At 40.7% G+C, this 72,089-nt stretch overlaps 1 protein-coding gene across 1 annotated transcript; it reads left to right on the forward strand.

The window, feature by feature from the left end:
- Positions 1-10,052: 10,052 nt before the first annotated feature.
- Positions 10,053-46,968, forward strand: DNAJC10 (DnaJ heat shock protein family (Hsp40) member C10). The gene is made up of 23 exons (XM_024204022.2): positions 10,053-10,139; positions 11,133-11,507; positions 13,828-13,993; positions 15,857-15,907; positions 20,076-20,158; positions 20,346-20,477; positions 21,599-21,692; positions 21,972-22,049; positions 24,283-24,326; positions 24,715-24,852; positions 25,837-25,926; positions 27,292-27,405; positions 28,872-28,986; positions 31,715-31,842; positions 32,150-32,266; positions 33,797-33,898; positions 34,477-34,632; positions 35,960-36,093; positions 38,298-38,351; positions 38,973-39,120; positions 41,291-41,410; positions 42,823-42,942; positions 44,061-46,968. Exons 2-23 carry the CDS (start codon positions 11,304-11,306, stop codon positions 44,070-44,072), a joined length of 2,400 nt encoding a protein of 799 aa, XP_024059790.1. The 5' UTR covers positions 10,053-10,139; positions 11,133-11,303; the 3' UTR covers positions 44,073-46,968.
- The last annotated feature ends 25,121 nt before the right edge of the window (positions 46,969-72,089 follow it).

The raw sequence follows: 72,089 nt of genomic DNA on the forward strand, positions 1-72,089 counted from the left end.
TTTCCACGTCCTTTAGCAATTTGTCCTCAAAAATGTTGTCACATCCCTTGTTGTAGTACTTCCTGTGACTATGCCAATACCAGAGGAGAGGATCATTTGTCCTGTATTCACAGTGTTCATGACACTAGTGCAGAATTGTGTGGGCTACATGCTTCTGTCAGTGACAAGTGCTGCATGGGTTTATGGTTTGTTTTTTTTTTTTTATTAAAAGGTGAGGAAATTATGGGATGGGAATGGTATTATGGGGTGTAGAACTCAGCATGATGAGAACTTGGCCCCTTGCTCCCAGCCCTCCCGGTCTGACTCATGTGTGACCCACAACGCATTGTGAGAATTCCCCAAAAGGCATTGTGCCAGAAGGTTGCCCATGGCACACTGGTATACCTACCCAATGTACGCTGCACTTTGTGTTAACACAAGCACTCCTGGTGAGTACATGCAGCGCTGACAGAAGGGACCAACACACCTGAGCATACACTAACTGCAGTGCCTTTACACTGACATAACTCAAAGTTTGTAGTGCAGACATGGCCTTAAAAAGCTAAGTAAGCCTTGATCTGACATGAAACCATTATATGATGTCATCCTACAAAAAAAAAAAAACAACCACACATTCAAGCACATGTGAGAGAATTAAGCAGTCTGAAGCACCATTCATGTGCTACATTGACTCCTAGCCGAATAGGAGGCCAAAGACCACAGTCAAGTTCACATTGTGATGATATTTTACTGTTAGTTTTCAATACTAAGTGCACTGAAAAGTAGACACACAGCCCCCATTAACTATAATAGGAGTTGTGCCATGCTAAAAATGTGCTCCCTAATGTACTAACCTTTTTTGGGGGAAAGATTTTAATCACTAATATAGGTTATTCTTCTTATGTTAGGTCTCCCTGATCCAAAAGATGTAATCACTGTATTTACTTTTAATGCTTTACTCTTCATAAAAATGAATATTGAAATTAAAGTTGCATAATCTTAAAGCAATTGGGAAGCTCTTATGGCATTATGGAACAAATGCCAGCCAGCTGCAAACTGCACACATATGTACAATGCATGATGTCTGAAAGTATGCTTCAAATCAGTGACATTCAACATCAACAGGCCTCATGGGACAATTTGCCAATATTAGTCACATATTAAAAATGAAACATATTAAGATTATTTGAATGGACAGTCAGAATGCTGTATTTCTACATGTTATGACACACTGAGTGCAAGTGCACACTAAATTTCTAGAATAGTCAATAGTTTTACTAAATTGCAAGATGCTTATAAAAAGCTAGTTTATTTATTAAAAAAGTCTTCACAGGCAGTAAAATAGTTATTTTACAATTTCAGCACGATAAAGGTTAAGCCTATTTGATGACTCAGAGCACAAGTTAGGAGACTATGGATCATTTTAACAGGAGAAAAATGGAAAAAACTTTTGAAAGAAAATAGTTTTGACCTTTCTTAAAAAAATAATTGTTAGCATCAGTTTTTTAAATTAATGAGCTACTTCAGCTGGCTATATTTTTTTTCTGCTCATTAAAAATATGTGAACATGATTCATATTTAAAATGGCATGCCAAACTTTTGCAGTCAGACTCTTTCAATTATTTCCTTTTGGCAGATAAACAAGGAAATAAAAAAAGTGATGCAAGTAATTCACTTTTAAAATTCTCTCCTTACTAAGATTGTAAATACTTGAACAGCAGCATTCAACTATTACAGCATAAGGTACAACAATAAACCAGGCTAATACACGTGTGTCACAGGGTAAACTACTCACTGCTTGTCTGGCACCTTCTCCTGGTCAGTCTGGGAATTACATCTCAAGGTCAATACCCCTTCCTGTGGTTGCATGCCATCATGCAGTCTCTCATTTTCAGTCTACAGTTCTTCTCTCATCCCATGGACCACAGCATCCTCCTCATGACTCATCCCTCCAGCTAAGTCACTCAGCATTTCCCCCTTCCAGGGTACAGTCCTGTAAATTCTCGGTCACTCCCATAGTGACCCAAGTAGTCACCCAGATCACTACCCTGCCAATGCCTCTTCCCCAGAAGCAGGTAGGGGAACTCAGGGTCACCCTCTACTCTATGTTCCAACCCAGGGACTCTACAACATGCAGCTAAGGTCTGTTCTATCCCTAACCTTGCTGTTTACTCCCTGGACTGCTTCCTACCCCAGAACTCCCCCCTCTCTGGGGTTTGCCTACTCCCGGGGGCAATCAAGGACTATTTACCTCTATATCCCCCCAAATGCACTACCCATCTCCCAGGACACAACTACACACTACAACCCCACAGCCCCTTCACTGCTATCAGCTTCCTGGCTTTATAGAAGCCCCACCTGTTCCCACACAGGTGAACTTCCCCTAATCAGGACTTTTCTTTCAGCCTAATAGGTTAATTGGCCTATCTGGCCTGGCCTCCACTAACTCCTTCAGGGTGAGCATGGGGTGGGCATCCCATCACAATGTGTCATGTCAGTAAAAATAAAGTGTTTTTTCCTCCACAATGCTAATTTAAAAGCACTTAATCTAATGTAACAGAAACTCATCAAATCTTAAACAGGTTACAATATAGCTATACTGAGGTTATCTTTAGATAGGGAATAACTGAAGTAAAATGATTTATAGTGTGTAATTCTAGTATATCTGCTTGCATGTCAGAAGAAGGTAACATTGCCTTTTGAAATCATAAGTTGCAATGGGATGTCAAATCACTACTCCTATTTCTTCAATAGTAAGGTACCAGAAGATAATTCAAGAGGATCAAACTATATGTGGCCCAAGTAAGTGCTACATACATTAAGCCCTGACTACAGCAGAAAAGGTGCATTTCTACTGCATGAGGTTGGACAAGCATGCAGATCTCTGATGCAGGAATTCTGCATGCTACATGGTACAGAGCTGTACTTCACTTGGCCTCCCCACACACCAGCATTAATGAAGATTTGGGAGGGATGGGTGGTGCTACTGGCTCTTGAACTTTATGGCTGCTCTGACCAAATACCCATACAGCAATCATGAGGCATTACTGAAGCCCTACAACTTTAGTAATGACACAACTTATTTATCTGACCTCTGTAATGAGAAGTGGATTTAGCTCTGAATAAATAGTCTATTCGGACAGATTGTAAACCCCTTCTATTGCTGAATAGTTATTCATATTAGCAATTCCAATGCAGTCACTGGAAATACTTGTGAAAATAACTATTCATCAATGAGAGTAAGAGGTTAATAATCTAGTCCCTCAGTAATATAATACTGATTTTTTTAATAGATTTAAAAATTTTATTAAGATGATGTTAAAAATAAATTGTGAACAGAGTTTGAGCATAGAAGTTTCTGGTTATCAGGGAATAACATACAGATTATCGAGGGTGCAAAGTTTGGTTTAAGGTAAGGTGGCATGAAGAATACATAATCCGCAATATCCCCGATTGGGGGTAAAAAGGTTGATGGGTCAAAGTACAGACATTGAGATATGAGGGTATGAAGTTCATAAAGTGGCTATGTTCGGGTGTGGATAATAATGAGTGGATATGATGATGAGGATGGACTGACCCTCATTTGGTGAGATTTAATGTTTAGGGAGTTTATGGTTCCAGTTCATATGATCCAACGGAGAAGGTCACTTGGTCCCTTTCTCGTAATGGGAGAACGATGTCACTCTGGCTCACGCCTCCTGGTACTGTCGGTGGCCGGTGATGTGCTCGATGTAGATGTCCCTGGACCATCGGATGGCGTCTGAGACCATGAGGCGCCGCATGAGACGTGCGTAGCGTCGACTGATCCCGCAGGTCCACAGCACAGGCCTCGTTGCAGGGGTCCCAGGCGCCCAGGGCTCCGACAATCAGGGCATCCATCTGCACCTCATAGCCCTTCGCTCTCAGGGTGTCAGCCAGGGGGGCGTACTTTTCCAGTTTACGAGCTCAGGCTTCGTGAAATGCCGGAGTCCTGTTCTCAAAGGAGACCGTGACGTCGACGAGGATGATCTTTTTCTGGGCCTCGTCGGTGACGACCACGTCAGGTCGTAGCTGGCTGTCAGTACCGGGGATGGTGCAGTTCACAGCGATCTCCCCCAGGTGTGGCGCGATGGCTTTCACCAGGCGGTTCTGGATGGCATTGTGGCGCAGCTGCCAGGCTCTGGAGTGGGGTTTGCAGCTGCACAGGACGTGGGGCAGGGTCTCGTTGGAGTAGCCGCACTTCCTGCAACGCTTGTCTCAGTTCCCGTGGCGGATGGCTCCGTTGAGCGGGACGCAGTTGAGCCGGGCACGGTGGATGAACCGCCAGTCGGCGAAACGGGTGAAGCCTCCCCCGGCGAGGAAGTGGTTGCTGGCATCCCACTTGCTGGTCAACTCAAAGGCTTTACCCTGGTCTGGCTTACGCTTCAGGGTTTCCACGTCCAGCGAGCGGATGGCGGCCTTCAGAGTCCTCTCCAGCAAGCCCCTGGCCATCGGGGTGACAATGGTGTTGTCGTCAGACCTGATCTGCGGCACCCGGACTCCCAGCTCCTGGCGCTCCTCGCACCACTCCCAGCGGCATCCGATGCGCTTTCCCAGGCGACGCGTGGCATTGCGAGTGCGGGACCACAGTGAAGCGATGTCGCGCCCGTCCCGTCCGAATTCCCCATCCAGGGAGCCGCTCAGGAAGGTGGCGATGTCTTGGTTGGAGGGGGCTCTGCCAATCCGCTTCTCTGTCGCATCACGCAGGGCGTTCGCCGCAATGTTCCTCACCGTGGCGTCGGGACATGTCAGCAGGCGGAAGGCATGGGTGATCACCGCCACGTCGCACAGGTCACCCATGCGGGGGACGTTGGCGCCGCCGTGCCTGTGGGCGATGTAGACCAACTCGCTGCTGGCTCTCTGGGGAAGGAACAGCCACTTCTTCACCAGCTTCCGGATGATCTTGTCTGCCTTGTTGAGGGGCACCTTCGCCACGGCGGATCCCCTTAGGGTGAACGAGATGCGTGGGATCAGGAAGGTGTTCAGGGCGTTTATCTTCTGCCACGGTGCCAGCAGGGAGGCATCAATCTTGGCGGCGTCCTGCAAGATCTCCTGGATGGTGTCCTCGGGTGTCTGCCGGACACGGAACCCTGTTGGCGTGCCCAGGTGCTGGTATGCCTGCCCCTCTGCCAGGGGGATGACGGGCTCACGCTGGATCTGGAACCGCGTTGTCTGCACCAAGTCCCTTTTGCTGCCGTCAATGTGCAGAGTTGCGCACTTCTTCGCGTTGAAGCGGAGCCCCATCCAGTCAGTAGCTCAGCTGGTGGCATCTAGCATACCTTGGAGGCTCTCTGGGTCGTCCGCGGTCAGGACCAGATCATCCGCGTAGGCCAGAATGCTGAGTTTCTTGCCATGCAGGTCGAAGCCGGTCGGGCCACTGGAGATGGCTCGGATGAGCGGTTCCATGGCCAGGTTGAAGATGATGGGGCTAAGGGGGCATCCTTGTTTCACGCCGCGGCGGATGGGGATGGCGTCCGTCTCTCCATCCGTGGCACGGATGGTGGTGGTGCAGTCCTTGTAGAGGTCCCGGAGGATCTGGATGAAGGTTTCTGGCATCCCGAACTCTCCCAGGGTGGAGAAGATGTGATGGTGGGGTATGGACCCAAAGGCGTTGGTCAGGTCAAGCCATGCTACTGCGCACTGCCTCTTGGACCTCCTGGATGCTGTCTGAAGGAGGAAGTTGTGCTCGTAGCATCCCTCGCAGGACATGAAGCCCTTCTGCACTGAGCTGACGGCGCCCCCGCACACTGACCAGTCTGTGATCCTTGCCGCGAGGCAGCTGGCATACAGTTTGTAGATGGTGGAGCAGAGGGAGATGGGCCTCCAGTTGCCGGGGTCATCTCGTTCGCCTTTTTTGTGGATGAGCACGGTCATGGACGTTTTCCAGGAGCGGGGAACACAATGGAACTGCTTGCATTTGTTGAAGATGGCAGCGAGCACCAAGCAGCCGGGGTCTCGCTTCTTCAGCAGGGGGTAGCGGATGCCATCTTTTCCAGAGGCGGTGTTTTTGGTCCTCGACAGCCTCGCCTGTATTTTCTGCGGGGAAAAATCTCGCTCCAAGTCCTCCGTGAGGTCGATCCGGGGTAGCGGGGAAAGGCACTCTGGGCGTCGCAAGTTGGTCTGGGCCTCGTGATCAAACACGTCCTTGAAGTAGGAGTAGAGCCTCTCGGGCTGGATGGCACAGTAGGAGGAGGTCCCGTCGAGGATCTCCCTCATGGCTTTCGTCCGGTTCATCCTGTATAGTTTCTGAATACGGGATGCAGCCGCCGGATCGTAGCGGCGGCCGACGTCGCCTCTCCTGCCTTCTCTGGCGGTGTTGTTACGGCTCGGCGCAGGGAATCTGCGAGTGGCCTGTGCGGCTTCCCAGGTTTCCCTCCTTCTGGCCGTAATTTCCGCAGACAGTTCTGCAGTCAGTCTGTCCATCAGGGTGTCGAAGTTCTCAAAGTCCTCAGCCTTTGCCAGCTCCTCCATCCATGCAGATTGCCACGGCGTGGCGACCCTCGCTCATGGCCGTCGCTCCTCCTGCTGCATTGTCTCTGCAGGTTCAGGTGCTGCGGGGACGGTCTGTGGCCTTGTCCCTCGGACTGTGGAGCGGTGTTCAGGTGGGTCTTGAGGCGGGGGTCCTGGTGTGGTGGGGAGGGCAGCTCTCGGTCTCTCCGAGGCAGCACTGGATCTTCTGGGAGGGAGTGGGGTTCTGGAAGCACTGGTGCTGGGCTTTGTAGGGGCGCAGTCGTGTTTGGAAGCGCTGGGGATGGTTCTGGTTCTTCTGCGGGCGGCATCCGGCTGGTGGGTCCTCGGTGGGGCATGGGGTTTTTGGCGGTCAGAGGCTCTTTGGGTAGCCTTGGAGGAGGTGTTGGGTCTCCCGGGGGCGGGGTCTGGCTGTGGGATCTCGGGGCTACGGGAGGCTCCTCCATTGGCTGGATCTCGCCGTGCAGCCTGGGGGACGATGCTAGTTGCTCCTACGGCAGGGCGGCATGAGGTTACCTGTGGGGGAGCGCTGCAGCGTCTCGTGTCCGTGTTGTGCCGGATGGTTTTTATGAGGTCGCTGAGGCGTCTGGTGAGGTTGTTGACCTGGGAGGTGGCGGTGGTCCCCCTCACAGCAGGGTCCAGCATGGGGATTCTGGAGACGGGACTGGTCCTTTTGGTGGCATCGTCAGTCCTCAAGGCGAGGGTTACACTTCCCTCAGTTGGCGGTTGTTCCCCCCTTATCTGCTGTGACTCTGGGGACGCTGGCTGGGGTGCTGAAGCCAGATCATCAGTGGGGGTCAGGGTTGGAACCCGGAGGATGTCAGTGGGATTCACCTTCGCGGTCGTGGCGGGTCCCCTGCACGTGGCTTGATGAGACTTACATTTCTTTTGGGTCTCGAAGGGGAGATCACAGCGGCTACACCGGAAAGCAATCCGTTTGTTGTAGGTCTTACGAACGTGTTTGCTGAGGGCCGCGAGGGTCTGGACTCCATGGACGGGGAGGCAGAAGGGGCAGAGGAGGAGACCTGTAGGGAGCGGGTACTGGAGGTAGATGCGGTCTTCTTCCCCTGCCTCACCTTCCGTGGGGCGGATCTCTGTTGTGCCTGCAGACTTGCCAGGTGATTCCTCTGGGTCTGGTAGAGAAGCTTGGGGAGGTGAAGTCGCTCTTGGGGGGGCGCTGGACTCACTGGCCACGTTGTCTCTTTGCCCGGAAGGACAGCGTGCGGCATCGAGATTTTGGGCTCTGAAGTGCATTCCCCTTCGAGCGGCCCGCCTCCGGACAGCCGGGTAGAAAGTAGTTTCAGGGTCTAGGGTTGAGGAGGTGGTTCCTTCCGGGGCGTCCCTCTCTGGAGCAGCGGGGCAGCGATCAGCATCCTGGTCCTGGGTCGTCGGGGGGGCTCCCGTGGTGGCATCCTTCCCAGCGGCGCGGCGCTCAGCATCCTGGTCCTGGGTCGTCGGGGGGACTCCTCCGGTGGCATCCCTCCCAGCCGGGCGGCGCTCAGCATCCTGGTCCTGGGTCTTTGGACGGGCACCTCCGGTGGCATCCTTCCCGGCGGGGCGGCGCTCAGCATCCTGGTCCTGGGTCGTCGTGGGGGCTCCTCCGGTGGCATCTTTCCCGGCGGGGCGGCGATCAGCATCCTGGTCCTGGGAAGCGGGCAGGGTTCTCCAGGGGTCCTCCTCCAGAAGAGCTGTTGAGATATTCTTGCTCCTGGATGTGAGGTCCCGAAGAGCTGTCCTTCTAGAGCCAGGTCTCCCTGTAGCGGTATCCACCAGGGGTTTCTTCAGCCAGCTCCTAATGTTTTCATTCTTGCAGGTGGTCCGGGTCTTCCGTGAGGCACCAAGGGTGGTCTTCAGAAGAGGTTTCTGCTGAGCTTTCTGGGAAGTAGGAACAGCAACAGCCGATGACAGTGTAGCTGAAAAAGAGTTTTCTTCCAAAATAGGTGGAGTGGAGTATATCTTCAAACCAGCATCAATTTTTTCAAAAATGGCTGCAGGAGATTCCATCTTCTGGATGGGTGTTTGTAGTTGTTAATCAGAAAAAAATTAAACTGATAAGAACAGACACTACACTTGACCAGAGCATCCTCTCTGTCACTCTTAGAGACTAACAAATTTATTAGAGCATAAGCTTTCGTGGGCTACAACCCACTTCTTCGGATGCATATCTGTATCTGTACGAGTTTTTTCATGAAGTTGATGGATTTCCACTCCATATGGCTAAATGCAATGCCTATGCATCCGAAGAAGTGGGTTGTAGCCCACGTAAGCTTATGCTCTAATAAATTTGTTAGTCTCTAAGGTGCCACAAGTACTCCTGTTCTTTTTGCGGATACAGACTATCACGGCTGCTACTCTGAAATCTGTCACTCTTGTTTTCATTCTCACTCATCTGGCATCTCTCTCTCTCACTCTTCAAGCATAATTCTGTATTAGATAGATAAGTGGAGGCAAGGGGGACATTTCTAGGCTAACAGTGACTGCCCCTTCTTCCTGCCCTTTGCCTCCATGTTTCGTGAGTGCAATTAGCCTTCACTGAGTTACACCAGAACTGAATTTGGCCCTGCTGGTCACATCTCATGCAGCAGCACTGCTCCAAAAGAGCATGACATTCTGAACGTGGCTAGAGTGTGGGACAATCCTAGTTTTGCAGTAGGAATGGTTTTCATTTGTTTTGAGAAGTCTCCAAAAAGCAAGGAATGCCTGGGAAATTATTACTGCTGTATACAGTGTGGCAGCACTGATCAAGTAGGGAAACTAAAAATCAGAAACATCAAAGGGAAATTTAAAATAAATGGCAAGAAAATGAGCCCATGTGGTTTTGATTAAATGCTCTTAAGTCTGGAGGGGTTGTGTGGCTTATTTGCCCCATGTTTTTAATATTATTGACTCCTGGGACCAAGGGGTTTGGTGGGCAGGAGGGGGATCAGGGCTGGGGCACAGAAGGGGTTCATTAAGATGAGCAATTATCAGCAGGAGAAAAAAAAAGTTTTGTAGTGATAATCAAGATGGCCCATTTCAGACAGTTGACAAAAAGGTGTGAGGATACTTAACATCAAATTGGATCTATTTCCCCATGTTAAGTATCCTCACACCTTTTTGTCAACTGTCTGAAATGGGCCATCTTGATTATCACTACAAAACTTTTTTTTCCTCGTGCTGATAATTGCTCATCTTAATTAATTAGCCTCTTAGAGTTGGCTGGGCAACGCCCACCTTTCCATGTTCTCTGTACGTGTATATAACTTCTTCCTGTATGTTCCCTTCTATGCAGCCGATGAAGTGGGCTGTAGCCCACGATAAATGTGTTAGTCTCTAAGGTGCCACAAGTGCTCCTGTTCTTCTCACGCCGCTACTCTGAAACCTGTTACCCCAGACACCCAGCCCCGCGCGGCTCCCTGGGGCCGGGCCGCACCCGCACCCACCCAGCCCAGCGCGGACCGGCCCCCGCTCCGAGCCCGGCCCGGACGCAGGAGCCGCGGCCACGTCAGCCCTCCCGGCCTGGTGACTCAGGAGCCGCCCGGCCCCACCTGCCTCCGGCTCAGAGCCGGATCCGGCTCGGGTCTCCGCCTCGCTCCTCCCCCGTCCCATGCTGCTCCGCGCCGGCCCCTCCTCCGCCGCCTGCCCGCGGCCGGCTCCTGCGCACCCCGCCGGGGAGCCGAGCGCCGCACAGACCGGTAAGAGCGGCCTGCCTGGCCCGGAAACCCGCCTCGTCCCCGCGCTGCTCCTGCTGTGTCACCAGCGTCCTCCCTGGGCCGAGCATCCCGCCGCTCCAGCCCTGCCCTCAGCCACCCCCACCTCGCCTGGGCTGCTTCCCCCAGCCCCGCGCCTCCCCTTCCTCAAGCAGCTTCCCTCTCCCCATCCCCGTACTCCTCCCCCCTGTCCCAGATCGTCTCCTCGTCCCGATCCCGCCTCCTCTCCCCCTTTCTACCCTACCGTCCCAGCCCTGTGTTACCCGTGCTCTGCCCTCTGCCTTCCCCAGCCTGTCACACACTCATCCCCCCGGTTCAGGTGCTAAAGGAGCTATCTTTGTTCGTAGCCTGTTTCACACAACCTGCATAGCCCGCATATACTATGCATAGATAGACATCATCACCCACGGCTGCGTGCATCTAGGTACATGACAGGCTGCATGACTCTGAAGCCACCCTAGGCCAGCTGAAGCCATTTGAATGAGGGAGGATTTTAGGTTCGTTTTGATTTTTAAGAGGTTTTAAATGTCTAATTGAAACACATTTCACTCCTGGAATGAAGGATTGTGCAATGTTAAAACAATTACTTTTAAACTACTTGCTCCCACATACAGAAATAGCTCCTCCTCTTGTCCCTCAGTGAGTGAGACTAGGGAAAAAAATATTAGGCAGGAAAAGCAAGCAGAAGATAAATAAATTCCTAACTCGTAAACATGTCTAGGCTTTAATGTCTCTCAGTGGGGCCTATTCACATGAGTAAAGCTTTGCAAAATTAGCCCATACCAGAGAAGGAGTGATAAAAGTTAATGACCATTAACACTTAATTTAAGTAGAAATATCAAGAAGTTGATCATTTTTTCCTGTTACTAATGTTAGGTGCATTCTGCTAAAGCTGTTAAGAAACGTATTAATAACTTATCAATGTAATATAGTGAAACCTCTACTAAATGGCTTCCCTCCCCCCCCCCCCCTTTACAGGTTGTAACTTTTGCAAGACAGTTATCATGTGACTGCGGATTATGACAACCAAAATCTTAAAGAAAACTCCTTGAATTAAACATCCATATCTTTTGAACATCTTGGAACTTATTGGACACTCTTTGAAGTCTGTCTGAATTGTAACTTGTATAACTTTTTAAAAGCTTCATAATGGAGTTCTTATTATCCAAAGGAGACTGCATTAGAGATTTGAAAAGAACTTTATTATTTTTAGTTTTAACATGTCTGGTAGCTCTTGTATGCACTGATCAGGACTATTATAGTTTACTTGGAATATCCAAAGAAGCAAGTAATAGAGAAATAAGACAGGCTTTCAAAAAACTGGCATTAAAGTTACATCCTGATAAAAATCAGGTAAGTAAAATCTTTGTGTTCCTGTGAGCTAATTTGTCAAGTGTTAACTTTAAAATGGACTTTTATTTGCTTTTTAACAAATTTGAAACTTTGCATCTTTGTATCTTAGATTTTTGAAGTGATGTAATAACATGATACTTAGTTTAGACTAGCTGACTGTCCTGCAAAGAAAAACAAAAGTAAAAGAGTGGATATATTAGTAAATTATGGCTAAGTTGAACTGAAGTCATACTGAGCCATTGCAGCTGAAAGGCGTGATAATTTATACAGTTTCTCCAGTGCTTTCTCTTACTTAGAATTACACTGCCTCTTTCGGTTTTAGCTATTAATTACTGTTCTTAATAAATATTGCTGGGCTATGTTATGTCAGTCCTATTTGGAAACTGAGCAGGGGAAAGCAAAAATTCTGGGAGGGCCTGTGGATGAGAAGGGGAAATGGAGGGACCCCTGGAGAGACAGGAATCAGATCAAATTTTGAAGACATTACACTGGTTGAGAGAAGTCTGTTAGTGTAAATTCAAATATACTAAGGAAACATTTTTTATTTTTATTCTCCTATATGTTACTGGAATAATTAGACTAAAAGTCTTGGAGTAGGGCAATACAAATGCCCTGCTACTGATCCTGATCCTGCTACTTGTTACATGCATGTGGAGCCCCAATGAGGTCAGTGAGGGTCCATGTGGACACAGGGATCTGCCTGCACAGAGCAAGCTGCAGGAGTGGGGCCTAAAATGCAAACGTTGATACTATACTGTTGAACTTGACGTCAAGGAGAAGGACTTTCACCAAACATTTATGACTTGGGTCTAGGAAGCAAGTGTGTATTTGACTATATACCCGGTACTAACATCTCAATGGGGAAGAGAAGAGTGACTGAACATGGATTAACTGTTGAGGAATATGTTATCGTATATAGCCTCTAATTAAGAAGACTTAATTTTATTATGCCTTTCCCTCCACAATAAAGATAAAAACGGATCAGCTGTAACCTACTATATGTGGCGGATTCTTGCTATCTCAAAGAGCAATTCAGCGATAACTGATATATCACTTGAAATAGAATTGCTTATTCTCAACAGTGTGTGAAATGCTCTCTCAGCTACTTTATAGGTTTTAACTGGACTCTCTACTTATACTTTCAAAAGTATTAAGATTCCAAAGTAGTATCTATAATTTCCATAAAATATGGAAATATTACTATGTAAGAGAGATTTCTCAACAGACTACCTTCTGCAGAATTAAACATACATTTTGTGTAGACTCTTAGATTACACTGATTAATGCATGTAACTCCCAGTAATGTTAATAGCAGCTGTCCATGTGCATCAGGCAGAAAATAGTCTCTTTATAACTTATTTTTTAGTATTGCTGTACATTAATGTAGTAATTTAAGGCAAGTTTTTAAGTAATAATGGGAAAGGTGAGAGAGTTAATATAATACTGGTGAGCTAGTTCTCTCAGTCAGCACAGGACCAAGAGAAGGGATGTAAAGTTAGTTGTAAACCACCTTTCCACTCCCCTGATTCTGGAGTTGACTAGAAGCCAAAATGGTCCTTGATGTAATTAAAGGAAGCCTAAGGATTGTTCTGAATTGTGCCAGCTACAGCATTTGGTCTGTCCCTAAAGGATCACTCGTCTCTAGCCAAGGACCACTGGAGAACATTATATTCCATCTCCACCCCAGGCTGCCCACCTTGTCTCCATCACTTCCCCTACACCTGAGTGGGGATGGGAAAGAGGAGTGGGAGGTAGAGATTGCTTCTGTGTCACGGGAGTTCCTAGCTGCAGTTGTTTTGTGCCACCAGACTGATGCAAATAAAGTAGAGCCAAAGGTCAGCACGTGCCCAAGTTTTATTTCTGTAGGAAAATGGTAAATCCTCAGAGGGCACGTAAGTGTTTTCTTAAGGGAAAATTGCACTGTAATAACATATTGCAATCACTACATCTAATTCTAAAGAAGTAAATCACTAATATATTTAAGTATAAAATAAACAGAATAAAAACCAAACAGAAAACTTGCTATCTTGACAGTCTGGTGTAGAATTCAGCTCACATTTGAGTGATTAGAAAAGCAGAGACTTTCAAAGTTATTGTAAGATCTTCAAGTGTGAGTTGAACTCTCTGTGCTACTCTACCTTGTTATCAATACTGGTTGTCTTGCTTGGCGACTTCTATCTGATAGCAACTTCCATTGAGAAACAATTTACAACATTCATAGTTATGGAGCCATTGAAACAGATGTATTGCTGAAAGTTCATTTAATATTTTTAGTTATAGATTAGACAAATATTTAATAATTGTGGTTTTCCTTTGATAGAATGATCCAGATGCTCATGAAAACTTCTTGAAAATAAATAGAGCATATGAAGTATTAAAAGATGACGAGCTACGGAAGAAGTATGATAAATATGGAGAGAAAGGTCTTGAAGATCACCAACAAGGAGGTCGATACGAGAGCTGGAACTTTTATCGCTATGATTTTGGTAAGATGTGTGTTTGTAGTTTGCTTGTCTTTTACAGTCCTGAGTAAATGCAAAATTGTCAGCTGTGCCAACTCTATGCACACACTGGCCTCTTAGACCCTCTCTTCCTCTTTCTAGCCTCCACAGCTGTCTTTTTTCCTTTTCCTTTCTCCCTACTGACTATGTTAGCCTTAAGGTATCTTGTTAAAATAATTCACCAAACAGCAGTAATAATACAGTCAGCTTGGTATGAAATCCACTCATTATACTAAGTATTTGCTTTTTTACTGTTCATTATCATTTACTGTGTATTGTAGTGTGTGTGTATATATGTGCGTATTATATGTGATAAGTGATCTTTGTTCATTTGCAATCAACTACTAATATTGTGTCGTATTAACTTCTTAATACAAGGGGAGGGTTTTTTCTTTAATTCCTTCAGATGATTTTTTTTATATTGGAAACCCATAACAAGTATTTTCCCTAACTTACATTTTTTTATTTATTACACTTAATACATCAAGAGTCCAATCCTGCAAAACAGTTAATTCCCATAGAGTCTTATTGGAGATCAGTGTAACTATACCAGGAAGTAAGCATACACACCAGAGCAATAGGGTTACGCCAAAAATGATTTTTAAATCAGTTCTTCAAACAAAAATTGTCCAGATATTTGCTGGGAATTAGACTGCCATGTCTTTTCAGAGCTATTGTGACACAGTTAGCTAATCTGGAAAATAGGCAACTGAGAGACTTCAATGATGACTTCTACCATACCATAAATATGGAAGCTGAAGTGAGCCCCTATTTTAGTTAATTGGATAAAAACCTCACAAGTGAAGGAGAGAATTCCTACACTTGTATTTTGCTAAAGCAGTCTAACCCTGAAAAAACTCAGAATACAAAGGGAACATTTTATAAAACAAAAACCCCAAGAACTACTTTAATGTTTGTGTACACCTAAATTAAATAAACCAGAGACGTGCACATTGCATGAAATTGAGAGTGATTTCAAATTTCTTTAGAGGTTACAATAATTTAAAAATGTCACGTGTTTGAGTCTGCACTTCTTGACAAGTGGTTGATTTAAAATGTCAGATTTTTAACTTTTATTGAACATTCATTTTAAGTTTATGTACAGTTATGCTTATTTTCTTTTTCTTCTGGATTTTTATTTTATTGTGAAATTATTGCTTCTGTATGGCGGTGACTTGATAACACCAGAGGAGACTGAAGTTCTGTCTTATTTATTTGTATTATAGTAGTACCTACAGGCCTCAACTGACATTTGGGCTTATTGTGTTAGGCACTGTACAAACCATACTGAGACAATTCCAGCCCCCAAAGAACTGACAATCTGAATAGATAAGACAGACAAAGGGTCAGAGAGGTTTGGGGCCCCAAGAGGGAAAGTGAGAAAGGTCAAACAAGCAGGCCAGTGACAGACCTGGGACTAGAACTTAGGTTTCAAAAGTCTCAGTGCTGTGCTCTGTCAGCTGAATCATGCTGCCTCTCAAACCCTCATCAGGCACTCAGTATTGTGTCTCATCTGTGACAAAGATGCACCACGTCTTTGTGTGTACAGCCAGTTCAGTCTCCCATGCCTACTTAATGATTGGTTTGTCTGCTGAAGATGCTAAAAGGTTCCCAGCTGTGATGATGGCTATTGTGATGTCTCCTGGGAATTGAACTGAGACCAAATGAATCTTATACATACCACTGAATTACATATCACATGGCAAAATCTTTCACCTTGCTAATATGCACCATCTTTTGTTTTCTACAAATTTCATTTTGTGCAAGCACAGGAGTATTTCTGGATTCTTTTATGTAAAGATTGCAAAAGAAAAACATAGTTGCTGACTTTGTATTTTTTCTTACTAGGTATTTATGATGATGATCCTGAAATCATAACATTGGATAGAGGAGAATTTGGTATGTCTGTCAAGTCATATGGGTTCGCTAATATTTTAACATTGTGTAAATATTATTTTCAGACTGAATTTTTTCATGGTATACATAGATTATAAATTGTCAGAGAAATTGACCAGAGAAAATATGCACATTATTTCCAAAGATAAAAATGTTTTTGAGCATCATGGGTCAATTCATAAATGCTATGCAGATCAATGCCAGTCAGCTTTTTAGATTGAATTTGAAATAAAGTGTGTAATATCTGAAGGAAGGGGAAATTATTTACCTTGTAACTTTGTTTCTCCAGATTTATTATCCTGCAGAATTCTCACTCTTTGGTCTTGAGCACACATCTCCTTCTAGGCAGCTGATCTCCAAAACTAGCAATTCAGTCAGTTCTACTTACCCGCAATTCTGCTTGTTTGAAGATACCATTTGACAGGATTCCTATTCTGACATTCCTAAATCTTGGCTCCCTAATGTCAAAAATAAAAAGTCTTAATCCAGACACCAGGAGACAGCTCATACTGCTCAATGATGTGTGTGTGTGTGTGTGGCGGGGGGGGAGGGGGGGGGGGCTTTTGTTTTTCCCCCTCTCATATTTATTGTTAGTGTTTACAGACAGTTGATGTGTTTTCAAAATAAGATGCTGTGTGTACTCACAGACAATTAACAGTGTTCTACTATTACTTTCTGGAAATTAGTAAATCTTAACTATCTTTTTTATACTTCAACATTATATTAATTCAGCAGTTTTCAGTCAAACATACTGACATCTTGTAGCACAAACAATAATTCTCAGACAAAATAGAAAAGACAAAATACAAATGAATTAGAGCCAGGATGTGATAGTGATTTTTTTATACAGATACCTGAAGAGGACAGCTTGTTTTTCTTAGATACACTCTGGCTCAGATTCCTTAGATGTGCATGCAGTGTACTGCTGCTACTCTTTGTCAAACAAATGTGTAATAGATATAGTAGAATCTACATCTAGGATGAAACACACACGTATACTCCAAAACAGTACGAGTTAGTGCCTGGAACTATATGAGGATTAATTACTTAAATTAAAGGGGAATTAAATCCATCCTCTAACCAAGATACAGAACAGCCCTATGCCCCCTCAGCATTCATTTTCACAGCAGCAGCCATCACTCTTGTACACCCCATACTTTGTGATCACTGGATTCAAGCAGTTACCAGTGATTCAGACCCCAGCCAATCCCCCAAATCCCTGCTATGACGGGCTTTGCAGAACCAGTACTGAGAGTCTTCTTGTGCCACCTCCTTATTGCCCCTTCCCCATGCCACTGAACCACTGTGTCTGCTGTTCTGAGGACCTTTTGCACCCTCTTCTATGATGGGTGATGAATTAACCTTTGGTTAATGATAATCTAATGACAATTTATTTTATAACAAATGATAATTTATTTTATAATAAAACAATGTAAATTTTCTATGTATAACAGCTTCCATGTTAAAATTCTGGATATATGAATTTAAACAAAGTTCTGTTTAAAAAAAATTAAAGGGAGATAGCCAACTTAATTTCACTTCTATGACCGTCTTTTTCTCCTCCTGTTAGAAGTAACACCTAAAGATAAACATAACTAATATAGAATGTTGGGGAAAAGTCATTGTTTTCCCACTTGTATATGTTTGACAGCATTTTGTGTATAGTTTTCCTTATATAGTCAGCTAGGCTTTGAGCCTGCAAGCTGAACCACTAAGGTACACCATTATACCCATATAGAGCCTCATGAAGACAAAGAGGTTCCACATGAGAACACTGGCCACCTGCAGAAACAGGACTGTAGTCAATTTCCCCTGTTCATTTAAGTGTTTCACACAGCAACAGCAGAGAGATTTTTAACATAGGAAAATGTGACTGAAAACCCCACAAAAGTTAGGGACTCTGAGCCACGTGATTTGATGTCAGTGGTACCCCTTTTAGTAATGAGTTTTCTAATATACATACATGCTTTGACAGGGTAACAAGCCTTGTGGATGGGGGAAGCGGTAGATGTGGTATATCTTGACTTTAGTATGGCTTTTGATACTGTCTGGCATAACCTCCTCTTAAACAAACTAGGGAAATACAGCCTATATGGAGCTACTATAAGGTAGGTACATAACTGGTTGAAAAAGCGGTCCCAGAGAGTAGTTATCACTGTTTCACAGTCAAACTGGAAGGGCATATTGAGTGGGGTCCCGCAGGGATCAGTCCTGGGTATGGTTCTGTTCAAGATCTTCATCAATGATTTAGGATAATGGCATAGAGAGTACACTTATAAAGTCTGCAGACCATACCAAGCTGGGAAGGGTTGCAAGTGCTTTGGAGGATAGAATTAAAATTCAAAATGATCTGGACAAACTGGAGAAATGGTCTGAAGTATAGGTGATGAAATTCAATAAGGACAAATGTAAAGTACTCCACTTAGGAAGGAACAATCAATTGTGCACACGCAAAATGGGAAATGACTGCCTAGGAAGGAGTACTGCGGAAAGGGATCTGGGGGTTATAGTGGATTGCAAGCTAAATATGAGTCAACAGTGTAACACTGTTGCAAAAAAAGCAAACATCGTTCTGGGATACATTAAGTGGTACATTGTAAGCAAGACATGAGAAGTAATTCTTCCCCTCTATTCCATGCTGATAAGGCCTCAGCTGGAGTATTATGTCCAGTTCTGGGTGCCACATTTCAGGAAAGTTGTGGACAAATTGGAGAGAGTCCAGAGGAAAGCAACAAAAATTATTAAAGGTCTAGAAAACATGACCTATGAAGGAAGATTTTAAAAAATTGGGTTTATTTAGTCTGAAGAAGAGAAGACAGAGGGGATATGATAACAGTTTTCAAGTGCATAAAAGGTTGTTACGAGGAGGAGGGAGGTAAACTGTTCTCATTAACCTCTGAGAAAAGGACAAGAAGCAATGGGCTTAAATTGCAGAAAGGGAGGTTTAGGTTGGACATTAGGAAAAACTTCTTAACTGTCAGGGTGGTTAAGCACTGGAATAAATTACCTAGGAAGGTTGTGGAATCTCCCTCATTGGCAATTTTTAAGAACAAGTTAGACAAACACCTGTCAGGAATGGTCTAGTTATTACATGGTCCTGCCTTGGGGCTGGACGAGATGAGACTCAAGGTCCCTTGCAGTCCTACACTTCTGTGATTCTATGCTCCCCTTTGAGACTAAAAGGTAGCCATCTTACAGCAAAAAAACTTCAGGACCAGACTCCAAAGAGAAACTGCTGAGCTCCAGTTCATTTGCAAATTTGACACCATCAGATCAGGATTAAACAAAGACTGTGAATGGCTATCCAACTACAGAAGCAGTTTCTCCTCCCTTGGTGTTCACACCTCAACTGCTAGCAGAGCACCTCACCCTCCCTGATTGAACTAACCTCGTTATCTCCATACTGATTTATACCTGCCTCTGGAGATTTCCATTACTTGCATCTGAAGAAGTGAGGTTCTTACCCACGAAAGCTTATGCTCCCAGTACTTCTGTTAGTCTTAAAGGTGCCACAGGACCCTCTGTTGCTTTTTACAGATTCAGACTAACATGGCTACCCCTCTGACCTTTGAGACTAGTTATTAGGTAGTTGGCCTCTTACCTAAGCACATTAGATTGATTCGAGCCTGCAATTTAAATTGCATTTTCAGATGTAAAATTAAACCTCTCTTATTTGAAATAGATTTTTTTATTCAGTTCAGGTTTGAGCATTACTTACCATATGGCAAGAGTGCAAGTGATTGTCAGGAGAGAACGTGTAGCTGATGAGTAGAGGTAGTGTTTGTATTTTGTTAATGTAACTAAGTTTCTATAATCCTTCTGATATTTAACATATATATTTAATCTGTTGGAGTGTTTAAATTACTACTGTAGTGTGTTTACTAGCTCAATTAGATGTAAACAAAATTTCATAGTTAAGCAGGGGGTTTCACTTCAATTATGCCTTTCATGTGTCCTGCATATGTCAGTGTGAGTGTAAATGGAGTTGCAGTCATTACACTATTCTAGGTATTAATGATATCCACTGAATCAGGGAATTGAACTCGGGCCTTAAAATGGGTGTGTATTTATTCTCTCTCTCAGACTCTCACTATTTGTAGATGCACAACTAAAAAGGAAGCTTTTATCAATTCTTAACTTAAGTATATTTTTGTCTCCTCTTGTTAACCAGATGCTGCTGTTAACTCTGGAGAACTCTGGTTCATCAATTTCTATTCCCCTCGATGTTCACACTGCCATGATTTAGCACCTACGGTATGTATTTACAGTCGGTATCTTAATTCTGAAAATGTATTTCAAGTAGACACTTTTTTTAATTCGAGTAAAACTTTTTGTCAAGTTTGATTTGCATGCTGAAGCCAAAGTCTAAAACAGCAGAAGAATTTTGAAAATTGTTTCAAAAGAAAATATCCCAAGTTTTCTTTTTCCCCTTTCTTTTTAGTGGAGAGAATTTGCTAAAGAAATGGATGGACTAATACGCATTGGAGCTGTAAATTGTGGTGATAATAGAATGCTTTGTCGGATCAAAGGAATTAATAGTTATCCAAGTCTCTATGTTTTCAAAACTGGAATGGTGAGTAATTAAACTGTTTTTTTCCCCAGGTTTTATAAATAATGGACATTTATATGCTCTTTCTCTCTTGTGCATGTATTTGTGTTTTATTATGTGTTTATATTTTATATAAAAATAATTAAAATAAAGTTAAAGAATTCTAAGGAAGAATACTAAACTAAAATACATTTGATCATTGATGCTATAGCAGTAAAGAATTTTTCTTTATAATAGTGTAATTTATTCTTCATCATTTATAAAAAAAAAAATTATTTGGACTTTCATTCACCATGAACAGCCCAATTACACTAGACAATTTCAGTTTTGATCATGTTATATTACAACTAAATGAGGAAATAAATAAATACCTCTCAAGCAGTTCTCTTCAGATCATTTTGCAACAGAGAGTAAGTATCACTTCTTCCATTTTGGGGAAATTGAGACACTGGGGTTAAATGATTTGTTCAGGGCTGTACAATGAGTAAGTGATAGATCCAGGAATTGAATACAAGGCTTTGAACACCCAGACCAGTGCCCTCTCCACTGAGCCACACTGTCTCATCACAGTTCTGTATTGGAGTTTCCAACAATGTAGGATGATATTTAAATATATGCAATACTCTGCTTTAAGCTTAAGGAACTTTGACAGTATTCCTTTAAAAGACACCCGCCGGTTATTTTTTACAAAATTTCTTCTACTGTAGCAATATGCTGTACTGCATGCTACTTAGTCTGGTTATTGAGCATTCAGCACATAATGCTACAGTGGAGAGAATGTGTAAACTTTTGAGGAGGTTAAAGTAGAGGAGATGTATCTTAACAGAAGACTGGCACAATACTCACTTCTTTTAAACAAACAAACATGACTATGGGAACTGATATTTCTGAGGTCTTATAATCCTTGTATTTCTGGACTAAATGAAAGCCACATATAAACTAGACAAGGGCCTGAGTCACAAAATTCAAATTTAAGGTTGAACTCCAAACACTCTAAAGTTTGGAATGGAGGGTAGAAGCATTTGGATCTAGGATTTTGGTTAAGGTCCATCTGCAGCGTAAATAATAATTTCAATTATTAATTACTGTGTAATGATTTCTGTAAGTTAAATTTTGCGTTAACTTTTTTTTTTTTTTTTTTTAAGAATCCAGTGAAATATTACGGAGAGAGATCAAAGGAAAGTTTAATGAGTTTTGCCATGCAATATGTCACAAGCACAGTGACAGAGTTATGGGCAGGTAATGTAATTTGTTTGGGCTATTGATCTTTTTATTTTGTTTTTTAAGACAAGGAGGTGTTGCCAGGATTATATCTACATTTAATTGTGTGTGTGTACCCAGTATTTCTTACTCAAGGTTGAAATTTATGCGTGTGCACACACACAATACTTGAAATTAAAAAACTGTTTAATTGTAATTGTGCTAATAAGCATGCTTGTTTCATAGTTTACATGCAATATTTTTTCATATTTAAAACAAAACATCAAACAAATTGTATTTTGTGCCTTTTTTTTGTAGGAAATTTTGTTAATGCTATTCAAACTTCATTTGCCTCTGGTGTTGGCTGGCTGATCACTTTCTGTGCTGAGGGTGGAGGTAAATATATTAAATAAGGCAAACTGATTGAAGAGAAAACAATTCTTTTGTTTTTCACTGACAGCGACACAATTGCTGCTGCTTCTAATGAAGATATTAATGGGGTAAAATTCACCCATAGCGTGGAAGGCCAGCACAAGGCCATATGGATCACTTAAGCCCCATTATAGGGCTACTTGGGAAAGGGAACGTTAATGGAGGAACTGTACAGTGGTGCTTGCGTACCCTATATGTGTCACAAGATGGGCCTCTGTCCTGGGCCCACAATGGGGCCTGGCCATGGGATCCATACTTCTGCAGTAGCCCCCACATCCCATGCAACTGACACAGACAGGTTTTGGCTGCTGTTACAGCTCATAGGCTGCAACATCAGATACTAAAAAAGTACACAGCATCCCTGCTCATTGGCCCTGGATTGGTGGGAGTGGTGGACTTCCCTCTCCAATCATAATGCAAAAAAGATTGAATAATGATTAAATATTTTAGGCATTATGTAGCCCTTGCACAACTTAAGTTTGCGTATCGCAAACTACAAATATGATGATCAAATAATTAAAAAAAAAAAAGGGAGGGGGTAATCTTTTTAAATAAATCAGTGGTGGTTTGGATTGGCACCCTTCCCAGAGCCCTCCCCATCTAGTGTCCCCTCTCCCGCCATTGGGGACATTTGTACTAGCAGTCACAGATGAGCCATGTGCCTTTGTAGGCAGTCATCATATCATCCTCTCCATAAATTTATCAAGCTCAGTCTTGAAGCCAGTTAGCTTTTCTGCCCCCACTCTTCCCCTTAGAATGCTGTTCCAGAACTTCACTCCTCTGATGTTTAGAGACCTTTGTCTAATTTCAAGCATAAACTTGTTAATGGTCATTTGTTCTTGTGTCCACATTGGCGCTTAACTTAAATAACTCCCTTCTCCCTCCCTTGTATTTATCCCTCTGATGTATTTATAGAGAGCAATCACATCTCTCCTCAGCCTTCATTTGGTTAGTCTAAACAAACCAAGATCTTTGAGGCTCCTCTCATAAGGAAGGTAGGTTTTCCATTCCTCTGATCCTCCTACTAGCCCTTCTCTGCACCTCTTCCAGTTTGAATTAATCTTTCTTAACCATGGGAGACTAGAATTGCACACAGTATTCCAGACGAAGTCTCACTAGTGCCTTATATAAAGGCAATAACACTTCCCTGTCTCTACTGAAAATACCTCGCCTAATGCATCCTAGGATCACATTAGCGGCCCATAGTCATCCTGTTATCAACCAATACACCCAGGTCTGCCTCCTCCTCTGATACTTTCAACTGATAAGTCCCCAGTTTATAGCAAAAATTCTTGTTGTTAGTCCCTAAGTGCGTGACCTTGCACTTTGCACTGTTAAATTTCATCCCATTTCTATTACTCCAGTTTTCAAGGTCATCCAGATCTTCTTGTGTGACATTCCAGTCCTCCTCCATTTTGGCAATACCTCCCAACTTTGTGTCATCCGCAAATTTTATTAGCACACTCCCACTTTTTGGGCCAAGGTCAGTAATGAAAATGTTAAATAAGAATAGTCTCAGGATCGATCCCTGAGAAACTCCACTAGTAACCTCCCTCCAGCCTGACAGTTCATCTTTCAGTATGATCCATTGTAGTCTCCTCTTTAACCTGTTCCTTATCCATCTTTTAATACTCATATCAATCCCCATCTTCTCCAATTTAACTAATAATTTCCCTTGTAGAACTGTATCAAGCACTGAAATCCAGGTAGACTAAATCTACTGCATTTCCTTTGTCAAAAAATCTGTTATCTTCTCAAGTTATTACTTTTCAGAAATGTTCATTCTAATGAAATCTCTTTCTATGACAATTTGATACATAGGTAGATATTTTTAAAACGTTGCTCAGGCGAGAATCAGTTTACAAGGGCAGGAATCATAAGCCATGTAAAACACTGCTCATATTTCAAAATGAGAGAGGATTCTCTACTGATGAAGCTAATATAGAATATTTTCATTCACAATTGTCATCACATAGGAAGTAGCTTCTCAAGATTTTTCACTTGAAAAGCTACAAAAAAAATGTGGTTTTTTGGTTTTGTTTTTTAAAAAGCTAGCAAACATGCATTGTGAAACTGTAGCCTGCTTCCTCCTGGGATTCTTGGTGAGCAGAAGAAAAATTCTAAACTAGAGTAAGTTTAATGATTTGATCATTTAAGGCCTTTGATTTACAGGTAAATCATTATTTTCATTTTCCAGATTGTTTGACTTCCCAGACGCGCCTTAAACTAGCTGGCATGTTGGTAAGCAGTATTTCATTTGAAGATGTTACCCATTATATTTAAATCAGAATTCCAAAAGGTGAAATCCTGATGCCATAGAAGTCAATGGCAAACTCTCACCGACTTCAATGGGGCCAAGATTTCACCCAATAACTTTCAAACAGTTTGTTTGCAAATCACCTTTATGTTTGAGAGCCATCTCATTATTGGACATGATATAATGGAACCAAATGTTTAAAAGATTTCCTAAAATGGAGTACATGACTATCAAAGTATTGTTGTGCTCCCTGTAAGTCTTCCTTTCCCCCATCTCCTAAAAACTAACTAGTTGCCTCTGTTGTCGTTGCAGAAATTCTTCTGACCTTGAGTTTCAAAATAACACACTCAAATTGTTGCTTTTTTATTTCAGGAAGGCCTTGTTAATGTAGGCTGGATGGACTGTGCCACCCAGGGTGAGCTTTGTGATAATTTGGATATCTCATCTAGTACTACAGCATACTTTCCACCTGGAGCCACCTTAACTAATAAAGAGAAAGGAGGTGTTTTGGTATGAGTTATTTTTAAACAGTTTGTGTCTACGTACAATATGGTGGTGGTGATGAGAAAGTGGATTATAAACATTCACCAATCAAACAAAATTGAATTTATTACACTGAGAAATGTTTGTTCCCAGTTTTACATTTAATTTATGTGCTAATGGTAAATTTGATATATAATGAGCTAGATACCCTTCTTAAAATCTCAAAGAAATGTGATCTACATGCAATGAAAATGGTCTTGCATTGCCTGTCACTATGGATATGTGCTGTGTTGTGCTATCCTCCTATTACCATATCACCTTAAACTCGTGTTTCAGTTGTCTTGAGGTTAATATTCTTAATTTATGCAAGAAAATCACCAATCTGAAACGTGACACACTCTCATATGCTACGGCCACCTAAGCCCTTCTGCAAAAGTGAACCTGAAGAGAAAGTAACAATCACTGGACCTACATTAAATCCACCAGCATTGAGTTACTACTTCTTATGCACTTCCTGATGTTTGCAAAATTACAGAAATACAGTGATCTGAACTATACCAATAGTACAGTAAAATAGAGATATGTTGCCAAATAAAGTATTTTGTGAGTTGAGGCCATGTCTTTGTTTTAGCACACTTGTTGAGAAAGCATGTGGTATTTTGTGTTTTTAGTGCGGGTGATGGGGAAAAAAGCAGTGTGTGTGACAGTGGGATTTAGTCTCCTATGTGCCTAAATCACTTTTAAAAATAAGACTCAGGCATCGCAACGCTGAGCACAGTGTGCCTAAATACATTTTAAAATCTGGGTCTAAAAGAGCAGACTGCTTAGAGTACAGTGTTCTTGTAATAGCAATTAAAGGGAAGTTTGAATCAAGTAACATATATTGATTAACAGCTTTTTTCAGTTGATGAATGGGGACTAATCAGGTTAATTCTGTTGAGGATTGCTAATCAACAATCAGTTTAATGTTTATACATTTTATATAATTAGAGTGACTTTTTTCTCTTCTAGTTTCTTAACTCCTTGGATGCCAAAGAGATATATTTGGAAGTAATGCAACATCTTCCAGATTTTGAAATGCTCTCTGCAGCCTCATTAGAGGTAAAGTCTAATAAATAAATAAATAAATGAATAAATTTCTGATTTTAAGTTTAAAAGGCCACATTCAGCAAAATAATCTCGTCTTTCTGAAAAGTTTTCACCTCCTATTGGTATAAACAATTCTTAAAATTACTATACCCAAAAAATATTTTTTTCTCTAGCTTACTGTTTGACAGCCCTTTTATCTGTATTGAGTTTCATTGTTTCCTCTATTTGCAATCAGGCCTTTCACACAGCAACTGGGGAAAAGAAGCATTTTTTAAAACAGGAAAATATGACTAAAACCATAAAAGAACTCGGAATAGTGTAATGACTACTGTTTTTCTTTTTAATTGACTAAATTCCTAGTGGACTGTTTCGACAACTAAATCTAGTTTCATTGATATCCTAATCATTAAAGACTCAATTGAATGGGTTTATATGTGTTAGTGTATCCAAACTAAGGCCTAGTCTACACTAATGAGGTAAGTCTATCTGAATTACGCAAGATACCTAACTTAAGTCGACGTAGCTTAGATCAACTTACAGCGGTGTCTACACCACGCTGTGTCGATGGGAGATGCTCTCTCGTCAATGTAGCTTCCACCTCTCGGGGAGGTGGAGTACTGAAGTCGACAGGAGAGCATTCTCCCATTGACTTATCTTGTCTTCACCAGGACCACTAAATCGATGCCTGCTGCATTGATCGAAGCAGCACCGATTTAGCCAATAATGAAGACAAGCCCTAAGCCTCAGTCTCCTTTCACTAAGCTAATAATATTGTTTGCTGCAAGTGGTTCTTTAATGTGTCGGCTCTTTGCAGCACACGATGTTTAATTGTTAACCAGTCAGGATGCTTTTACTGTGTTATTAACCAATTAAGTTATCAACTTGCACTAAGTTATTAACTTATTTGTTGTGAGAATTTTTATATATATAAAATAAATATTTCCTGTCATACTGTTAAATATGAATTGTACTATAGTAAATGAAACAATGAATTCACACTCCTGTGGCTCTTTTGGGTAATATTGATCGCTACTTTGGCTCTTGAACAACTGAGGTCTGAGTATCACTGCTTTAAAGAGAGAGTGCAAAGTTTAGCAATTTTGATCTAGTATGAGGGAGGCAAATTGTAAGCAAGATTAAAAAGATATAGAAAGTAGTTTTTAGATTTTCTCTTTTAGGGTGGTGCTCTATTGAAAAGCTGTTTAAATTTATATCATTTTGAAGGGCAATGTAATGTGTGTTGGAAACGGGTTTAGGTTCTGTTGAATTACTTAGCATTTGATTTACAGTAACATAACTGAAAACATGGATTTAACTTACATAACTGGTAGAAACTGGAAACTAAGCATTTCTCTCTCATTTGCTTCCCATTTTAAGGACCACGTGGCTCATCACCGGTGGCTGCTTTTCTTTCAGTTTGGTGAGAGTGACAAGTCAAATGTGCATGAGTTTAAAAAACTGAATTTTCTGCTTAAAGATGAACATATTCAGGTAAGAATACTCATTTATTTAGCATTATGCACCGTAGCTTCCCATTAACAAGCCGTTTCATGTTATCTTCTTTATTATCACCTATCAGTTGTAAGTACTGAGACAGATTTTGCTCTCACACCTGTGTACATCTGGGGTAACTCCACTGATTTGAGAACAAAATCTGGCCCACTAAGTAGAACTTGAGTATGTTAAAACATGAAAGAACGGAAAATAATTACAACACAAATTCTCCTTAACCTTCCCTATTGTATCAGACTGTTGCATTGGATAGGTCAGGGGTCGGCAACCTTTGGCACGCGGCTCGCCAGGGTAAGCACCGGTTTGTTTACCTGCCACGTCCGCAGGTTCAGCTGATCGTGGTTCCCACTGGCCGCGGTTCGCTGCCCCTGGCCAATGGGGGCGGCGGGAAGCGGCGTGGGCCAAGGGATGTGCTGGCCACCGCTTCCTGCCGCCCCCATTGGCCTGGAGCCAGGATGAGCCGCGTGCCAAAGGTTGCTGACCCCTGGGATAGGTGATTCCTGCTGTAGACCACAATTTTCAAACTTGGGTGTGCAAAGTTAGGCACCCAAGCCCTGACTTAGATGTCTAAATCAAAGTGATTTTCACAGTACTGAGCACTTGCAGCTCCCATTGAATTCAATATCAAATATGATGCACATTAACTAAACCAAAGTGGACCTACGTACCTACGTATGGGGTAGGCACTTGTGTTTGAAAACTGGTTATAGTCCATATTTGTCTCATTTCAACAGTTACATTTGATATGTCTGTGATAAACCTAGTGCAGTTTTTTCTTTACAGAAGATGAAGACATACTTCAAACAAAAGTCTTGCAAATCTTGAACAGTATTTTAAATATTTACCCCATAAAGATTTTATAATTTTATTTATGTGTGCTTGAGGCTAGAACTAAATTAACTTTCATTCTTAAAAGTAATTCTTGTGTAACCAGGGGAAGTTTGTATAATTAAAGACCATAGATCATACAGTTCTCTAATGTAAGTTCATAGTAATTTCCATGGACTTCAGTAGTTACTCTGCTAAGAGCAGAATTTGGTCCCCTAGTATTTATCTCAGATGCTATGTTCTCTCAACATTTTATTTGGAAGAAATTGGATTATTTTAGTTTCTTTTCCCTATACCTGTCTTTGAGGTAAGAATTAGCAGTGATTAGCTGTGTTGCAATATTAAATTGTTTTGTTTTTATAAGCTTTTCTCTACCTAATTGTGCTTGTGGTACATAATACGTCTGTGTGAATTGTATTACACCTTAAACATTGATCAGTTTTATGACTGATACAAAGATCACTAGCACTTATAAAAGAATATTGCATTTATAACTGACAGGAAGTACCATTTTGGAAAAGCATCTTAACTTATGTCAACTTTCCAAATATACTAATATAAATAAATTAGATTCCCTTATTCAAAAAGAAAAAACATTATTGTTTGTTTAATAATAGGTTGGAAAGATTGACTGCCTTTCTGCACCAAGTGTCTGCAGTAATCTTTATGTCTATCAGCCATGTCTAGCAGTCTTTAAAGGAAAGGGAACTGAAGATTATGAAATTCATCATGGTAAGGCAAACCGACAGAAGTTTTAAGCTAGTGTGTAATTTTTTTAGATGAAGTCTTTTGCAGACTGAATTTGTTTTTCAGAACAATTGTTTTCACAACTCTAATGATATTACATCATAATTTTGCTTTAACATTGCCTATTGTCTTGTTATATTAGTCTGTATACTTTTTTCTTCTGTAAGCAATCCTCAAACACCAAAAGATTCTCCTCCTACTTATTCACTTTTTAGTACTCCCTCTATTTCAAAGACATCATTACAGCCTTGGAATAAGATTGGGAATTTCTGAAGCCGATCAGTGCTGCTCTTTGCTTTGGCAAAGGTAGCTGAAAAATGACATAAGGCACACCCTTCCCCATATGCTGAACATGCTGCTTGCACAATGCTTTTGGCTTCAGAATCTTGGGACTTCATCTCTTATTTTACATGTGTCCATTTGCTAATTTCACATCCACCCACTGTTGTCACATTCTGGGGTGACAACTCTTCACTGGTGTGGATTTATCACCTCTTTTCCCTGTAACCCCAAGTGCCTCACAATGCCTTGTCACTGGCTCTCTGCCTGGAACCTCCACAGTTAGCAACAAGCATGCATTCTGTCTATGTATTGGGCAGACTTGGACCAATGCCTGCAATACCACAGATTTCCACTGGCTTCACCTAGCCTTGGTTAACAACTGGGATGATGAGTCCACACTGTCTCCGGCCCTGAATTTTCCCAAAAACACATGTTCTGAAATGTCCAGCCCTGTTTCGGAACAATCAGAGGGATATTAAGATTTGTTACCCTTTTAAGGAATCATATTCAACACTTTACTACTTTACCTGGAATTACAAAACAGTTCACACCATTGGGTTGGCTTAGATTTAAAAAAAAAAAAAAAAAAAGGATTTCAAGTGAATTCAAGTATAAGACAAAATTAGAAATGGTTACCAGCAAATAAAAGTGAAAACACGCATTTAAAAATTAATCTAGCAATTTTTAGTTCAAGGCTTTTTGTAAGACCTACAGTCTTCTAGCAAGATAGTGACTGACCCTCCCCGCGATCAGGATCTGTCCCAGAGGCCCAAAAGGTTCTGGTGCTTTTGTCTTAGGTAAAAGAGAGAGAACTTGGGGTACCTGCCCCTTTCTTTTATAGGCCATTGAATCTTTGAAATGGATTCTTCTGAAGGATACCCCCTCGCCCCCCAAAAAAGTAAAGTTTATCCAAAGCAGCGGGAGGAAGGCGACATGGTGTCTCATGATAAAGGAGGCTCCATGCTCTTTCTTCCCCCATTTGTGTTTGCAAAAATGAAAATTGCTCTGTTTCCTGCCATCTTCTCCCCCTAGTGTCTTGAGGATGCTGTTTACTACTACTATGTAAATTGAGATAAACACACATTCCTTTGTTTAGGATAGACCTGTTTAACAACGTTTGTCTAGGCAGGGCTGTGTGGTTTTGAATATGTGCTAATAACATACAGCAGGAATTCATAACTTTACATATAATATTGCTGCATACATTTCACCATGATATTATTGACCCCAGTGAGTTATTAGTTTTACTACATTAGTGTGGAGTGTGAATACAGCGGTGCTTTCAGTCACAGCCACTTTTGCCATATATGTTTAGGTCCTCCAATGCCCACCAGTAAATAATTCCAAACCTACAATGTTGAAGTGTCCCCTTGAAAGAATTCTGAAATGCTGTAAAAATTTAGGTATCGACTCAGGGCTGGAATTGCAGTTCATATAAATCAGTGTAGCTCCATCAAATTCAATTGAGTTATGCGTGGTTACACCAGCTGAAGATCTGGCTCAGGCTCTGAAGCATGAAGAGCATAGCACACAAAAGATCTCAACCAGAAACTTAGTCTGATAAAACCTCCTACTGAGCTAAAGCCATTGCTTTAGAAGGGACCAATAGAGCTCCTGTCAAATAGGTACAACGTTTTTGTAGCCAAATTCTATATAAGATGCAAACAACATAAAGAGAATTTATCTTATTTTTAATGCTGGTATGACTGCAATCAGTGCCGATTCATCTAACCTTTTTCTTGCAAGTTTTTAAAGATATCTGTATCTTCTCTTAGGAATGGCTCCTTTTAATTTGTACATAATAGGTGGCATCTACAACCTTTGCCACAACTTGTACTTCTCCTAGTTATTAGTTTGGTTATGAGAGAATAATGTTGAGGGTCTCATCTATCTAAACTGAGTGAGAGCAATATTAAATTGCATCATCACTATGCTGTGACCTGAGACATTGCTACTTTGAGTTCCTTCAACTCAATCATTTTCAAAACAAAAAGCATTTTCCACAAAGAACACTAATTTTATATTTTATCCTGGCTAGACATTTTATGCATTAAGCATTTTCATATCCAAATGTCCAACATGAATTGCCATACTTGTTCCCTACACTGAGCAGACTAGTGAAATGATCCTTACGTAGGTTGAGGTAAGATGATAGCTGTACAGTTTATTTAATAAGGCCTTGTTCAAAGACCACTGAAGTTAACTGAATAAGTCCCATTGACTTCAGTGGGTTTTGAATCAGGACCAGTGTGGCCAGTGACAAAGTTTGCATTTACCAGCTCTTCAGCCTGATCTCCGGTATAACATTCGTAATAAGACAAATCATACACTGTTAATGAAACGTGCTCCTGTTTCTGGTAAATAGAGTAATCATAAGAATATAGATATTAAGAATAACAGTGAGTTGTTTTGGGGGGGGCGGTATTTTTAGGAAAGATGATCCTATATGACATAGTTGCATTCGCCAAGGAGAGTGTAAACTCTCATGTTATCACACTTGGGCCTCAGAATTTTCCTGGCACGGAGAAGGAACCATGGCTTGTTGACTTCTTTGCACCTGTAAGTATTTGATTGCTATATTTCTTTTCCTTTTTTTCCCTAAAATATGTAAATATTCTATTAAAATACCAGCATTGTTTTTGAAGATGATATTCTATAGCATGGAGTACCCTAATAATTCATTAATCCAAGGTTGTGACATTCCTACATTTATTGGAGTCTTGTTTGTCAAGACCACACACAAATTGCTCAGCATACTGTGAGACATCAATATATGTATTCACATTTCCGCAGAGAACTGTTTACAGGAGAGTTACATGTTCTTTGCTTTGTTTTAACAGTGGTATTATGATTTGCATTTTTTTAGTGGTGTCCTCCATGTCGAGCTTTGTTGCCAGAGTTGAGAAAAGCATCAAAGCACCTTATTGGTCAGCTTAAATTTGGCACACTAGACTGCACAATCCATGAAGGGCTTTGCAACATGGTAAGCTGCAAGTATTAAAAGGTCTTATTCAATAAATGCTGTTTTCTTGTACTTAAAATTTCAGAACACATCCAAACAGGGTGCTCCATTATCAAGGCTTTTTTCAAGGGAATAAACTATACAGGTCTCTTAAAAGAATCTGTAAACTTAAAATGTGTTCTATGATAAGATTAAAGTCTTGTCCGACCTCCTTAGTGGTCAGGAAAGATTTGAATTCCAGTGTTGGGTTATTCCCTTTTGAGAGAGAAATGAATGAGCACAGACTCCGTTACTTGTTCATAATCTATTTACAAAATATACACTGGTCCTATTATTGCTTTGAACATGAAGAGATAAAAACAGCAAGAAGTTTATGCTGATGGAGCACCATTTTCAGAATGCCACAAAGAGTTCAAGTTCCCAGCCAGCCTACAGCTGCTTTGTAATTTGCATTGCTTTTGTCTGCAGTGCAAATCAGGAATTTTGGAGGTCACAAGAAATACAGGACCAGTCCACCTATTTAAGAAGGAGCTTTCCTTTGCATTTTTGCCTTTTTACTTGCTTAGGCCTTTTCTGTATCGGTGCACTGATTGAATTCAACAACTGATTTTTTTTTTTTTTTTTTAATATATAGTCAAACTGGTGGAATCTCCTAACGCAGTGTTTCCCAAACTTGGGACGCCACTTGTTAAGGGAAAGCCCCTGGCGGGCCGGGCCGGTTTGTTTACCTGCTGCGTCTGTAGGTCCGGCCGTTCGCGGCTCCCAGTGGCCGCGGTTTGCTGCTGCAGGCCAATGGGAGCTGCTGGAAGCGGCGCGGGCGTCCCAAGTTTGGGAAACACTGTCCTAACGTATGCACAATTAACCAGGATATTTCTGGTTTTATAGTGAAAAATTTAAAGTCGTAAGATACATGGGGAAATTGGCATAGAATTGAAAGCCTTAAAGATAAAGGAGTTTCCAATGTACACAGATACTGAAGGACTTAAATCATTGAAGAATCTAGCTTTACCGATAGCAAAATTAATGTACAATTATTAGTACAGTACAAGCTGTTTTACCTGAAGGTTGGAGGGGGATACATCTGAAAACTTCAAATAAAGGTTTTTGGTTGGTTGGTTTAGAGAATTAGGAGGAACAGGTCAGAAGACTTAGAAAAGGCTGTAGTTTTGTTCCCTTAACCGTGAGCACAGTGAAAGGAGTGTGGGATGGCTTTTAAACTCCAACAGTACAGCCTCTTAAACAAGCCAGCATCCTTTTCACTATGAATTAGGGTTTGGAGACCGCAGTCCATATTCTTTTCTAGGCCTTCCAAACTCCCATTTATCAAAATCCAACAAATCATAGAAATGTAGGGCTGGAAGGGATCTCGGTAGGTCATCTAGTCCATCCCCCTCACGCTAAGGCAAGATTAAGTATATTATCTAAACGTTTGAGGAGTTGTACTGTGCAAAGCAAATTGGCTAGCAAGAGTATGGATCATTAATGGTCCTTAATGGATTGGCAGCAAACAGGAACATTCTTTGCAATTTGTTTTGTTGTGTTTTTCAATAGCATAACATTAGAGCTTACCCAACAACAGTGGTGTTCAACCAGTCCAGTGTTCATGAATATGAAGGGCATCATTCTGCTGAACAGATCTTGGAGTTTATACAGGTATGTGACTCTCACATTATACACATGCTATTTTGGTGTAAAACATTCCAAGATATATCTTTTTCTAACCAGCTATCCTAGTATCACTACCTGATATTCTTAAAATAAGAAATTGTGGAGGGAGAGGAAGGATGGTCTCCTGAGTGCTAGTCTGGAAATTCAGAGACCTGAGTTCAGTTCCCTGCTCTGCTACACACTTTCTCTGTGACCTTGAGCAAGTCCTTTATGTCTCTATGCCTCAGTTCCCCGCCTGTAAAATGGGGTTAATAACACTTCCCAACTTTATAGGGAGGAGAAATACATTCATTATTGAGAGTGCTCAGAGACTGTGGTACCCAATATATGTACCTAAGATTGCAAGTATTTGTGAAATAAGGTGCAGATCTCTACACTCTCAGTCCATTCTTCAAAGGCTGTTAATTTATAGGATTTTTGAGTTATTGATACTTAAAGACAAACAAGCTTCATTTGTGAGATGAGCATGGTAGTATTATGTAATCAGTTTGTATTTGATAGTACCGCATACAGGATAATGTCATTGTAGGTGAAATGTAAGTCTCATTATTTGTGTATTTTAGGATCTCATGAACCCTTCGGTGGTCTCCTTAACACCAGACACTTTCAGTGCACTAGTTAAACAAAGAAAGCGGAATGAAGTCTGGATGGTTGATTTCTATGCTCCATGGTGTGGGCCTTGCCAGGCTTTAATGCCGGAATGGAAAAGGATGGCCAGGGTAAAGTGGAAATCACATTCTAAGTTTTAAAATGTCCTATTTAATAGAAGTATTAAACTGTTCAATAAATTGACCTGGAGGAGTTACCATAAGTGAAAAAGACTAGTGATTAATATAATGGACAAAATGATAAGTTCCTCCATGGCAGTTTTATGTTGTTCCAACTTTTTTTTTTTTTTTATTAAAGTTCCTGAACATTGCTAATGTCATCCTAAATGCCCATAATCCCACAAATTTTGACCAGCTTTAGAATAACTTTCCTTGAAGTTTGATTAATTCCTTATGTATTGTGAATTACAAGGTGACTAGGTATGTGTGTTTAAAATAAAAAAAAGGTAAAAAGACTCATGTATGTACACTGGATCAGAAATGGTTTTAAGTAACCATAGCCGTTTTCCCCTTCTAACTTCCTTAATGGGAATTATTATAATTATTTGTATTTAAGGTAGCACCTAGAGTCCAATCAGGATCTGATTTCAAATTGATGTCTAAAATATGAATTAAAGGTTATTTAAAAAAAAAAAAAAAAAACTAAAAATATTCTTTTTTGAGGGCTTTTTCAATTCATGTTATTAAATAGTATTTCCAGGATGTTTTAAGTCTGATTTTCAGTGATCTGAACTATACACACTTCAGTATTCAGGTCTGTGTTTACTTTGCATGGCCATTGCTATATGTAGTCATTTGCATAATAGTATTGCAAATCCTTGATTTTTGTGCAATCACATAGCCATTTGGTGCCAGTTAGCAGTGTGTTTAGACAAACCATGACTCTGGACATGAACAGTATAACTTTGATTTTCATGAATAACAGTCAGTTATATGAACGCTTTTCTCCAACCAGGGTGTGGGGGATCCCATAACAAAAGTGATGTCAATTAAGAACAAGTTGACATCCCTTCACATGCCAATGCCTTCAGTGCATTGGAAGTCGCTTTACAGTGCTTAGAGGGACCAAAAAAAGCAATTCAATGCACCATGCTGCAGCTTATGTACTGTACGTACTGTAATTTTGAGATGTCCAATTTTATGAACGTTTTTATTATTATGAATGTCTCGTCTCCAGTTTGTTTATAAAATAGGGGTTCTACTACATGCATAGTATTTCATGTGCAAAGTATGTATGTAATTGCACACACAAAATTACCATTTAAAAAAAGGAAAGGAAAAAAAAAATCAGCCTTTTGCTTTTTACCTGCTGAGTACTCCAGAGGTGAGGACTGCAATAAATGCTGATGTCTAAATTCTGAAGTATTCACCTCTAACAGATTCATATGCCATGAACTAACCTAAATGACTAGAAAGTGCAATATTTTTTCTTTTTCAGTTGTTAAATGGATTAATCACTGTTGGCAGTATGGATTGTCAAAAATATTTTTCTTTCTGTCACCAAGAAAATGTACAAGGATATCCTGAAATAAGACTCTTTCCTCAAAAATCAAATACAGGTCATCATTACTAGTAAGTAAATAACTGTTTACATTTGGAAAATATTTCATGGTTTGTATTTCAAGAGTTATGCTATCTTCAAAATGTATTAAGGAGGGTCTGGTAGGGAAAATAGTATCTTTCAGATGGTAAGTCAAAGCCATTGGAAACTCATAAGTGTTTACAAGTACTGTATGAATGATTTTATTCTCACACATTGAGATTTTCAGTTTTATAATACTAAAATAGTGCAAGAAATTAATTCAGTTTATCTAAATAATTGTTTGGGGTTCCTATGTTTTATTATTCAGTTTGCCAGAGGTTTTCATGAGCAGCGTATTCATTAGTAACATAAAAATGAATTACATAACTTCAAACAATTAGTCCTTTGCCATGTCAGTGGCTAAATATGTAGTTAAGACAGAACAGTGCCATAGATCCTTAAATTTTCCAGTCCTTTGTCTTCTGCAGAAAATATCAATAACTCTGACTCACTGTGCATACTTTAGTGCAGGGGTCGGCAACCTTTCAGAAGTGGTGTGCTGAGTCTTCCTTTATTCACTCTAATTTAAGGTTTCGCATGCCAGTAATACATTTTAACCTTTTTAGAAGGTCTCTTTCTATAAGTCTATAATATATAACTAAACTATTGTTGTATGTAAAGCAAAGAAGATTTTTAAAATGTTTAAAGAAGCTTCATTTAAAAATTAAATTAAAATGGTGAGCCCCCCAGACCGGTGGCCAGGACCTGGGCAATGAGTGTGCCACTGAAAATCAGCTCGCGTGCCGCCTTCGGCCTGCGTGCCACAGGTTGCCTACCCCTGCTTTAGTGCAACCTGACCTTTAAAAACAGATCAGTATGGGTGTAGATATTATATATAAATAACCTTCTTTGGCATGTGTCTGATATCAACATTATAGAACTTTTGATCTCACATGTCCAGTGAGCCCATTCACCATACCATTTCTTTGGGACAATGACAGAAAAATGCTTAATAGTGAAAAAACTACTGCTATGGAAAGTGAAATCTGACCATTTAAAAACAAATTTTGTAATCTCCGATTCTTTATGATACATGATAGCTTTGTAACATCAAACATTTTACATTTCTGACCGCGGCACCTCAGAGGAAATGGAATGTTGAAGAAAGAGATTAAACTGAATTGGGAAAGACTAATGATTATTTATACAATTGAAGGATTCCAGCCAACGCTCATTGATAGTAAATTATGTAGACTGTATTGAGGGCTGCCTAATAGGCTGCTGAAGCTTTGACTGTTGGACTGCCTTTGATGAAAGTTGATTTTATTCTTCTTCTTTTATATAAATCTCTCCCAAAGCACTAAAATTCCCCAGAAGAGGTATTTTATTTTCCTTTTTTGGGGAAAAAAAATTCTATCTTTAATAATGTCAGATTTTGCAGGAAGCAGGATTTTGTAATTAAGAAATATGTTAAAATATACTCTGGGGATAAATAGTGCCCCTGGAAAGAAATGCCACTAAGAACTGTTGGATTAGATTTGACTATGAATTTATATTTTTGTGAAATAAACTCTCGCACAGCCTAGGATTATTAGTTTCACTAATTTGTGTGAAAATTCCATTGAGCAAACAATCGCCTACAGTATTTACAGTTCAAATAATACATCTTTGGGCTACTAACTAGCTTGTTTTCATAGTCTAAGCTGAGAGAAATGCAGAAGCTAATAGAATGAAAAGTAAAATTAATTGAAAATATTTCCATTGTAATAATAAAATGTTCTCTGTAATATAGGTTCAAATTGTTTTTGTTTTTTTTACTTAATTGTGTTTTCCACTTGATCATGTGGTTTTTTTTGTCCCACTTATATTAGATGTAGCAAATTTAATCTGGAAATGTTACCAAAGACACAATGCTCACAAGCCTTTTTAGCTGACAAAGTCAATTTGACTGAAGTACTAAATTTACCTTACTCTCCTTTAATTTAACATAACATAAGATCAATCTTTCCTTCTCTTCATGTTCCAGTACTTTACAAAGTGTATCATTGACTTGTATTATTCAGATTTGAAATTAATAGCTTTTTCAATATCTAAATTATGGTAGAAATATATTCTAAAATGTATGTATTCAAATGAATTTTACACCAACCTTTGTGAATAGGTTGTCCTGGGTTCAGATTTAACACCGCTACAAAGTCTTTCAACCTATTCAAGCTATTGTATAATTAGTATTTTCTTGTGTGTTCTCTCATAGTAGTTACAATGGTTGGCACAGGGATTCGTATTCGTTAAGAAGCTGGGCACTTGGGTGAGTTGTTACATTAAAATTTGTTCACAAGCTAACCCAATGGTTGTGTCTAGGAGAAGCTAGCACCCAGATGCCATGGAAACAAAGCATTAGAAATGCCTATATAGATGAATATGTTGCTTCACAAAACAGATGCAGGAATTTCTGTACTCTGTTGGCTCAAGCCTTAAAAGCATTATTTAAAGAAGGTATTCTTAGCTTCCTACAACAGTGAAGGTAGCGTCACGTTCCTGAACCCACAGTTAATATAAAGCATTATTGTAGTCTCGGAACACAGCTCTTTGACTTCCCAGATTCAGACTAAATACCAAGTTCAAGTTTTCTGAAGAAAGGAAGAAGATATTTCTATTGATGAGAAAAGACCATTCATATTGAATGGACACATGTCTGCCCTCCCCACACTCAAATTAGACAACATCCTCAGTTTTTGGTTCAAGGAGGGATGAGATAATGCTTAGATGCCTATACCTCATGTAAACTAAAGGGCCTTTCAACATAATAGTCTTACGGTGTTTATCTACATTTCATTATAGCTGTTCCCTAATTTCTGGTAGTGTAACTGGAATTTTAAATATATTTAAGGTTTTTAATTTTATTATAAATGTTTTTCCCTCTCCTCAGATATTTACCTCAAGTATCTGTAGATCTGACACCTCAGAGCTTCACAGAAAAAGTTTTGCATGGAAAAGATCATTGGGTCATTGATTTTTATGCTCCTTGGTGTGGCCCTTGCCAAAATTTTGCTCCAGAATTTGAGGTGCTAGCTAGGGTAAGTTTTTAACCTATTGACACCAAGCAGTTAGTTTGCTTCTGATAAGTAATAATAATACCTACTTCTTATATAGCTTTTCATCAGTAGACTTAGTAGCAGTTCTATATGCCGCTGCCATGAAGTAAAATGTTTATTTCAAAACTATAAAAAACTTAGGGCATGTCTACACAGTGAGTTACCAGGCAGCAAGCCGTGGTGTGAATCTACAGTGCACCAACTTCCCGCACAGTAATTCATTATGTGGACAAGCCTTTTATTTCCTCCTCTGTTTATTTCCTCAGCACCATTAGATACTTGCATATGTGATTGGAGAGAAGTTCTTCTCTAAACTTAGAAAAATCACATCCCTCTTCCCTGTAACGGAAGGGAACCATAATTTCTGTAATTTTTAAGTAATAATAATCGATAATACAAGAACTAGGGGTCACCAAATGAAATTAATAGGCAGCAGGTTTAAAACAAATACAAGGAAGTTCTTCTTCACGCAGCGCACAGTCAACTTGTGGAACTCCTTACCTGAGGAGGTTATGAAAGCTAGGACTATAACAGCGTTTAAAAGAGAACTGGATAAATTCATAGTGGTTAAGTCCATTAATGGCTATTAGCCAGGATGGGTAAGGAATGGTGTCCCTAGCCTCTGTTTGTCAGAGGATGGAGATGGATGGCAGGAGAGAGATCACTTGATCATTGCCTGTTGGTCCACTCCCTCTGGGGCACCTGGCATTGGCCACTGTCGGTAGACAGGATACTGGGCTAGATGGACCTTTGGTCTGACCCGGTACAGCCGTTCTTATGTTATGTTATGTTCTTAAGTGTTTATTTACTTTAAATACTTAGAAATTATGGTCCCCTTCCTTTACAGGGAAGAGGGACATGTGATTTTTAAATAGACTTGCCAATTGTACTTGTCACCACAGTATCTAAGTGTTTCATGTACATTAATGAGTTTATCCTCATTACCTCTGTGAGATAGGCAAGTATCTTATTTTATAGATCGGAATCTGTGGCACAGACAGATTCAGGGACTTGTCCAAGGTCAAAACAAAGAACAAAATCCAGGTCTCTGTTCAGTGATTTTGCATTCCTTTGGTATATAAGAAAGACGTCCCAGTAGTTCATGTCTTCAGAGGGAGACAAATTGGTGACAGCTATGTCTAACTGAGCTCCAAAAGACAGACACAAATTTGAAAGTTGTAGGGATGAGATTCTGTGCTACACCTTTCAAAAGGAGCAGCACAGAACTTGCAGACCAAGGCTAAGGAGAGGCTAAAGTGGCAAATGCTGGACTGCTGTAGGAGATGCAGCAACTCCAGCATAATTTCAACAGTTCTGGGGTGTCTGACTAATTTACAGTAATCTCCTGGGGCTGCCCTATGGGCCGCAGCACTATGGACATACTATGGATACACCTCTCCCATATCCCTGGCACACATTCCCCTGCATTGGGGCTTATTAAGGGGTTGTCTCTTCACTTCTAGCGGTACTAGTCATTGCTGTAGATTCAGCTGAGGAAGTAGTATCTAGAGGAGAGGTGGAGGTTATTCCTATGGTAGAGGTGGCTGCAGGAGTGGTTTCAGGTTGTGAAGTGCCACAGAAAGCAGGCTTTATGGATGTTTTTATGTGTCTACAACTCTCATCCTAGATCTTTCCATTTGAAAAGTGTTATTCGGGCCTCTGTTAGTTTACGGTTTTTCTTCTTTCGGTCTGAATAAAGATTTTGCTTTTTATTTTCACTCTGTTTAGTACAGTTTTCAAATCTGTTAAATCACACCTCACCCCTTGTACAGCCATGCGGAAGCCTACACCACCACATTCTCATTCATATTTTTAACATTCTAGGTAGATTAAAGCTTGCACGGGTACATTTACACAAACTGAAAATTACACCCCTACTTGCAATGTAGATATACCCTAAGTCTCACTGAAAATCAAGGGAATTTAGGCTTCCAGGTGCCTACATTAATTTTAAAACTGGGACTTCAAGCATCTTTTTAAAATTTTACCCTTTATCTGCACTTGGTAGAATGAATGGACATATTCTATACCATCCTTCTTTGTTGAGTGTTTTTCCTACCATTCCAATTTACAAAAAGTTGTCCGAGTCATGTGGAAATTTTGAAGTTTGCTTATTCTAATGGGGTTTCTAGTAAACAATTTTCTTTTTTAGACTGTAAAAGGAAAAGTAAAAGCTGGAAAAGTTGACTGTCAAGCTTATGCTCAGACTTGTCAGACGGCTGGCATCAGAGCCTACCCTACTGTTAAATTTTATCCCTACCAAGGAGCAAAGGTAAATATTAGTTTAAATATGGTTCATGCAATGGGGACACATGAGGGGAAGTACTGCTGCTTAACTGGTCTAGCTCCACTACTGTTTAAGATTGTATTGTGCTTAATTTTGTACTGGAAATTAAATGTCGAAGTGTATTATAGTTCTTATTTTGGATTCTATCAACATTAGATAGATTAGGTTAGGGAATCAAAGGAAATGGAACACTAAAAATTGATGCTTTTTTAATGATACTTGGAATTTCTGTAGCAGGAAAACACTAGTCATTGTGTCTGATGGGAAAGGAAGCTGCTATCTAAACAAATTGATAATGCAAAGTAAGGAAAAATTGTAGAGCTAAGTGGGCACCAGATTTTTCATTTAGTGAGAAATGTCACAAGTTTTTGCTCCTAAATGGAACAAAAGGAACAAATTTCAAAATTTCCTGCCAAACAAAATTTAAAACATTTTTGATCCAGTTGAAAATGCTTTGCTTCAATAAAACAGAACATTTCATTGAGCTTGATTTTTATTTTGTGTTATATAAATAGTGAAACAAAATTGTGTCAAAACAGAAAATTGAAACGTTCTGTTTTGAGATGATCGAAATATTTTTTCAAATTTTCTTTCCAAACAAACTTCTGTCAAAAGTGACATTTCCACCAAAGATCATTCTTTTAACAAATTGGCATTTTTCAACAGGGAAAAAAAAAAAAAAAAAAAAGGCTTTCCATCACAAAGTTTCCAACCATCTCTAGAAAATTGCCTTTTTCATTAGAAATCATTGGATGTTATTTAACTTCCAAGCTATTGAATGGCAAGATCTATAATAATTTGTTTTCTTTAAGAAAAAGTGTTACTTTTCAATACTTTCTAATGACAAAACTGATTCTTTCAAATTTTACTTTGCAAACAGCCTCTATTGGGCAATATTAAGAGCATGATTCTGCAAGTCCTAACCCCGGAAACTAGTCTGTACTCACATAGTAATCCCATTCACTTCTATGGGATTTCTCTCTGAATGAGAGTTTGTTACCTACATTCAATAAATCTCTTACTGCAGGGTTGATCTGACAAAATGATAGATAATAAAAATTTGAATACATATTTTAGAATGTGAGTAAATATTTTATATGCATATCAAAAGTATTATAGCTAAGCATTAGAATTTTCCTTAATGTGCATGTTTTACACACACTGGAACTCTGTAGTAATTATTACTGAGGGAGTTGACATTTTATGAAGCACAAATTTAAATTCCTCTTTCTCGCTCTAAAGGGTGATATTCACCCCATTTGGGAGTTTGAGCACTGCCTAGGGCCTTGCAATTGTTTCCAGAATGGGTGTGAATTTCACCCAGCAGTCACCAGATCCATTTCTCTTCAGTAGAGAAGGCATGAAGTGATAATGTACTCTTCTCCCTGTTTTTAAAGAAAAATATTCTTGGAGAGCATATAGACAGCAGAGATGCAAAGGGCATAGCTGATCTTCTGACTGAAAGATTATCCGTCATTAAAAATAAAGGAAAGAGAAAAAAATCTTCTAGAAACAAGGTAGGAAACTTGTGGCCTTTGTGAAGACATGTATTAATGTAAAGAATGGCTATTTAAATAATCTTGATACATTTTATGGACATAAAGATGAAAGGCTATTTTTATATGCAGTCTTGGTCTAGTTACAGTATTTACTGAGTCAGCTTTTCTGCTTGTGTGGATGGGCACAGAACCAGTTACTTCATCCTCCCTGAGGCTATTTTTGCACCATTCCTGCCAAAGTTTAATTCAATATAAAAGGGACCGTCCCAAGGGACCATTCATTAGCTGGGGTTAGTTGGAAAACTGTGTGCTGTAGCCATGCCCCTTATACTGGGTATGCCTACTCTGCGACGTAATCCCTGGTTTAGTAGAACTAGAGTTAGCAGACCCTGGGTTTGTTAACCTAGGGCTTGAGCATCTACACTTATTTGTAAACCTAGATTAGAAATTGTTGAATCCTGGGTCCCAGCCTGGGGCTCCAGTATCTACACTGCATTTTTTGAGCCTGAGTCCAACCACTCATATCCCAGACTTCTTAGCACCTTCCCAAAATGTGGCCTCTCTAGCCCTTTGCTAGTGGTGCAGTGAGGGAAAACTTGATTGTCCACCAGACTTGACTGTCCAGAGGACAAGGAAAGTCAGCCCATGGTATTCTGGGATATTTTTGGCAGGCTTCCAGACCACAAGTCCAGTGGGGCTGTGTCTACACTGCAAAGCAATAGGGCTTGAACACTGGATTCCAGCTTCACTCAGGATCAGACCTTCCACCCCCATGGGGTCCTGGGACCATAAGTCAATGTGATTTGTTTGTAGGTGGAAAGTGGGGGGGCGGAATTAGGCTTGAGCCTGAGTTTGAATCCTGGGCTTACACTGGAGGGTAGACTTACCTTGAGCCTGGCAGGCAAGGGGACATAGGTACCGAGACATATTAGCCCAAGACTAGTATTTCTGTGTTTCAGCAGGAAGGAGATAGTAAATTATTAAATGTCAAAATCTGAGTTTGCTAAGTGTTTGTCCAGCCAAGTTACGGTGTTAAAGAGCTAGTGCAAGAAAATGTAAAATTACTGGTGTGAAGAAAAAAATGGAGTATCAGTGCTTTTGGATTGTAATTTTGTTAATTTTATTATTATTACCAGGATGAACTCTGATATTGAAGATGATAAATTTCAGAGTATACCGAAGCTGTGACAAATAGAAGGCACCATGATGAAAATATAAGTTAGACTAATTTCATGATTGGAAAAACAGAAATGAACCTTAGCTTGAATTCAGGGACACCTAGGCTTGTCCACATGAATTCTAGGGAGTTGCTCTATTTGTTGTGGAGGGATTCCAAGAATTTGGGAATAGGCTGTGCCTGCCCTACTTGCTGATTAGGAGACACAAACTTCAAGGGCTTAGACAATAGTGGGGGCTATCTGGTTTTCATCTACCCGCTGGTATTCCATCTCTTGTGTGGAGTGTGTAGGAAATGTGCATTCAACCTGTGGACTAGTGTGCAATCAAGCCAGCCAAATTTGTATTTTCACACAGCAGAGTGCACTATCCCTTCCTGAACACTGAGGAATTGTCTGACATCATTGTGAAGGAAAAGTAATCTTATCTCATGACGGAAGTTTAGTTTTGGGTTTTTAATTTTGTAGCAATTCACCAAGCAACCAGTAGTTGGATAGGTTTATAGAATCAACAGATCACCTTCCTTGTAGAATATTGCTGTATCTTACCAAATGAGGTGACAAAAGTTTTGAAGAGCTGTCTTTTTTTAATTCATCTCACCACATTAGGATTTCAAAACTCAATGTTTAACTCAAATACAAATGTGTTATACCACTGAAGTATCCTGTACCGAATTCTCAGCTTGTTTCATAGTAAAGTTTTCCAGTTTATCTTTAACTCAGATGAATACGTGGACCACATCTTTTAACTTGTTTTGGTATAACCACTGTCAAACCCTATGCTCCCAGCCACCCTTGAAAATCTTCATCATGAAATATGGACCTGGTCCACAGTGCATATTTCCCCTTTTTGTACAAGTGCCTTCTGAATTTTGACTATTTCATAATGGACATTTAACATTGTTCATGTAGACACTGAGGTCATTCTTTGAGGTTATGTTTTTTAAAAATTGTGTATGCGACAAAGGATTCTATATGCACCATTTGCACTTAGCAACGTTTAAATCGTTTTACATTTTTGTTTTACTGGAGTCCACAAAAACTGTCTACTGTGAGTCAGACTTCTTTGAAAGATCACTGTATCTTTGAAATGATTTACTCTTTAATAAAATATAGATTAGCTATTGCCAGATGAGCTTTTCTCCCCGTTTCCACCCACCCAGCTTTGGCACAATTGAACCTACTGCAGTTACCATAATGATGAGTACATCAGAAATTCCTAGAGGTCCTGTCCTCACTGAGTAATTTATATTATAAATTAGAGTGTGAGACACATGAAAACAAAAAGTGACTCTAGCCAACCTGAGGCACCCAAACTCAAATACTTTTACCCTATGTTTACAGTTACTTATATTGCTTGCAGGATATTTAATATATATTACCAGTCATAGACACCCCCCCCCCCCAAAAAAAGGTAATACATCTGCTGCTTTTATCAAGGAGATCCTTCCACACTCAGGAAAGTGTTAAAATTGATGTGACTTTAAAACAGTCAAACTCTTTTGTCTTGGTCAGTGCCTGTTTAACCGCAACCTCATTTCTCACGTTCCATCACTTTCTACCTTTCCTCCAGGGGATGATGTCATAGTTATACATTCTTGGATAATACTTTTGGAAATTCATTCCAGCAGAAATACAACCACTAACAGAGGTGTTTGGACAGTCTTCCTTGACTTGCAATTAATAGTTATAGAAATTCTAGGACAATAAGTATGAAGAATTCACAGCATTCTTCTTGATTAAAGTAATAGGAGCATAAGAACCTACTAGCTTAGTTGGACTGTAGCCCTTCTAACACTTAGGTTTTTCTTAAATGAACATACAGATTCAATAATATCCCCTCCCATCTTAGTCCTTCCAAACTTGTATTGATAATACGGAAATAGGACACTGTTGTGCCCATCAGAAATGTCCAGTTCACAGAATACCAGTATTTGGCAGCCCAAGAAGTCTATAGATATGAGACCTCACCTTGTAGAAGAGAAGAAATACAAAATGGGCTACGAGGAGGGAATTTTGTCCAAGTAAAGTTAAAAAAATGGTTTAAGATTTAATTTGATGTGAAGGAGCTTGTGTAGAAGTCTGTAGTCTGGAAAGATTCTTGCCATGTTCCACACCTCTGAAATAGCATAATTTCAAGACATGAAATGAAAAAAGTTATATTGTATAAAGAGTATTTTAAATTTTTAGAGATTTGGTATTGAAGTTTTTTCTTCTACCCTCCAATACATCTCCTTATGCTTATGGTTAGAAAAATTACTATAGGATGCTGTATGTTTTCAAAGACTTTTGCAAGATTTTATTTGCCAACTGCTTTGTCCACCAATTCTTACGGTCACAAAGCCTAGACTTAATTTCTAGCTGTGCAAAACACTATTCTTACATTATTTTACTTCTTTTTTAAGGTACATTTACTTTGTTGCTAATATCACAGGTATGATTTTATGCTAGTAATCTGTAATTTAATCAATAGTTTAAATGCACTGTCCAGGACACCTGCAATAGCAAGATCACTAAATAAGAAGATCCTGATTCTGCAAGCTGTAGGATAAATTGCACGATATTGGTCCTCAAAGTAGCGCCAGGGAAGTGTCAGTACCAGTCGCTCTGCTGTCAGAGTAAAAAATAAATGGAGATGCTGAAGAACTCCTCTAAAACAATGGAAACATGGAAAAATTTTCCATAGAGAATTAAACTGACAATTTGAAATACCACATGGTCTCGAATACAGAAAAAGCAGGCATTTCAAAATAAACTGTGTGTAACTGCTGTTTTGATATTTTAAAGTAGTGTTTACATTAAAAACATTCTTCAAAATAACATACCTAATAGCCTGTTTGTATATGCAATAAACTAACTGGAAGATAAATCATGATTCGTATATAAACTGGATGCTCTGATTTAAGAAGTGATGTTCAATGGTTCCTTATTTCCTCTCCTCTGAAGAAACAAACGATAAAGCTTGAATCTTATCCATCCCCACCAGCAACATTATTCCACCAACACCATAGCATTCTCCCTTCTCTGTGGAAATGTTAGGACACCCAGCCCTGATGATTCTTCAGCTGTTTCCTCTCTAAACAACATTCAACACCCCTTCTCCCACTCTCAATCCACCACTCATGCTCCGCAGGATGGAGAAATACCTGGGGTGCAAAGGATTTCTTTGGCTGGTGTCCATGGAATGTCTCACAGCCACGCCAGAGCACAACGTGAGCACTCTCCAGGGCTTCAGCTGCTGAAGACACTCAGGGTATTAAGTCAACAATGTCAAGCCAGCCAAATTTCTGCTGTGTAATGTGAAACTAATATAGCTGGGCTTCTTCCCTCCCCTGCCCCACATGGAAGTGGATGTGCATGGAACAAAGGTTATCCAGCATGTAGTGCAAGGGTGAGACATATGTAAGACTTGCATGAGTTGTCCTGACAGATTTGGAGGTTTTGGAAATGGGCCTTTGGCTCTTTGAATTATGTTTGCTTTAATCAGGATAGGGGTTTACCACAGTTAGGGCCACAGAGCTAGTTAGCTGCAGAAAAGTAAACTGTCATCTCTGACTAATCGGACAAACTTGTCAGCCATGTTTTGTCCTTGAATCTTTACTGCTGATCTGATGTATAAAGCAAGAAGGATCACAGGTTGATTTCAGGCATCTTAGTAGCACATCTGGTTGAAAGACTTGGTTTTGACTGCTAAACAGAACAAGTTTAATACGGATATCCAAACTGTAACCTTAAGTTTGTTTTCTAACATAAGCACATTTCAAGTTCGATTAATTTTAGAAGCACTATATTTTTCAGTAGTTGTAAAATCAACCATAATTTATAATAAAATCTAAAACATCTTTATGTTTCAGAGTTTGGAGATTGGGAGGGGGAGTTAATTTTCTGCTCAAACCATTTGAAAAAAACAAAACAAACAAACAAAAAAAACAACCATACTTTGCCTCCTACATCAGAAACTTGTCAAGTCCTAATAGTCTCAGCCTCATGCCCTCTAGCAATACATCAAGTCATCTATGTTGGAATCCATTATTACTAAATTTGTTTCCTTCCTTTCTTTCTAAAGCATGAAGCACTTGAACTGAACAAGTGATGCTAAGATTGAAGTCCAGATGTACAAAGGTATTAGGTGTTTTCCATGGGGAATTGGGCACCTACCCTAGTTAAGTGCTTTTTTGAATCCCACCACACATTTATCTGTCTTTAGGCACCTAAATGCCTTTGTAAATCTGGCCCATTATACCATTCACTTCCCTTTTAAATTGTCTTCCGCACTCCCTACTTGCTCACAAAAAGGAGTTTATACATCTATTTTATTTATAGATTCTTTACTTAAACACCTTACATATCTGAGTCAAGTCCATTACATCTTGTGCATATTCTCCAACTCCCAGATGCCAAGTCTTTTAAGTATACATATAGAACATCAGTAAGTCTTCATAATTAAAATGATACATAAATATTCATTGCTGAAACAAATAGGTCTTAAAATGTTACCGGAAAAGCATATGAAACGAAGTAAAAGCTTGTTCAGTTAATATCATGAAATTGAGCATTTGGCAGCCTGAACATGCTGGTAGGATAGCATGCAAAGTTACTTCTTTTCCTTGAATAATTTGACACAAGAAGTATTTTTAACTTGAACATGGAAAAGTGATGAGGAAAACATTTTCAGAACATTTTCCCACAGGGGGAGGGGGAGCTGTACTGAAGCACAGATTATAGGTACACAGTATTGCAATACTTTTCTATGGACAATAGATGCATTTGAAGTACTACTATTAAAGCTAATCACCAGTAGTGATATTGTTGGCTGGAAGATTTCAAAAGAATGTGGAGGAAGAAAATGAAATATCCAGTTGAGAATGTGTTGATTATAGTATTCTGGGTTGCATACACTATAATAAAGGTGCCCCAACCATTATCATTACATCTGGTTTAACTCATCATTAGTAAGAGAAAGTATTACATAGGTGCAGTGTAGGTGAGATAAAGTTGATGAGAACCTTACTTTTGTATTTTCTGATACTTCTGTTTATATTTACATACTGAATCAAATTGTGATCCCACTGAAGTAAGTGGGCCAGGACTTGGTTCAGATCATATATATATATATATATATATAAAAATAAAGATGTGGCCATATGTGTGCCCGACTTTCAAATATTTTTTTCATACACAACCATTAGTAGAGTGCAGGAGCCCAAACTCGTTAAAACTAAAGAAGAACGTGCCCCTAGCTGGGTGATTGTTGCTGAATGAGTTTAGCTCAGCTGCAGTGAAAATACAGGAATAAGCACAATCCCTACTAATAGAACTTACAGATAAATACAGTTTCTTTCCTTCTGTGCTAGTGCAAATGCTCTTGAACACCAAATACTTTGGGCAGATGTTAGATTCAGTTTTGCCTCTGAAGTCAGGAATCTGAAGTTTTTTTCCAGTAAAAACAAGACAGTGCCAACAATGTCATTGAACTTGCAGAACAAGTACGCTCTAGTGGAAAAAAATATTACTTGGAAGGGTGATAGATATTTTTGTTCTTTGATAAAATGGAGTAAGGGGCTATGCATGTGAATATCAGGTTCTATCTATATTCTAATCCAGTCCCCAACACCATGATATCTGAGTGCACGGGAAAAGGTTCCCCACCACCACCATTGTGCTGGATAGGAAAGTGTGGGATTACTTTAAGGTAGAGACATCCAGACTGCCCCACTGAGGGTTAGTGATCTGCATTGATCCATAGAAAAAAAGTATCATATGCTGGGACCTGCTTTATCAGCAGACTGTGGGCCAGATTCTCCCCATACCACAGCAACTGTGAACTGCTCTACTGGTGCAAGGCTAATGCCAGATTAGCACGCCATAGGAGGATCACCCAAATAAAAGACTATCTTTGGGTGGCATATATCCCTTTAGCTGGCATATGGGGCCTGAGTTGGGTAAAAGGATATAGCCCCATTGTCCTTATGCCTTGGAGACTGCCAACTGCTGTGGGCAGTTGGCACACATTAGAGCAGTCCTCAAATTGTCCTAACCCACCAATGAACTGGGCCAGTGCAGGGCAGCCCCAGGATTGGGGAAGTGCAGAAGTAGCTTTACACCATCTCAACACCTCTGGACTTTCACAGAGTGCTCCTCAGCCAGAGGCAAGGGTCGGCATCTATACCTCCGCCTGAAATACCACATGGGTGACTGTCAGTGATATTGTAAATCTCTGTGGAGATCATTTGACCACACCCAGTTTACAAAGAAAACTGGAGCTAATGGAAGAGTGTGAATAAATTTAAGTTAATTAAAATGTGTCTCATCAACGCTATGCTCACAATCTTATTGACTCTTTCTTTTGGCAGGGTAGTCTCATGCCTTGCTGCTAAAGTTTGTTTTGTTTATTAAATGGGTTTTCCTTTTATGTCTCTGACAAGGGAAAACCCTGAGATAAAGTCCTGACAGAATGAAAGGAAGTATGCAGACTATGGAGGAAAACAGAATGGAACTCTTAGCACATTCACTGACACCTTCATAAGCCAAATTCTCATTTGCTGTCGATTTAAAACTGGAATAAACTCCGGATGCTTCAATGGACAGCAGTAAACAGGACAGATGGAGTGCCTTGTTTCCCCAACCTTTTTGAATGTGGAGAGTGTCTTAAAAACACACCTGACAAAGAGACTGGGACCAAACTAGATGCATCAGAAGCCACTAAGTCCCTGTGTAGGATAGGAAAGTGATCCATTTGTAGACAGTGCATGTTGCTAACCTGATCTCTTTCCTACCAAGGTGGAAAACACTTTGGCTGTTGGTGTAGTCAGTGCCAAATTGTTTTCAAGACCCGTTTTAGAACTCAGTCGAGACATCTGGTGTTTTGATCAGATGTGGAACGTCTTTAAAAACACTCTAAGTGAATTGCCTTCACAGTGTAAACACAGCTTGCTATTATCCCAAAGTACCACAGTTGCCCTCAGGTGTCACAGTGCTGTGGAATCAGCTCCTTTTGCCAAAACTCTGATGCTGACACCACTTTGACCATTTTCACTTTAAAATGCCTTGGCTTGCTGCACATTCTGTTGCTAGCCATGGATGCATTGAAACCACAGAATAAAAGCCTGTCATGTGGGGGTTATAAAATATGAACTGACTTGTTCATTTTTAAGGCATTGGTCCCAATGCTGCCATTGTCAAGGAGGTAAAACTGTTATTGCTTGAAGAGAAGCATGGGACACAGTTGACTCCCTCTACTGGAGGGAGGAGGGGCACTACCTGTTTTCATGACTCACTAAAACGACATCATACAAGAAAGCTTTAGGCAAGAGCTGCTGAAGGAAACCTGAAGCAGATAAACTTTCTACGAACTAAGCCAGATCAATCGTGTGTGTGTGTGTGTGTGTGTGTGTGTGTGTGTGTGTGTGTGTGTGTTCGTTCCTCAAAAAAATAAACTCCTTTGGCCAACAGCCTTCAGCAATCAAGTGGAAACTAAAAATGGGGAGTGAGTTCCAGGGCCCTGATAATGCCCTGCTGGACTCCCCCTCTTCACAGTGAAGGAAATCAAGCGCCAGCATCACTGCAGCGGGATGTCAACAGGAGAGAGGGAATCTTGCAAGCAGGTAGATGCCCAAGCTAGTTAGGGCTTTATGAATCACACACCAAGAGACAAACTGGCAGCCAGTGCAGATCCCTTACTAATTCTATATTTTCCTTCTCTGTTTTTCAGTCCTGGTGTGGGAGGTAACAAATACAGATAAAGTGGTTGTCAGCAGGTGGCAGTAAAGATTCAGGATATGGTCCTCATGTGAGTCACTTGAAGACATGCTTACAGTCTCAGGACAAAAAGACAAAGTGTGTAACCTTTTGTTCTTAAGTAATAATAAAATAGTTTTCTCCTGCCTTCCCACTCAAATTTGTCTTTGGAGCCAAGGAGCAGCCTCGTGTCTACACAGTACTTCTAATCCTCAATCCATATGCTGAATGACATTGGTTTCTGATAGTTTATTCTCAGCTATTGTTCTGAGATGCGCTGAAATTTACACTGTTGTAGTTTGAAGATAATGAAAATTCATGAGTACTGACTCAAATCTCAAGCTACCTAAATAATCAACTTGAGTTTATAAAAGAGGAGAAGAACACACCATGTGATCACCCAGTTTTCTATAAACCCCTAACAAGTGCTCCCAGGATCAATTTGAGAACATCCAATAAAAGCTAAAGTGAAATAACATTTCTCCATTGCCCATTTGAGTTCATCCTTCCACCCTTGCCACTCCCATGCCCCCAGCAAAAAAATAATAAATAAATCCAATTCTCTAAATCCCTTTACATATGGACATGAATCAACAAAAGCATTAACCACAACAAATTGAGAGAAACGGACAGTTCTTATTGGGCCTGGATCTGCAAATTGTTACATGAACAGTCCTAGGGGAGTCACTGGGACTGCTTCTGGGAGTAAGAATTTGCAGGATGAGTCCCACTGGAAAGGCAAAAGGTAGGAATTTTTACAATTATTACCCTCATTTCCTGCCTCTTTGCCTTCATTATGGGCCTCATCCTGCAAGGTGCTGTGCACCTTTGACTCCCAATGTCATCAAGGGATGTTGAGAGTGCTCAGAACATCATAGAATTGGGCCTACATGTAAAGTGATGGCTTCTAAACGTGGTTCAGAAGAGCCATAAGGTGGGTGAGGTAATACCTTTTATTGGACCAACTTCTGTTGGTGAGAGACACAAACCACCTTGTCTTTCTAATATCCTGGAACCAGCGTGGCTACTACTACACTGCCTACAACACCAGAAGAGAGATGGCTGTCAGAAGCCAAAAAGCTAGTCCTAATAACTACTTAATTTCACTGCACTAAACTGCCATTTTCACAACAGTCACTTCGCATATTACTTTGTTGTTAAAGTCACAGAACCTCCAACAGAAAGTTATTTTTTCCCCACTTCCTCACAAGGAATATTCCTGATTTTTCTGCTTTAGTTAGACCCTTGATTTGCTCTCCCAATGTTTTTGTTAATTGTAAAGTTGCTCAGACTTCTCCTTTCCCCAGCTTTTTAATTGTTATGATTATTAATAAATAATTTAGGGCTATATTCTGTTGTGTACATCTCAAATAACTTTCTGTAGTCATTCAAGGGAGAATTTGGCCCTTTGTTTTATGGAAATTTTCTCTTGATAATTCAATTTATAGAATTTGTACTATTTAAAACAAGTAAGCACTTAGATTATAACAAAATAATTCTAAGGTGCAGTTTAATGCTAGCCTACAGTTCCAGCAGTAAGAGTCTATTTGATTGAAACATTAGGATTTGTACAAAAGTCACACGAATGCTATTTCATGAATAAACAAAGCGGTGCTCTGAAATTAATAGCACCTAATAATTTAGAATCTTCCTTTCTGGGTTTCCTACAACATAACGAACTCCTAGCACAGCACCAAGTCAAACAGTAATTATATAATATAAGCAGACATCCTATTACATTAGAACTGGTTCAGTTTGGACAAAGTAAAAACTGCCCCTAAAGCTTAAATCAACCCCTCCACCCTCTTTTTTATGTCTGATAAGTTTAGTTAGTCATGTGACCCGGTTCTTCTGGTTTCACATGCGAATAGAGCCTATTTATGCATAATGTCCAGTTCAATTCTCGGATCAAAGAAACAGTGAAAAAGCCGGTGAGTTTTAGGGGGGTTATCTGAATTGAACCTCTGACCACCACTCTCCAGTGAAATTTACAGAATATATTAATACTTAGCAAAAACTATTGATATTCAGTGGTTGCATTATTTAATATTTGTCACCTAGTGGTCCCAACCCAGATCAGGGCCCCACTGTGCCAGACTTTGTACATACAATGTAAGGAGTCCTTTTCCCAAAGAGTACCATCTCAGGCCCCAATCCGGAAAGATCTTGTGTGCAGGTGGACTGCTGTGCCCACGTGGAGACCTATTGACTTTGGGGCTCTGTGTAAATGCAGCAATCTGCTCCCACACAAGAAACCGCAGGTTCAGCAGTTTTAATAGATAAGACAGATGAAATGTTGGAGAAAGGGATGCTAAGATTTTTAAAGTTTTCTTTGTGTTGAAAAAATTCTACTAACTTGATATACCCTGAATCTATACTGAGGAATAGTGCTGGATTTGGTAATCCCTATCAACGTGCAAGAAGAGACATCAGAGTATCTGTCATTTCAAATTAAAGGAAAGTACAATTTCTCAGTAGCATCATTTATAGAATAGCATCACAAAATGTTCCATGGCTGATTACATGCAAACTATGAGTGTATTGGATATAAATAAACTACAGTGTGGTTTGGTAATGTACCCTAAATCTCTCTGTAGGGCACAGGTAAGAAGTGATACAATGGCCATCTTTCAGAGTGAACAAGTTACTTCTGGTATGGGGGGAAAACAAGAGTGGATAGATGTATTAGACAATCATAAGACAGAAAGAAGAGATTCAATTTGGAAAGAATAAGGGCATTAAATACAAAGAGATAGGGAAAGTGTTCCAGATTTTGGGAGAAGCATAGATCCATGGGAAACATGGGAGAAGCATAGATCCATCATCCACTAGTTGACTACAAAGAAAAAAAGAAAGGCAGGAGGGAAAGCGAAGACAGACAAGGTGGATTTTGGTCTAGACTTTGAAATGGATAAGAAGCCAGCAGAGAATTGATGTTCTGGTTTTGGATACCAGTGAAGAGTTGAGAGTTCTGGTTCTCCATACTTAGGAAGACCATAAAGAAGGAAGTTTCAGTAGTTGGCACAAGAGCAGACATGAAAGCACAAATATCTTCTGATATGTTAACAGAGGTGCCTAAAAAGATGGATTTAGGTTAAATATTTTCTGCATGTTTGCATACCATATCTCTCCCAAATACTTCAAAGGCATCTATGACCTTAGCATATAAGGGTAGATAACAGTGCTAAATGCTTGGTTCCATGTTTTTATAAGTAAATGCTTTCAAGTGAATTTCTGAATAAAGTGTCTGCTTAGTAGGTTTCCTTGCCAGTGCATCTGCATCCTGTTGTGAGGGGGAAGTGTTCCAGGATCCTGATATGGAATGGATGTAAGAAATGTTAGGGGGAAAGCTTAATAAAATAAGAGAAACTTGCTTCCACAGTTGTGTTATTTTCTGCCGGGTGTCTGTGTGGTAGTGGTTTAATTACATTATCTCAGAAATACTACAGAGTCCCATTTTATCTTCTATCTCTATGTAAATAGCTGAAATTCCATAGAATGGTCACATCAAAAAAGCAATAGGCCACTTCTTTTCTGGATAAAAGTGAAAGCTGTAGATCTTCAAAGACTGTGTAACAACAAACTCCTTCTGTAGCATGTTATGTCTCATCATCATTAAGTGTGACTCATAAGAAAGCTTGATTGATCACTGTTGCCCTCGAGCTGTCCGAATATTATCTCGGAGTGTCTTTTAGGATAAAGCATGGGGAGGAGTGTGTGTGATTTTTACATTTTTACATATTTAAGGTAATCAGTATCACTTAAGTCATATGATAGGAATGCTGGTCATGCTGCTTTAAAAGATCTGTCAGATTTTACCATTATTAATCCTGTTCTTCTGTCCTTTGTTATTCAAATGTAACTTCAGTCACTTCAGGAAGAAACTTGGCATATAAATTTGACAAGTGATTCTCAAATTTAGTTTGATTTATTCTTTTATGCCAGCATTTGGTGCTCGTTGCCTGTAAAGGACACACTGAAATGTCTAGAGTTAAAATCAGTTTGATAGATTATAGTAATAGGAGACCACAGAGAATGTAATTTTTATGGTTTCAGACATTTGTGGAGTTCCTAAAACTTGAAAAATAGTTTTGCAGAGGATTAGTCCAGAATATATAATCGTACTTTTGTATAAAAAGAACAAAAGAAACCTGAAATCCTAAACCATCTTTGCTATTCAGATTTTTAAAAGGGGGAAGCTGGACATGTGCATTAACTCCTTTTTCAGAAGAGGTTGAGTATTCATACTTCCTTTAAATACACAGTACAGTATGCCGACGACACAGCATATTTTTTTAATAATACAATTGGCACAATAGAATGCTACAGCTCTAGAGGAGCCTGCCTATTGTGTCAATTGTCTGCAGATTAAGAGTCCCTAATAGAGTGCATAGATGGTAGTTGTTATGGTCTGTCAAGTCAGCGAGCCACAGATTAAGGACCACTGAGATCACAGCAGCTCCAAAGCAGTTACCACAACCTGAATAGAAGAACCATGATGATTCCAGTGGGACTGTTGCAGATCAAGCAGCCAATGTTGCTTTCACAGACTCTTACATATGATCCCAGTGATTTCTGGGGGGGCTAAAAATAAATAAAAAGGGGAAGTTAAATGCATGACATTTGTGAAAACTTTAAATATCCCTTTCACCTCAACTCTCCATCCCCTAGTCAAGAAAATGTGGGCAAAATTCACATGCCTTGATGCAGAGGACAGGCAAAATGAGAAGTTTCCTCTCCTCTCTTTCCCCCACCCCCATCTCAAACCTATCCAGAGACAGAGTGTGAAATTATGGTCCCATTGAAGTCAATGGGAGATTTAACTTCAGTAGGGCCAGCATTTTACTTAGAACATCAAATTCTGTTGCAAATGCGTGCAGCTCCATTGCTGTCAGTGGATTTTCACTCATTTACACCAGCAAAGAATTGGGTGTAGTGTGCGGGGAACCACTGTGCTTGGCCATAGACTCATTACAACACCCATTTGGTACAGGGAGGTTACAGTCAGAAAGCCTGTGCAGCTTGTGGACCCACTGGCTATACCTTCACCATAACACTGATTCACTCACAATCCCTTATCCTTAGCACCACTGTGGAGAGAAACATGCCATCGTTTCACTCAACAGCATGCAGAAGGTTGCAGAGTCCCTCTGAGTGGCCGCTCTTCTCCTTCACTTTTTCAGGCTGCAGAGGTGCTGCCAGGCTTTGGCCTGCCCAAAGCTATGAAGAGGGCTTGAGGATTTAACCCTTTGTTCTCAATTGATACTGTCCCATTTAGCTTCAGGCACAACAGGGTGAGTTAACAACAATATAAAAGCACTAGGGAATACCCATTCACATGGATCCCTTGATTGTCTGAACATTTCTAGCTATATCTGTGCAGTGAAATGCCGCCCGTACCTCCCAAATGTCCATTTGCAGGGATTATAGGGTGATTTATTCATATTTTGGAAACGAGATTTATGACCCTGTAGTCCAGCATTTCTCAAATGCGGCCACCGTGGCCACATACGGCCACCAGGGGCTTTGCTTGCGGCCACAGGCTTCTGGGCAGTGACTGGGGAGGATGGGAGGAGAGGGAAGCATCGGCCCCTCCCCCAGAGTCACCAGCAGGGGTTGCACCCTGCTCCCTTCTGGAGCCAGAAACACTGGAGGAGCAGGGAGCTGATGTGAGTTCTCCACCTTCCTGGGACCTGTGGAGCTCGGGCTTCTGGCTTCAGCCATAGGGAGGCAGGTGGCAGGCTCCAGCCATGGGGCGGCAGGCTCTGGTCCCCAGCCACAGGGCTTTGGCCCGCACCCGCTGGCCCCCACTGCCTCTCTTAGCCCATCACCCCTGACCCCACTGCCTCCTCTAGCCCCCCATCCATTGCCCTGGCCCCCACTGTCTCACTACCCACCGCCCCATCCAGGGCTTAATTTGTCCCCCAGATTGCTGGGCTTTGTAAATTTGCTGTGAAAAGTGATATTTATATGTTTGTTAATATCACTTTTCACTGCCTCCCAGCTAGCTAGCAAGTCTGCTGCTGGGAAAAATGCTATTAACAAACATACAAACATCACTTTTCATAGCAGCAGACTTACTAGCTAGCAAGTCTTTAAAAAAGAAACCAAAAAAAGCAAAAGACACAACAACAACAAAAGATAAGAACATGCAAAGCACCTTATTTTTGTTTCTACTCTGTTTAGGTCCAGTAAAGAATAGAGACAACTGTACATTGTTTGTATTATTGAGTTAAAAAAAAACATACATAAGTACATTACAATGATTTGGACATGTATATGTACATATTTATTTGTTTTTCAAAAAGTTAATTAAATATTTTAGGAAAAATTGTCAAAGCAGCCACCAGCAAGAGTTGGTGGCCACACTCGAAGGCCACCAAAAAATTTGTTGTGAGAACCCCTGCTCTAGTCAGACATCTCTATATCTCTTCCCCCCGCTCCAATAAAGGGAAACTTGAATCAGTCCATAAACTTACAGAACTGAGAATCTTTTGGACTATGTATTTCCTGACTTGCTTGGCTTTGTCAGATTCTTAACCACTGTATCAATTTGTGCTTAGTGATGCCAAACCCCCCAGCATCTTTAAATGTAATAACCAATACACTAGCCCAGCCCTGTCACATGTCCAAGCAGAAGGTAAGAGTTCAAGTTTTTAAAAGGCACTTTATTCAAAAACAGTATTGAGCATATCAGCATAATGCTATGTCCCAATCATCTTCTCTGCTCAGAATAGTTAGAAATACAGCTGGGCTGATTGGGTTCGTGTCAGAATGAATACATTGCAGACCTCTCTCTGTTAAACAGGAAAACCTGGACTAGTGCTATATACCTTTCCTTGTAGGTGCATACAAAAAGAGACTATTTGTTCTTAGTAACACTTACCAACACTATAGAACTGGTTACTTAAGTGTAACTGGATGAAGAAAGTTCATGTAGGTCTTGACTTACATCCTAGCCACCGAATTATTGGATAATGGTCTGGTGTATGCTCTCTCTCTCTTTCATTTTTTCCATGACAATTTTTGAAAGGTCTTGGTTTTGTTTTGATGTGGAACAAAAATTTCAAAACCTCGAAATTGTTGAAAAAGGGGAATTATTTTCCAGCCAACCCAATTTATAATGTAATGAATGCAATTGGAATTCATATTGGCCATTTTAACCTATACAACAGATAGCAAAACGCTTGGTATGAAAACAACTCAGCTATCAATTTGGCTTCTTACAAGCAATTGGACTCTGGGCTTAATCTAAATCCCACTGAAGTCATAAAAAGTCTGCATTTATTTCAGTGGACTTTGCATCAAGTTCTTTGAGAAGTTTGACAGTACACAAGAGAAGCAATGTAAATAACTTCATTTAAACCCTTTTTAAAATATGACCTAATTTAAAAAAAAAAAAAAAAGTTCATTTCTTGACAATTTGGTGGTTCCACTCAAACCCAACCATCAAGGGTGAGAAGCACAAAATATGAACTCCCTGGGGCACATCCTCAGCTAGTGTAAATATGTGTAGCTCTTCTGATTTCAGTGGAGCTATACCAACTCAAAACAGTGAAGGATCTGGTCCTGTGTCCTTAAAATGATTCTGAAAGTAGTATTTCATCCCTCTTATGGGAAATAAATCAGATTATATCTAAATAGCAAAGGCCTGGCTTTCCTGTGTCATCTTACATCACCACGCGGCTCCCGGAAGCCAAAGCATGGCCCCACTCCAGCTCCTACACACTCCAATGGGAGCTGCAGGGGAGGTGCCTGCGGATGGGGCAGCGTGCAGAGCCCTCTGGCCTCGCCTCTGCATAGGACCCGGAGAAGGGACATGCCAACTGCTTCTGGGAGCCGCTTGAGGGAAGCGCCGCTCGGAGTCTGCACCCCTGAGCCTCTCCCCACGCCCCAACCCCCTGTCCCAGCCCCAATCCCCCTCCCACTCTCCAAACCCCTTGATCCCAGCCCAGAGCACAATCCTGCACCCCAAACCTCTCATCCCCAGCCCAACCCCAGAGCCCACACCCCCAACCAGAGCCCTCACCCCCTCCCACAACCCAACCCCAATTTTGTGAGCATTCATGGCCCGCCATACAATTTCTATTCCCCGATGTGACTCTCGGGCCAAAATGTTTGCCCACCCCTGCCCTATCTAATGATATCTAATGATCTTTGGAGTATCATCTGAACTTTCAGAATCCTCATGAAAAGACTACTGCACTCATCAAGATAGACTTCATTTGCAGATTAAGAGAAACATCTTGCTTCTACATTCTCTGAGAAATAAGCTATTTTAAAAATATTGTGTATTTCTAGCTTCTGCTACAGAATTCAGAAGAAAGAAATCCATGAGTTTGTTGGGATGTTATGGGGGGGGGGGGAATCCATGGTAAATGTTTTATGTTCTTCCACTGGCTATTTCAATTTATTTTGGAGTTTTCCTGTTAGAGCTAAGTTAATGATTTTTAAAGCCAAATTGTCACAACATTTGTTATATATATTCTTGCCAAAACATGCAATAAATTATCAAAGGCTTTCTAGAGATCAATTGGGCCATCAGGTATATAACTAAAATTTTTGACTAATTTATACGAGAAAATTGCTTGACTAAAAAAGCCCAGTGCAGCTTAATTATTATAGCATAAGGCAAGCAATGTAACTTTGAGCTTCTTCAGCCATGCCCTGCATTGTAAAGCTCTTTCCAGTATTCCTTACACACACACACACACACACACACACACGCACAAAGCTGAGACTGTACCTAGAATACTGCACGTACTTGTGGGTGTACCAACTTGAAAGGAGTTCAGAGAAGAGTAACAGAAATGTTGCAGTAGCTGGAGGGTCTGACTGATCAGGAAAGAGTAAAATAACCCAACGCATGTAATCTGGGCTAACAGTGTTTAAGGGAGAACATCTACAATCTGAAGATGTAAACACCAAGGAGGTAGAGGAATAAGCTGCTTAACATAGAATGGGCTTATATTTGACCCAAATATTAAAACATTTAGCACCTTTTTAGGGCATTACATTACACCAAAGCACTATACAAACAGATCTGTTTCCAAAGTCCATGAAATCTGTTTGGGTAAAATAAGTACATTGGGGCAGGTTTCCCCCCATGAATTTACAAATTTTGAAATGTTTGTTTGTTTGAAGTGAAGGGTGCCAGATGAACAGCTTTAGACAGTGAATCCCACTGTAGCAGGTTTAACTTGGCGGCAGACCACGGCTCATTCATCCCGCAGAGTCCTGGGGTGGCCTGAGGCCTTGGCAACCAAGTAATATACCTCCATCATCCTCTGGTGCGCTGTGCCAGATGGATGAGGAGAGACCCCTGCCTCTTTACCAGGTCCCAGCAGAAAAGGGTGAGGAGTGTCTCAGTTTCCTCTAACCAGGGGTGAAAGTGAGCCGGACTGTCCTTAAAGCACTGCTGCGGCCCTCCGTCGCAGCCTTTAACGTCGCTGCCCCTTCCCTCCGTCGGCGGCCCTGCCAGTAGGGTTCGTACCAGCAGAGCCACCGACAGAGGAGGCAAAAGGGACCTGGACAGCAGCAGCGCTTTGAGGATGGTCCTTTGCCGCAGCAGCGCTTTGGAGGATGGTCCTTTGCCACGGCAGCGCTTTAATGTTGCTGCACACCCCCCCCGCCCCGTTGGCAGGGCCGCCGACGGGATGGGGGCACAGCAACGTTAAAGCGCTACTGCAGCAAAGGACCCTGCAGCACTTTAACGTCCCTGCCCCTTTTGCCCCCCTCCCGGCCGCTGACGGGCAGGGGGGCAAAAGGAGCAACTGCCCTGGGGCCAGCGATTTAAAAGGGCCCGGGGCTCCGGACGCCACTGCCCCTACCACAGCAGTGGCGTCTGGAGCTCTGGGCCCTTTAAATCAACACAGGAGCCCCGTGCGGCGCCGTCCAAGGGCTGTCTGGGGGATGCTGACCCCCCAGCCCCGCCCCTTCCACCCGAGGCCCGCCCCTTCCGGGGGCCAGAGCCACCCCCACATACCAGTAAGTGTCCTCAGTTACTTTCACCCCTGCCTCTAACCAGATACACCAGACCAGCATCCCCTGGGCCACTTCCTACCTTCCACATTCTCTCATCATTTTAGCACATGGTCACAGCCCTCTGCTTACCACTCAGTAAAGGGTTGCTCACACAGTCTCAACAATTCAGATGTCTGTTGGGGCTTCCCAGCTCACTTTTCAGTGTCCAGCTGTTTCCTCTTGTCGGAGAGATGCGGGAGAGAAAATGGATCAGGCCCCCTGACCTCCTGGTTGGGTCTTACTCACAATCTAGAGACCGTAGATCCCTCTATCCCAGAAGCTGCAAAGTGGCTTCCTTCCTGAAGACAGCCTCTCCTTCACTCTCCCCCTGCTTGACTATCAGTGTCCTCTTTTAAGCAGGTCCTCCATTTGGACCATGCTCTGCAGCTGCTGAGAGGTGGGGCCTTCTTGGCCCTCTACTGCCCATCACGCTCTTAGCCTTGGTGTGAGGTCTCTAAATCCCATCATACCCTCTATAGCCACAACAAGAAGAGCAGAAGGAGTGGCATTGCAAGCTTCCTCTCACAGGCCTGCATTACAGTTCTCTTTGGCTCAAGTCCCACTCTAAATTCCAAGGGTCTGAGTGACCTTTTTTGGTTTTACATCATTATCTTGCACTGCTTTCGCCAAGACTCCCTTCCCCACTACTTCATCTTACTTTTCTTAACAGTGGAATATATTTTGTCATGATGCTGTCATTATACGCATCATGCTGCCTCATTTTCTATTTGAGGATTAAATGAAAAACAATTATGACAAACAATAAGGTACAACAAAAGCATCTAGTGTTTATTCTAGCTCTTTTAGACCCTGCTCCAAAACCCACTCAAGTTAATGGGTGTCTTAGCACTGACTCCACTGGGCATTGACTTGTATCTTCTAGAGAAGCTATTTAAATTTCAGAAACTAGTGCCTGCAAGTTCCCTTAATGAGAGTCTTAGGGCTTGTCTGCATGAACAACTGGACCATAGCAAACTGGGGTGTGAATCTACCCTGCAGTTCATTGATCTAGTCCTCTTTGAAACAAGACTTGCTCAAGTGCTGTAATATGAACTGTTAACTCGTATCAGCAGGGTGCACATGAACGATTAGACTGCAGCAGATTTACACCCCAGCTTGCTGCAGTCTAATTATTCATATAGATAAGCCCTGAGAGTAATTAACCAACTTTAGTAGTGCCTACCCTGTTGTCCAACCAACTGATGATATTTGTTAATATAGAGATAACAAGCTTTGCTGCATAACCCTAAATGGGTGCCAGAAAGTGTTACTAGGATTAATCCAAGACGAATTTTGATTTGTTCCACCCCCTATGCTGCCTGATTCCCACCTGTCATTTTGGAGACAGAGGTCTGTCCATTTACACAGTATTTGCCATATACATTTACAGTAAAAACATCCAAAAATGTGCCCACGCTGAACAGACATACAGGTGTGAATTTTTAGAAGTCATGCATGCGAATATTCAGAGTGTGTATCAAAACCAAACTTAGGCTATGGCTACACTTGGAGCTGGGGCAACACTACTTTCAGTGCACTAGCTCGATGAGAGCTAGAGCAAGTCTACACAAGCTGGGAATCACACCCCAGCTCCAAGTGTAGACGTAACCTTAATTGAGAATATGCACGGCTGTAATTTATTCCTAAATGAAATCTCTCCAACAGGCCCTGGCTGACATTAAATTCATCTGGAGGTTGAATTAATTAAAAAAAAACAACAACCATGTTTGTATTTATAGTAGAAAAAGTTCATTAGAAATCACTTAAGTGGTTTAAAAAATAAACTTGAAATGTAACTTAAAAACCTGCAATCTAATCAAATCTTCCAAAGTAAATCAAAAAACGCATTCATCTGCCAACTGAGAATAAATGGGGAATTTCAGCCCCAAAGTAAGTGGATTAGAAGGGATAAGAAATTAGAAAATGGGGCCCATATTGGAGGTAGTGTGTGTGTGTAACGCCACAATCAGCCTCAACCCAACATGTTCATTGTAAGAAGTGAAAGCCAGCAAAGGGGATAATTCCCACTTTCTGCATTATTTGCTTTCCTTCACTACAGGACAATAAGGAAATAATGGTTCTCAAACTTTTCCATAATGGATACCTCTACATGGCCCAGTGCAGCAAACCTGTGAACCTGGGGGCAACTATGTAGACATTGTGGCTTGGGCTGGAGCTCAGCCTCTGAAGCCTCTCCAGCCTGAGCTGCAATTTAAAAGCACTGTCTACACTGCTATTGCTAGCATGGGAACATAAGCCCTGAGAGCCGGAGTCTGTCAACCGAGGCTCGGACGCTCATTGCCACTGGCTGTGGAGATATACCCACTCAGACCCGCTCCCCTGCCATCTAACTGGGACCTCCTCCCATTTAGCAATATGGGACGGATAGACAAGAGGATCGAGGCCCCCCGACACCTAGTGGAGACCCCCAGGTTAAGAACCCCTGCTTTATTAAATGCCAAGAATACATAAATGTTACATTACATTTGATATTTTAAACTCAAGGGGGGGGGGGTCAGGAAAGTTGTAGTAATGGGGCCAGATCCTCAGCTTATGTAAATCAGCATAGATCCATCAAAGCTAGGATGACCAGATGTCCCGTTTTTAAAGGGACAGTCCCTTTTTGGGACTTTTTCTAATATAGACACCTATTACCCCCCCACCCCCATCCCGTTTTTTCACAATTGCTATCTGGTAACCCTAATTAAAGCTGATTTTCACCAGCTGAGGATCTGGCCCATGCTTTCTACAGCAACCATAGTGTTGTATTAATGTAGCTTAAGACAGAGAAAAATGGTATTTAACCTGTTTGGGCCTAGTCCTCCAGAGATATAGCAAAAAATACACTCCATATGAGATTCCCGTGCACACCTCCCTTCTCCCAGGACCAGCAGTAATGGACAGGCAGCAGGAAGTGGAGACCAGGGGATGCACCATGATCAAATTTGGGCACAGAAAGGAGAGACAAATGTTGTAAACATGGCCCCACTGATAATGGGAGTTAGTAATCAAGCATAAGATCACTATGCAGGTGCGGAGATGGTGACAACTGCAGTACCTGATCTGCTGGTGAGAGACACATAGCAACAACTGCCCATAGCTGAGCGATGCTCTAACCAGGGTGGTGTGACACAGGAATATGGAAAATACTCTGATTAACCACCCAGATAAACTTATCCCTTGAAGAAGAAAAAAAAAAAATCACATTTGCAGGAAAGATGGAAGATACCAGCAGAAGCCCCACATTGTGATGAAATCCCATTAAGTTTAATGGGAGAAAGATCAGGGCCCTGGTTGAGACCCACCCACCACTCACAGTGTGAAAGCCTGGCCCCACTGAAGTCAATGGGTGTTTGGCCACTGGCTTCAGAAGATCCAGGATTTCACCCATCGTATTCATAAAAATAAAAATATTTGTGAAATAAGAGAAAAATCTAAAGTCTATTCAACTTTCACAGTCCGATTGCTTGTGCACATAAGCCATTTTACTTTGAATACAGCTTAGTATTAAGGGTGGGAGAGCAGTTAAAGAAGTGAAATCAAGATGTTACCTAATTGTTAACTAATCCCGCTGCTTTTTATGAGACTAGACATTTATACTGGCATTTATTCCTGAGTATTCATTCAGGAAAGATACTTAGCAAGCTCAGTAAAATGTTTACGATTCCTATGACAAACAATTCCTATTTTTGTACAGAGCTTTAACACAGATTAAAACACATGACCCATCACAAAGAACAGAGCATGCAAAAACTAATAAGTATATGCCATTATAATGTAAGATAATACCTTAAAATGTTATTGCAGTCAGTGCAACATATTCATGCCATACTAAATATATTTTACCAAATTACTGTGATTACTACTTTTTTAAAATTACCATTGGGAGGCCCAGTAATTGGTCACAGCTGGTAGTATTTAATGTTACACTGAACCCAGCAGCCAGAGCACTGGCTCAATCTTGGACAAGACTTTAATTAGCTGAAATATTTTAGGTATAATTTCTGCTTATTGCTGACTTCCCTCCCTTCCGTCCCTGATTTTTTATTTGAATGTTTTTAGAATTACTGAGTGGTCCTCTTTGCTTCATTTAACAAGAAACTTGGATTCTAAAAATCAGACAAATTAAGAAAAGTAACCAATGTAAAATAAAACAAATCCTACATTTCTGGGAGATTGATACTGCTGCTGTTCAGATCTGTAACAAATGGCATGGCACATCACATTGATAAAATAATCTTAATGAAAGACTCCATAAGTTAACCAAATATGAGGGTCAGTATAACAGTAATGTTATTCTTGCAAGTATCCTCAGTGAAGTCAAATGGGAACTACAGGCATGAGTAAGAATGAATAAGTTTGCAGGATCGGAACCTTGATGTTCAAAATGTAAATCAAAAATTGTACCTTTCCACAGTTCTCTGTTTCATACGTTTGCAAAGTGGTAAAATACTTATGCTCGATACCAACCAGCTTAAACCCACAAAATAAAACCCTTTTCTAAAGATCCGACTTATAATTACTAACATATCGTGGAAATTTATAAAAAAATACTGTTGCAATGGTGCCTTTATCATTATAACAGTGGTATGCAAAATACTTCCAACCCTGAGCAACCTTACCGTTTGAATCAACATGTTGTTTGACCAAGATTAATTACACTGAAGATATTTTGATCTAACTGGTTACTTTAAGAAAGACAGAAACTGACTGTAGCAGGCATTTCTAAGGATATATCCTTGAGTTACTAAAAATAGGGGCATGCAGGAAAACGTCCAATCTTGTTACAGTTACTTTTTGGGTGGATGGAACAAAGAATGCTGCTGTCTACAATGAAGTTACCAAGGTCTGCTCTTGGACTGGCATAAATAACTCTCTTAACATGAATTAGCCATTTTGTACTTTACTGAAAAGGTACAATCAGGAGGTAGCAGTGTAATATTGGCAAAAGTGCTTATACCTTATAAAACCCAGATTCCTGCTGCACCCAATGTCCAGTTAAAATTTAAAAATGTTTATGAAAAGTTACTAAACTGGTTTCTTTGTATTTTGAATATATTTGGATTAAATTAACAAACGGTTTCCTTAGCAAAAGGAAGTGTTATGAAATTCACTTTCAAATTCAGAATAAATGGCTTCTGTTCTTAGTAGTGTTTATTAAAGCATCTGTTTCATAGGCCATCACTATGCAAGGGTCCAATCTTTCAGATACTTCTGGGCAAAGAATATGAATAATCTCACTGAAGTCAGCTCATAGGTGCTTTACTGAATAGAGATACTTTCCTGAATCAGAGCCTAAGAGTCCCACTGAAGTGCTCTCCTGAATACATATAGAATTGGGACTTTACAATTCAGGTTTATGTGTAGTATATTCAAGCCTATGAGAATTCCCAGACAAAAAGCTTTGTTAAAATGATGTTAAAGTTGAGAGTCCAAAACTTAAGGGTAAAATAAATTACCAAAATGAGCACGAGGAACTGCAGAGTTACGGGTAAACTTAAAAGAAACCCCAATATGGTCAAGTGTGGGAATGACTAATTAGGGCACCCAGACAACTTCAGCTCTGCCCTGCAGTGACATCAGGCAGTAACTATACAGTTATGATTTCATTGTTCATGGTCCCAGAGAAGATTAAAGGGACACTATTTTTTCCCCTTATGGCTTCACGACGGGGCAGAGGCAGCCCAGCGCTGTACAAAGAGGGAGTCTGGCTCCCCTTGTGCTCCTGTCTCCCTTCCCCTGGTAGTGCTGCCTCAGGACACAGCGAAGCCAAGGCAGCAGTGCCAGAGTGAACAGTTCAAGTACCGATGCCCAAAGTTACCGTGCGACACAAAGCCTGAGGAGCAGTGACGACTGGGTCAAGCAATCTACCGAGGGGGCAGGCAATAAGCCATATCAGACATTTAACAGCGTAATGCAGTGCGTGAGAGGCCTGCTCTTCTAGCCTTGTTGTGATGGGCATCTTCCTTCACATACACCCTGCATGCACTCTCCCCTAAAATCCATCTCATTTCACTTTCAAAGATCACCTTAAAGCTTCTTCTCTCAATCCCCCTTCCAAGAGGCTTTTGTCCTATGTTTTACTGTCCCTTTTCTAAACTGGATCCCCTCATTTGGTTTGTGTGTGTTAGTCTTTTACAGGGTGGTCCATATTTTCTTATTTTGCATTTGTCTTCATTCTGTAGTTTAGCACTCAGAAAACTTAACATGGTGAAGAAGGGTAAGTGGAAATCATTGTATAGTGTAGGTGCAGCAATTACACTGGAGAATAGAGTCCTCTTAGATTTGCTCTAGATTTTTATTTTATCTACACTTTGTTATAGAAGGAAGCTGTTGTGCTGGTGGGTAATACATTCCCCCAAGAAGTGTTACTAGGCCTTTTGTGCCATCATGTGGGAATCTAGTAACCTTTTTACAACCACAGCCAGAGATATGACAAAGAGGTACGTATTCATTCAGTATAAATTCTTAGCATTAATACTTGACCCAGGATTGGTAAAGTTATCAGGCTGGTTCATATCCACTTCATTGTGTTCTTGTCTTGGTAAAACAAGTATTCAGCAAGGGTTCTCATGCTTAAGGCAAGACACCAGTTTATAGGGCAAAAGGCAACAGGACAATATAACTTTTCAGTTAAGTGCTTTTCCATTAATTGGGCCACACATTGTTACAAGCACAATCCCACACAGTTTTGTCCTGAGAAGATTTGCAGGGGTTTTGTGCGTCTTTTGTCAGCTCACGACATACAGATTATTCTTGATTTAGCAGACTGCAGGGTTATGCAGGACTTTTCCTAATTGCTTCTCATGCATACTTGGACGAAACAGCAGGTAGCCTCCAACTAAGTTTCTGTAGTTTAAAGTAGTAGCTTAAAGTGTCTGCCTTCCTTTGTTTATTGTTGACAGTTCAATTAGCATGCAGAAGCATGCTGTGCAGATTGAAATGATTTAGAAGGAAGGGTCAACTGTGCCATATAGATAAGACTAACTTTATTAGCATATAAAAACCACTAGGAGTGGAAAACAGGAAAGCCCTTTACTGGTTGCGTTTATTAAAATAGATTAATGAGAAGTGGGGTGGGGAGGAGCATCCCTGGTCTTCATCGGAATTACAGGGTTTAACTTGCATTTTTCACTAATTTAAAAATTAAGTATTTGACCTGTATATGTTTAACATGAGCATAATAACCTCCCCCAAAGCACAGGTGCAGCTCCTATTTGTCTTAATGGGGACAGATGACTTGACAGGAGAATACATCCTTTGGAGTTGGCTCTGCTAAATGAAGCCCTGTCAGACAGATGCTCCACTTCTAAATGCATTTCATACACATTAATTTACCTATGTACAGAACTCAAATATTACTTCAATCCACTCCAAAGGATAAATATATACATAGGACCGTCAGCATAGACATCTTTTACACTGTTCCTCTGGTTTGTATGTCTTGATTTCAGTAAACTGGGTTGGTAGGCCCAACTTCCAAACTAATGGGACTGCTCAAAGTGCTACCAGGACACTTTGTCAAACCAAGAAATAGTAACCATTTAAGCACCAAATACAGTGGGCATTGCAAAGTTAGTTACTAAAACACAGTATCTCAGATACCAGTTACTTCTCTATAATGAGAAGAAATAATGTTGTGGTCTCTTGTCATATACTTAGGCTTGGTCCAAAAGTTTTGCCAGCATAGCTATGTTGGTTTGGGACGTGATTTTTTGCCAGCATAGCTCTGCCAGCAAAAGGATTTTTTTGCAGGTATAGATGGTGCAGAGAGATTCTTTTTTAATTGGGTGTATACAGTGTCTGATCCTGTACCTGAACCTACTGTGAGACGGGTGTAGGAGGGATCATTAGGAGCAATTATTACGTAGATTGACTGGGGCAATTTGTCACTGGGGAAGGGCAAATGGGGAGAAGGGGGGGGAGAGAAAGCACCTTCACCAGAATGAGATTTTGCTTGTGCGCATTTTGTTTATCTTGTATTTTTAGATTTCAGCCTGTTTGAGGAAGTGACGGTGTCTTCTCATGTTTTTGCAGAGCACCCAACAGAATAGAACTAAGTACAGCATTTGGGCAGTACTGCAAAAATAACTAACCATAATAAGAAACAAGGCCCTCGTTCTGCACCCACACAGAGCCCTTTTCTGTGTCTGCACAGAGCCAAGTGCTGGGGCGGTCCTCCTCCATGAGCCATGTTAAACAATAAATAGCAGAAGATCCAACAATTTATTATTCTATGTAGGTTTTGGCCTACATTGTCTCTTGGCCTAAGCTCTTCGTGTATTTGTTTCATCCCTCATCCAAAAAATGTAACAGGTTCTCTTTGTACTTTTCACTTTTTTGTCTTCTATTTCTTTGCACTGCCGTTTCCCTCTCCTTTTCTCTCCCTCTTTCTTGCCATTCTTCCTCCCTCATCTTTTCATGACCATGCTAACTTTAATAGCAAAGCTGCATGATTTCTAAACATGTACAGTAGCCACAAAGATAGCCCTTTGAGACAATGGAAATGAGAAAGTATTGTAACCGATGAAGTGCCCAAACCTATAAGCAGGTCATTGTTGAGCTGCTAACAGTTACTTCATATTTGTATAATCTCTGTGAGAATTGAAGACTAGAGTTATATAGCCTATCTTCTAGCTCTGTGGGATTGGCTGAATTGCTGTCACTGATTATGCTGCCCTATGTTTTGTTCTTGTAGAAATGAACAAGAAATATTGAGAGACTGATGTAACAATTTGCTATCTACTGTTCTTTAAGATTGAATTTTCAGACTACTCAGAATTGGCTGCCATTTATCTTTGAGTTGACTGCATGGTGTGTAATTCACTTTCAGTGATTTTACCCCTTCCCTAGTTGTTAGTTCCTCAACTCCTACAAATTTAGTTTGTTCACTGCTTAAGATACAGAAAGAAAACACCGTGTTAACATCTTTACTTAGGCATATCAGAAAACAAAGCAAGGTTTGAGCATATGTGAATGCCACTATAAAAACACATTGAATTAATGACAACTCCACATTCATTTTACATGTTTCAACACACACACTTTTGTGACATGTGACTAGGAAAAAATATAATTAGATTTTTAGACGATGCACTATAAATAATTAAACTATCATATAGTAGGTAATGAATGGACAAAAGACTTCTCTCATTTACACCAGTTTAAATCCAGAATAACTCCTGTATCTCAAGTGGTTTTACTTCAGATTTACACCAGTGTAACTGAAAGCAGAATCTGGTTCAATGTGTTCCAAATAGCTTAGGCATACCATACTGGCTGCAACTTAGTCAACACCCACACGCCTAAATGATAAAAGTATCTATGAGACCCTCTGCCACATGGAGGCAGCAATACTGTGAAATGGTTGGTTCTGCCCCTTGGGCCCTAATTGGTTAGAAGCAAGCTCCCCCTGCCTGTCATGCTTCTAACCTCCCTACTACTTCTCCCTACTCCCCCTCCCCCCCAATCTCCCCTTCAGAGGCTGAGCCCTGATATATATGGACTCTCAGTGTATTCTTGCTGCAGTTAATTAACCACATTTATGACTCAATTATTCCTTTTTTAAAAACTCCATGCCACTATTGACAGATAACAGATGCTGGAATGTATTTGTATTTTGTAGTTATTCTTGGGTAAATTCCTGCCTCCTCAAAGTTAACCAAATCAAGGCATGTGGGGGAACCAGTGGGAATTTGAGACAGCTCACAAAAGCCAGAAGTCCCACCATAGTTCAAATAATGGAGGTGTATGAATGAAATGAAACTTATTTCCACACTTCAGGCTTCAGTGATACATGAATGTAGATGTCAATATCCTTGGCCTCTCTGCTATGGCCTCCACCGTGAGGATGCCAACTGTGATAGTGGCTGAGTGTTTGTGATGTGGACACCTATTCACTAGACATTAGGCTGAGACCAAACAACTCATTTCACATAAAGGCTGTCAAACAGCCTCCGGAAGTAATAATTTTCATTACTACCACTCTGAACTTGATTTGAACCCCATGATAGATCAATAATCAGACACGCTTTTGAAAACTTTGAAAATAAAAACACACAAAAATTTTTGTTAGAAAAAATAAACAGGTACACTTACAGAATTAATATGATTATCACTGAATCTTGAGCTACTGTTACTCAAACCAATTCAAGTTTAGCAATTTGTAGAACAGATCAACAGTTGGAAACATCATTGGTATTTAATATATAAAGCTATTTTAGGAGAAAG

The sequence above is a fragment of the Terrapene carolina genome, unplaced genomic scaffold (genome assembly GCF_002925995.2).
Source record: "Terrapene carolina triunguis isolate 2854851 unplaced genomic scaffold, T_m_triunguis-2.0 Scaffold62, whole genome shotgun sequence".
Taxonomy (NCBI): Eukaryota; Metazoa; Chordata; order Testudines; family Emydidae; genus Terrapene; species Terrapene triunguis.

What these genes read in the sequence shown, in the direction of transcription:
- DNAJC10 (XM_024204022.2), top strand. Translation starts at nt 11,304, where the DNA reads ATGGAGTTCTTATTATCCAAAGGAGACTGCATTAGAGATTTGAAAAGA. An exon ending in GCCATGATTTAGCACCTACG is followed by an intron (nt 20,159 to 20,345) that starts GTATGTATTTAC and finishes CTTTCTTTTTAG; the next exon opens with TGGAGAGAATTTGCTAAAGA. An exon ending in ATCCCTACCAAGGAGCAAAG is followed by an intron (nt 41,411 to 42,822) that starts GTAAATATTAGT and finishes CTGTTTTTAAAG; the next exon opens with AAAAATATTCTTGGAGAGCA.